The sequence below is a fragment of the Hakea prostrata genome, chromosome 9 (assembly GCF_041222555.1).
Source record: "Hakea prostrata isolate BN-2017 chromosome 9, UWA_Hpros_2, whole genome shotgun sequence".
NCBI lineage: Eukaryota > Viridiplantae > Streptophyta > Magnoliopsida > Proteales > Proteaceae > Hakea > Hakea prostrata.
The window spans coordinates 50714528-50786616 of record NC_142608.1 but is presented as its reverse complement, the minus strand read 5'-3'; the positions used below and the strand labels follow the sequence as shown (position 1 = coordinate 50786616).

Below are 72089 nucleotides of genomic sequence, written 5' to 3'. Positions count from 1 at the left end.
CAGCAGCAACTTGAGACTCGGCTTGTGATTTCTCCTCTGGAAGTGCCGGCTCGTCAGCCAGGTATGCCTCATATTGAGGGTCAGCTGGAAAAGGATCATCTTCTTCCTGAGCCCAGTCAGGGAGATCCATACCAACTTTCCCGAAGACCTCTTTGTGGCACACCTCACGAAAAGGAGCAGTGTCGAAGGCAGGGATTGATTCGAGGATTCGCTCCCAAACGTCGTTTTGCCCCAAGCGATAAGCTTGAAGGTTGTAGATACCTAGCAGCTCGGAGAAAGGTACGCTGTTCAGGTATTTCCGAACACACTCCATTCGAAGCTCTGGCTTTATATGCTCGGGCTTGCTAGGGATCGCCAACTTCAGATGTTCTTTGAGCTCCCTACTTTTGAATTCAAGCCTGTCACCAAACAACGTGGCAGCTACTTTTTGCTTCCTGGCCTCGCGCTCGGCAGCAGCAGCACGAATCTTCGACGCTTCGAGGGCCTCCTTGAGGGAGATCACTTCTTCCTCATGCTTTTTCTGCAGCTCCACGGCAGCTGCAATCAGCTGGTCTATTTCAGAATTGGCTTTCTCCAAATTCTCTTCACAGGTTTGCAGCAAGGAGTTGGTGCGACCAACCCGGCTCAATGCTTCCATGTGTTGATAAAAGCTCAACACAGCATTCCTGGGAAGGCGGAAAATATCAGAAGAAGTCATAAGGAATTATGAAAAAATAACTAAGCAAGAAGACCGGTACCTTGTAGATTGACTAACAAGGGAGGTGTCATCCAGGGCTTCAAATTCCTGGCAATCAGAAGGAGCAAGACTGAGGGAGCTCCATTCTGCAGCTTTCTCGGGATCCCGAGTCACTCTGTCGGTCAGCTTCAGGGTCCACTGGGGGGTGAAGACCTCCTCAACATCCGTTGAAGCTTTGGATTTTTTATTGGAGGGAGCATCAATTGTGTCATGCCTCCTCTTGGTTCGGGCGGAGGAGGAGACATTAGACCTCTCCACCATCGGTTTCTTCCCTTTACCCGAAGCATCAGCCACGGGCCTGATATTCCTGATACCCCTATAAGAGGGGTCGGGAGAGGGAATAGAAGCCTCTTGATCTACGGTCAAGGCTCTGGGCGATCGTTGCTCGGCTGTCACAACGGCCCTAGCGGCCTTCACCCGCAGGCTTTCAGGGTTCATTCTTGGAGGCATTACAAAGAAGAAGGACAAGAGTCAGAATTAAAAACATATCACTTCAGTCAAATTAAAGGATGGTGGTTAGAAGCTCACAATGAGCCAAGCCCCAGTACTGAAGGATGGAGTTATACTCCACTTCAAGTCCATGTATCTCTTGATACCACGGAATGGATTTGATCTTCCTGATGGCCGCCTCGTCTTCTCTGGATAAGGGAAGGCCTCGGTTATTCTCGGAAGAAGAAGTACACCTCCTCCAGGTGGTTGGGAAGTTAAGATCTGATGGAGGCGCTCGACAGAAAAAGTATCGTTCGCGCCATCTTTTGTGGTTAGAAGGGCAAGTTCCTTTGACAAGGATGCTGCCCCTCCAATCAAGTTCAGCCTTATTGTGTTTGGACAGAAAAACCCATCCGGGAGGATGGGAGATAGAAAGAACATGAAAATGTACAAAGAGAGAAAGAGATGGCGTAATGCAAAGTTCAAAACACAAACCCAAGAAGCCGACGATAAGACGCCGCCATTGGGGAGGAGCATTCCGGGACAAATGTTCCAATGATTCAGAATCTGCGGAGAACAAAGGATTAAAAAAGGGAAAGCGAACCCCGCTTTCCGGTGCATCTATATACGAGAAAAAATTCACCCGAAAGGGATGAATCAACCCTCTCATCAGGGTGGGGAGCCCTAACCTGATATGAGGAAGGAAAATCAAAATCTTGGACAGCTGAAAGAAGGGTTTCCTCATCGTAAATGGAGGGAACAGAGCCAGGTCCACCATCGGACTCGGAAGTTTGAGGCTGCCTAGAAGACTCGACAATCTTGGAAGATCCAGACTCGAGAAGGACAGGAGAAGTTTCGGTTTTTCTTTCAAAACCTTTTTGAGAAACTTCAGCGAACTCGCGCCAGAGGACAATTAGGGTTTTGTTATCACTATCCGACTGTTCGGGAGCAGGAGAAGCAAAAGCCTCACTGCTATTACCAACACTGGGTACCAAAGAAGCCCTATCGTCCGCCATTACTTGTTTCAAGAACTACAAAAAGAAAAAGACCAAGAGAAACTTACCGATTCGGTGAGGCGGAAGCTTGAGAGCAGGAAGGCGCGAAACAGGACAACAAAGGTTCAAATTCCGCACGGAAGAATGAAACCTACGAAGACAACGAACCGCTTTTAAAACTCCCGCACGAGTGTTCGGGAATCTGAACGATCGAGATTGATTCAAAATCAGCGATCAAGATTGAAAGACGTTTTGAATGTTTGAACTCACGAATCCGAAATAGGCATTCGGAAACCATCGCTTGGATGACGTGAGCCACGACAGATCAACTGCAAGGAGATATGTGGCCTTACACTCACAACGCTCAAGGAAAAGTGACCACCGCATTAAATGTGATATGACATTTAATGAAGCACGCAGAGATTATCACCTGATGACGAACCCAGTTAAAAACCAAGCCCTCGGGATCGACCGAACGCTTGGTCTGGGGGGCTCGTGATATGGAGAGATTATGATCAGACCGGGTTCATACCTAGTCCGACCCTCGACCCCGGTCGAGATGGAGAGATCCGACTCGCTCCCGAGAGAACTGGATCCGGAAGATGGCTTGCTAAAGAAGAAAGCTTATTCGGCTGCAAGCGCGCCCTAATCCTACTTATGGATTAGGGTAATCACCCTAATAATGGCAGACTCGAATTGACGGCTGCGGATAATCATTATCGAAGGGATAATCATCACATAACCTAAAGGTTATCTCAGGAGTCCTCTACTAGTCCAAACTAGTAGAAGTCCATTGCTCAACGGATCTAACTGTTAAGATCCAACGACTACCCGAAGAAGGCTCAAGTGCATCCAACGAAGGAGATTCGAAGGTAAACTCTATATAAACCTCACTACCATACAAGGTGAGGGGATCAAAAAGAATACTATCTGAGACTCAGGTTCAGATACATACTGATAGACCTAAACTATCAGCGATCTGCTATCTAGATCACCTTTCCCAGTTCTTTATTCCTTAAGCTCTGCGCTTCTAGCAGAGCCGTTTGTGATTAAGTTCATCAACTGACTTAGCCTTCGGAGGTGGACTCCCGACCCCAGCGTTCGGGCCACATCTGACGCTTTCGTTTTGCAGGACATCACGAGGAGATCTAAGGGCTGAGCAGATTTTGGACGCATCACCTATGCTCATGATAGATTCGACCTAAAGGGGCACTACTGGGAACGGATTCAATCCTAAGTGTAGTGATGGTCTGGGGCGAAAGGAAATGTTTGATTCAACTGCACCCTAAAAAGTGTTTGTTGGCGCCAACTGTATGTGTTACAATAGTGAACATTTTAAAGACAAGAAGGTGATCTCTCAGAGGGATTGAGATACCTTAGTATGGTGAGTTTGAATAAACCTAGGACACTCTGGTAACTAATGCTTATTTGATTTGTTTCTTTGAGTGATGTGTCATTCTGGCCTTCTGGGAAGGTTTCTAGTTTGGGGCTCACGCGTGCAGGTATATCATCGGTCGCACAACCCCTTTTGCCAGTATGACTTGTGGATGTTAGTGTTTGAGACACAGGTGATCTATGTATCTGGGATACATAGCGAAGAGATCAATATATATGTATATCTGGGATATACATGTGTGTCTGGGACACAAGAGGTCTATATATCTGGGATACATAGCAGAGAGATTGAATGTGTATATCTGGGATATACATCTGTGTTTGGGACACACTGTGAAAGAGAGATTAACACTTGCCCTTGTGCAAGTGGGAGATGGTGGGATTTTATAATTACTAATTTAATTATATGCCCAAGGGCAATATTGGAAACTCATTATTAGGGCGGTTACAAAATATAGGGTTATATATTTTGGTAACCACTGCATAATTGAAATGTGATTGCATTACGTAAGTTTTCCAGAAACGGCGGCTCCCATCTCTCTCTCCCTCTCTCCTAGAAACGTAGGAAATAATTCCTTGCTTTAGATCACTCTTCCATTCTTTCCACATGGCATTTGGATTGTGGAACTAGTTCCCTTTCCTAGTGATTGTGGAATCACCCCGGTGGAGCTTTGGAGGAGGAACGAGGACGTGGATCCAATTTACTTCCACTACAGATACTCCATAATTTAGGAAAGCGAATCCAGGTAAGGATCTTTCCATCAATTAATCGAATTGAGATAAATGGAGTTGTTACCTACAGAAGCACAATCCTTTCTCTCCTTTCTGTTGCATTTCAAATGGAGTAAGGCGCTTGACCGGGAGGGATGGAGATGGAGTGGGTATCGTCATGGGCTTCACAATGGTGTTAGTAGTAAGGGAGGATGAGTTGATACAGGAATTGCACGAAATGACAATTTTTGCAGCTCATACAGCTTCCAAGCATTCGATCCATTCCGACGACACTTGCCATGGCGACTAGCTAGGACATTGGAACTTCAGTCGCAACTCAGCCTTTAAATCAGAAATGAAGCCGCTAATGGGAAATGCAGGAGATGCTCCGGGGACTCTGTTAGCTAGCTCCTCAAACTGCAATTGGTACTCCTCCATAGTGGATGTTTGTGATAGCTTGGCAATCTCTCCCTGTGGATCTTGAAATGGTAATGGTCCAAAGTGAGCAAGCAGAGACTTTGTGAATGCCACCCAGGTCATAGTAAGACTTCCCCTCTTCATTCCACAATACTAGTGTAGGGCCTTCCCATCCATATGGAATGAAGAAACTACTAATTTCAGATCATCCCTAGTAGAGCGAAACTCAAAGAAGCTTTTAGCCTTGTACAACCACCCATCTGGACCAGTACCATCAAATCATGGGAAGTCTAGCTTCAAAGTTTAAGCCTGAATGCTCCCAAACTTTAGGAAAGACACCAACTCTGGCAATAACAAGGGACTCTGTCAAGAAGAAGGCTCTACTAGAGGGTTCAGCCACAAGGGTTGTTCAATTCGATCATCCATCGTTGACAACTTCAACATGAGCTCGGTCACAGTTTCCTTTTGTTCCGCCGTTGCCAATTTTTGCTCTGAAAAGATATTGTGCAGGGAGTTGAGTTGATCCCCATGAGTAGCAGATATCGTCATGAGGTGTTTGATAGCCTTGTCCAACTATCGGCTCCTGAGTCCCTCTGCCATCCGGCAAGTCGGACCAATTTGTTATGACTTGCTTATAGAAATTAACAAAAGAGGGATTGAGAAGAAGACATAGACATTAGAGAGGCACCAAGGAGGAGATAGATAAAGAAACTTTTATATATGGCTTGCCTTCTTTAGGGTTTCCAACCTCTTTATATACAATGTTCATCCATATCGTTAGAGCTAGGGATTGATAATGATTGGTGACAATTGAAACAATCATTGACAAGAATTACAAAAAAAAAATACAACAGCAACAAAAATGAGACTAAATGAAAATGATGTATCTTAGTAGGCATATTCCTTCAAGTATTTGGGAACCTTCCCCGCCCTTTTTGATCTACATAGATTGGTGACTTGGTTGCCCATGTGTGGTCCAAGTCTCTCTTCCATGGCATTCTTCCCCTATTCAACCATAAACATATCAAACATTCTCTATTAAAAGTGCTCATAATCTATTATCTACTCTTCATGATCAATCGGTATAGTCTGGAGCTTCGTCCTCAAACATCCACTCCTGGGATCAAGTGCCAACTAGAGTTTGGAGATCTATTTGGGCTTTCAGGACTACACCTAAACTTCACCATTTTCTTTGGCATTCCCTTGCTTCAGCTCTAGAAACTAGAGATGCATTTGTGCACAAAAATATTCCAGTGAGTGATTGTTGTTTAAATTGTAGTGCATCTGAAACTCTGCACCGTATCATTCTTCACTATGACTTTTCCAGTTGTGTTTGGTTTGGTTTTGGAAAATCCCTAGGCAGTGCAAGTTATATGGCTTCTTCACTGGTAGAGTGATAGGTGGGGGTGGCCTCGACTACAACAACAAGGGAAACCAGTTCTTCGATCAATGATATTGCATGCTTCCTTCATTTTTTTGTTCCTATGGGTGGCGCAGAATCTTCTTGTGTTTGGTAAAAGAACATGGCATCCGATGGAGGTGATTGTAGCAGCACACAAAGCCTATCAAGAGTATTTGTAGAGTCTGTATCTTGGACAATCTATAGCTTTTTGTCCACGGGATGTTGCTTATGTTGAGGTATTCAAGTCATACTCAAATATGGTTTAGGTATTTGAGTTATACCCAACATATGTTCTAATATAGACCATCGGATTAGTTACAATCCAATGGTGTAGTGGGCCTTTCTAAGAGAGTCCAACTAACTATATAATCTAGTGTTGTTCTATAAATACTAGCTGGAAGCAATGATATGGGTATTCCAAACTAGATATTCATGGTGTAATGCTTTAAGCAACCTTATGCTAAAACCCTAAACCCTAACAATCTTAAAGTATTGCAAGTTTTCCTCAAGTTGATCAAACGAGAAGTAATCGACAAGTTCCTTTGTAAGTTACTACTAATCTTCAATTTTCCTTTTGGGTGATTTCCTTTTTTGGTGTAAACCAACCATAAGGTATGTTATTCATTCTCTCTTCTCTTTAATTAAAATAGCTATTATTTTTTCGAGTTTGAGGAATGACTTAATGGAAGAAATTGTAAAAGCATTATGCTTTTTCGTTGGTTTTATTAATTTGACAAAGCATTGTTTTTCTTTTTAAAATAAATAAAGGAAAATGAACGCTGACAATTTCAATTTTTCATGATTAGACGAAACGTTGTTTTTCATGATTTGATAGAATGAAGAAATAAATTTTGAAAAAGGTAATGCTGAAATTATCAGTTCTAACCTTTTATCTTTAAATTTAAATTTATAGTAAAAAAATTTAAAAAATTTAAAAAAAGAAGAAAGAAAGAAAGAAAGAAAGAAAGAGTGAAAAAGGTAATGCTGACAATGTGAGTTTTGCTTCACCTTTTATCTTAAAAAAAAAAGGTATTGTTGACGCAATTTAGTTTTGTTGTTTATCTTATTAATGTATTGTCATGATTACAAAATGAATTGTTTCTTTCTTGTGATTTTATATGATTAAGTAAAGTGAATGATTTTACTAATTATCATTTTGGCTCTACGGTAAAATGATTAAAGATTTACAATTTTGATAATTATTATGTTTGGTTTGTTTTGTCTAATCTATATTGCATGTGTGAGATTTTGAAAATAAGAAACAATGGTTTTATTGGTTACTTCATTAATTTCAATGAAAGAAAAGAAAATAGCAATTAGTAAAACTTGCTTAATTTGTTTGATAAAATATTGGATTAAATTATTATATGTATCTTCTTTGATTAGTTGTATTTATTATATCCAGTATTATAATGGATGCCATTCCAATTGCTATGGTCAAATAACAGACTTTTAATGGGTCTAAATTTTAATGCCTAGAAAAGAAAGACATAATTTGGATTAAAGTTTATGGATGTGTTTTATACGGTACAAACCTCTTTTGAAGATATTGTTGAGAATGTTGAAAAAATACAATGGACAAGAGATGATGATTTTCTAGGGATTACTTGTTGAATGTCCTATCAAATAGACTTGCAGAAACCTATAGCAAATATAAAAGTGCTAAGGAAATATGGGACAACCTGGATGCTCAATATAGGAGGAAGAATTGTCCAAAACTCATCTAGTGGACAAATTCAAGAATTTCAATTTGTTTAAATTAGAGAAATACTCCCTCAAGGTACAAATCTAGAAAACCTAAGATCCAAACTAGTCATAGAAAAAATACATGTTTATGATCAGTTTCTTGTTGGGGCAATAATTTATAAGTTATCATTGATCTGACACTCATTTAGGACTGAGATGTATTGGAAAAAGGTACAGGTGGGGTTGGATGATCTCAAACGATTTATACAATTCGAATATGAGAATAGACTTAGGAATAACTTGGAGATGGTGAATAAACAAAAATCTGTTGGAAATATGGTCACCCATCCCAAACATAATTCTAAGAAAATCAAGCCACACAAAAGTGAACCCATTAAGTTGGAGGCCAAAAGGACTATCTTAAAGAAAGAAAAAAAAAGAAAGGGCAAGTGCCACAATTATGGGAAATGGGGACATTTTGCAGTTGATTGTAGACTATCAAAAAAGAATAATTGACACACTAAAAAGAAAGAAGGCAATATGATGATTGATAACACTAAGCCTAGACACTTTGTAGCCATGGTGGGTGCAGAGGAGGTCCAAACCAGTACTTCTTCAAATTGGTGGTTGGACTCAAAAGTTACATGTCATGTTTGCCACAACAAAGAACTTGTTGACTAACAACATTAAGGTTTCAAAGATTGTAACAATTGCAAATAGAGCATCAACCTTGATAACCCAAAGAGAGGAACTGCAAATGTGATTTTATCTTTAGGTAAAATTCTAATTTTAAAAGATGTTAAAGTAATTTCTAATTTATAAAAGAATTTAATTTCACTTAGCCTTTTATGCAATGTTGGCATATGTATTTCCTTTCATAGTGGTAGTGTGACTCTATCTATTAACTCTAACTACTTTGTTTTTGCTTATCTAATTTATGGTCTGTATAAACTAAGTTTAGGAAATGAGACAATAAACCATACTAGTTCAAACTTAATTGATCCTAGAACATTGCATTGTAAATTGGGACATGTGAACTATAGGAAGATGGTCCAATTTCCAAAACTCATAACATACCATTAGATACATCTAATGGTTTTAATTGATGTGAAGTGTGTATCCAAATGAAAATTACTAGAAAACATTTTCATCAGATTTCTAAAAGCACAAAACTTTTAGAATTAATAAATTTTGATCTTTGTGATTTTAAGAATTTCACAACTTGAGGAGGACGGAAGTATTTAGTTACATTTATAGATGATTTTTCTAGATATTTTCATATTTACCTATTAAAATCAAAAGATGAAGCATTTGAAAATTTCAAAATCTTTAAGAGTAGAGTTGAAAATCAGTTAAATTTAAAAATTAAACGACTTAGAAGTGATAGAGGAATGAAGTAAATATTCTTTGACAAAGTTCAAAACATTATGTGCCTCTAAGGGTTATAATTTTTTAAACTATTGCACCTTACTCACCCCAATCAAATGGCATAGTTGAATGCAAGAACATGACATTAATAGAGATATTAAACTCCATGTAGTTGACTGTAGGCATGCCTTCCTGTTATTGGGGAGAAACCACATTAATTGCGAATCACATACTAAATAGGTTACCACACTCAAAATTGATTGAAACTCCATATGAATTGTGGCATAAACATCCTTGTAGGATTGACCTCCTAAAGACCTGGGGCTGTTTTGCTTATGTAAGAATACAAAACCCTAGAAGACCTAAGGTGGGACCTAGAACCAACATTTGTGTATATCTAGGATGTGTAGAAGATAATGTTGTAGACCGGTTCTTGGAATTATCAACTAATGTAGTGATAGAATCTAGGGATATTGTGTTCTTTGAATATAAGTTTCTTCGAGATCAAGGCATGACTTTACCCGGTCCAACAGAAATGGTTATAGAATTGATTATGAAATCTGAACCAATTGCTTCTAACACTCATCCCAATATGAGTTTTGAATAAGAACCTAGGTACACTTCTAAAAGAGATAGAGTACCCAAAGATTTTTGTGAGGACTAACCTACCATTTAGATAATGATCTATCTACCTATAAGAAAGCGATGAGATATAGAGACTCTTTGTTATGGACATAGGCAACTGATGATGAAATACACTCTTTACTACAAAATAACACATAGACTTTAGTTGATTTACCTAAAGGTGCTAAGTGTGTGGGTTGCTAATGGGTCCTGAAGAGGAAACTAAATCTGGATGGATCTGTAGCTTGGTATAAAGCATTTTTAGTAGCTAAGGGCTATAGTCAAGTTAGTGGAGTGGATTATTTTGATATCTACTCATCGGTCTATCATCTAACCATGATTAAAATTCTTCTTACGTTGGCATCTATTGAACATTATGTAGTGCATCAAATGAATGTAAAAACAACCTTTCTTAATGGAGATCTAACTAAAAAAAATCTACATGGACCAATCTGAAGCTATGTCATTAAAGGTTTCGAACATAAAGTTTGTAAATTAAACAAACCTTTGTATAGTCTTAAACAAACACCTAAATTATAACATAAAATTTTTGACAAAACAGTAAAGAGCTTTGGGTTTCAAATGAGTAACTCTGATAAATGCCTTTACTATAAGTTTGGGTTGAATAAGATCACAATTATTTATTTATATATGTAACAACATACTGATTCTTGGTTCTAATCATTCTGTAGTGAGTGACATCAAAGAAACCTTAGCTAAAGAATTTAACATGATGGATCTTGGTGTTGTAGACACAATTCTTGGCATGAAAGTAAATTTTCTAGGCAAATAATTACCCTTAGCCAATCTAGTTATATTGAAAAACTACTTTCTAGATGGGGATACAGTGGATGCAAACCGATAGAGACACCATATGATTATAACAAAAAGCTTGTACCAAATGAGGGTAAAGCTGTGAATCAATCATAATATTTTAAATTGATTGGTAGTCTATGTGTACAATGAGTTGCACTAGGCCAGACATAGCCTATATAGTAGGCTAAGTCGTTTCACTTGTAATCCTAGTAAAGAGCACTAATGTGAAACCCAACCCTATCCTAACCTTGACCCGACCCGGATCTTTTGATGTTTGTAGGTCCGAAGACCCGAAGTGGTGGAAGAAGAGACTTGTGGGCCCTCGTAGTTGAAGATTTGGTGTATGACTCAGAGCCTATGGATATTGACAGTGATGCCCCTTACTTGGATACACTATCGTTAGTGTTTAGTGAGAAACTACACCTATAAGAGGGGAAGCCTAGTTGAAGTACTTGATGCACTCCCGATCTTGTTACGAAGGTATTTCTCTAATCTAGACTCGTTGATTGACTTGTAGGAGAAAACCCAACTCAATTTGGATCAGTTTGGCCTTCCATTTCCCTATTTGAAGTTGTTGTCATGGCTTGGTCAACTCGGCCAGTCGACCAGCAGATTATTAAATACAAAAATCACAAATTTCTTGATTATTTTAAGCCTACTTATTGGGACCTTATGAATAGAACCCTATACTAATCATTGGGACTCCAGAGAACGAGGAGTGAGCTTCCCTAGGCCATTTCTTGATGTTGGTGAAGATTCTTGATCTCAATCTTTGCATCTCACCTCCATTGCTCCCTCAAGGTATGATTTCTCTCTCGCATCCTCTATCCTACTCATTCCTCTACTCTTTCTTGCTATTGAGACCATGACTAAAGTGTTGCAACCTTGCAAACACTTGGTCATGTGTTTCCCCTTTCATCTCCATTAGTGTCTTTCCATTCTTGCTATGTTATGCTTCCATTTCAATCACTAGCATTGCATTTCTATGATTCTTTTCATTTCAACTTGTCTTATTGGTCTAAACTGATGTGTAGATGTATGCTAGGTCTGATTTAGTATTGGTTTATAATTCTAATCTAGTTCTTATCACTTCCTTAGCTAATTCCCCATCATTCCTTGCCATTGCAACAATTTCCAATTCAATTCTTGATGTTTAGCATATAGAGCATAGGGTTTCAATTTGGGTATTCCTAATTGGACCATTAGATCATGTTAATACTTGTTGTATAGTGTCCTTATACTGTTACAATCATTCCCTCCAAGTTTCGGATCGATCCGAGCCCCGGAAGATCGGTTTCGGACCAAAATCACTATGTTGTCCGTTACTATTCATCTTGGTCAACTCCTTGGTCGACTGAGTCAGTCAACCAGCCAGTCGACCAGCTAACAACAATAACTCTGTCTTTGCTCGATTTGCTCCGTTTGATCTCCGATTCGATTATTTCCTTCTCTAATGTTGCACATATGTTGTCTAGGGTACAAGCACTGAGTTGGGGGACTATTCTAGTGACACTTGGTATAATTTCCGATTTGATTAAGGTAAGGACGGTTATGGTCATAATTACATGAATTATGTGAATCTCGCCGCTATGTTTGAAATGTGGTAGATTTACTTTTCCTAGTAATATGTTAGACATTATATGACTGCTGTATACCTTTCATAACAATAGTACCATGCGATATATCATTTTGAGTTACCATGCTTACTTATTTTGATAATGACATATGTGATCAATCATGTTACATTGTATCTCTTTTTATATGATGAAATGTCAATCATGTATGATGTGATGGAATTGAGCATGTGATTGCTTAAGTATGATCTAGGATTGAGGAATGTCCTTCCGACATTTATGTCCTTGGACATCGGAGGGAATAGTATGGGATGTTCTCCGAAGGTGCCCATCGACACTTTCCCGAATTATTGGATGACATACATAGGACTTGTCTAGATGTATGGCTAGGATGTCCTTGTCGTATCAGACCCGAATTGTAAGGGTATTGAGACCGAACGACCCGTGGTAGTAGTGTGGTTTGATGGCGCTCAAGACCGGTAACCAACCCATGAGAGGACATAAATCATACTACGGATACCTGAAAGGGGCCATTTATTGGTAGGGTTGCAAATAGCTAGACTTGGGCTCACGGGCGCTCAAGACCGGTAACCAACCCATGAGAGGACGTGAGATCTTCCCGCTTCCTATTTGTGGATGACAAATAGGGTTGATGAGTCCATAGTCCGGGACTATGCTGACTCTAATATGAAGGATACCGGAAAGGATCGACGGGGATGAGGAATGGATGTATATGGATCTGACATGATATGACTGAGTAGATGACTTGCATTGGGCTAGGCTTTACTGTGACATGCGCCAATACTTAGACCAAATGGTGATGTGAGAGAGCGGTGACTTAAACCCTAGCCATGGATTTGTCCCGAGGGATGCAGGACCCAATTCCCCAACTTGAGTGATTGAGACCTACTCAAAGAAGTATGGTGCTATGACTTAAAGCATGTCTACCATAGAGACTAGCATATGTAGAGTTAGAATCATATTTGCATCATCTGTCTCATATCATTTTGCATCATGTTACGTTTTGTATCATATGACTTGTGTATTATGGAATAAATGGCTTGTTGAGTTCTTTTGAACTCATTCTTTTTTGTGCAATTGTTTTGTTAGACTATATCTACAGGTTTTGAAGAGACTGATGGCACGTCCTACAAAGCGCCCTATGATGAGCCATACTACCCTCAAGGTAGTAGCTACTATGAAGATCACGGTGAGGGTACCGAAGAGGATCGTGCTTCGTACTAGGATTAGTCCGGTACTGGTGTGGGAGCGGCCGTGCTGGGTTTCTTATATTTAAGTTTATGAGGATGTATTGTATAAGACCGAGGAAACCTTAGCCTAGGTTTTATGTTGTTATTCTGGAACTTGGATTTGTAATTTAACTTTCATGGATATACTCTTTAAATTTAGACTTGTAACCTTAACTTGAATGATCTACTTTCCACTGCCATTGAAGGAGTAACTTTCCGCCCACTCTCTCTCCTTTTGGATTATATATATTTTGATATCATTTTATTCCACACTCTGATTATTTGTTTATCTTATCCATGATTCTTTTATTATATGCTTTTACCTTGATTATTATTGTTAATGATTGTGTTATTGCATATGTGGGAGGCATGGTTGCTCGATACTTGATCCTTGGGGTTGTGGGTCACATACCCGGGTATGCCCGATGGGGTACCGGTTGGGTGGATGTGACAACTAAGCTGTCCTAAAAAGGCTAATGAAATACCTTAAGGGTACGACAAACTTTACCCTTTGCTATACTGGATATCCTCCAATTTTGGTAGAATATTCTAATGCATCTTGGTGCTCAGATATAGGGAACAACAAATCCATTAGTGATTATATTTTTACACTAGGTGAAACAACTATTGTGTGGAAATCTAAGAGTCAAACTTGCATTGCTATGAGCTCTATGGAATCAAAATTATATGCTCTAGCCTCAGCAGGAGATGAGGCAGAGTGGATAAGAGACTTGATCCTGGATATTCTATTGGTTAACTTGAAAATAACCAATAATCAAGCAATGACAGTGATAGCTAATAATTCACTCTTTAATAGTAAGAAGAGACAAATTAGGCTAAGACAGACCATGCTAAATTATCTTATTGAACAAGGAGTAATCGCTTTGATTGATGTGAGAACAAAGGAGAACATGTCAGATACCCTTACAATGGAATTGAACAAAGATCAAACATTTAAAACTATGGGGGAGATGGGGTTAAAAACCATATAAGTAGGTCTTAATCCAACTCGATGTTATTTTTGAATTGTTCGAATTTCATCAAGCCATAGTTTACATTTATAACAATTTACATATTTTAGATAATTTGGTAGGAATGTGGGGTATAGAGGTGTGCAAAGTCATTCCACATTGATGATGTAGCAACCTTTGTATGAAGCTTGATTACCTTATTATTCCAAACAAAAAAATATGGAAATTGTTAATATGTTTCAATGATGTTATTGTTATCTTTATATCATTCTACACTTGATGATATATCTTCTGTGGAAAAGTGTATCATTTCAAATTTGATGATACAACCAATAACTGTGGTAGACATGATAATGACAACATTTCAAATGGAAACATAAAATGATTCTTTGTAAAATAAACCATTTAGATCTTGTTCGTGTAGAAACTTGATGAGAATACACCTGTTTTTCAGTCATTATGTGGATTGTACTAAGTTCTTTTGGTAGAACTAGATAGTTGTATGTATATTGACTAGATGATTTGATTCATGTTCTTATGAAATTCATTGATAATTTACAAGGAATGATGAAAATTGAGGAGATCATCTTAATCTGGAGCTCGATGAGGATGATTTACTTTATGAGTAAAATCGTTCAAGGCTACGAGGAACTATTAACTTTTCATACAAATTAAATAGTTTATGTAGAGCTTTTAATTTGTTTTTATTTTGTTTAGATTTATTATAAAACTCATGATTATGGTTTAAAATATTCATTTGAATTGAATTGGATATTATTCATTTTGAAAAGTTATGAATAATTATGTATTAAGTTTGAACATTACATTTTTAGGACTAATGCTGGAGCCATACGTAGAACATAGGAGGAGATTATTGAGGTATTCGAGTCATATTCAAATATGGTTTAGGTATTTGAGTTATACCTAACGTATGTTCTAATATAGGCCATTGGATTAGTTACGATCCAACGATATAATTGGCCTTTGTGGGAAAATCCAACTAACTATAGAACCTAGTGTTGTTCTATAAATACTAGCTGGAAGCAACAGTTTGAATATTCCAAACTAGATACTCATAGGTATAATACTTTAAGCAACCTTATGCTTAAACCCTAGACCCTAACAACTTCTTGGGTTGGATCATCACCAGCTGTGTAAAGTGCAACACAGATTTTGCTCCCAAGAAGATTCGGCTAATTCCGGTATTGGAATATATGCCAAGAACATCATGGTGCTGCCTTCTTTGCTCTTTCCAAGCCATGTGTCGAGAGCAATGTTTAACTAAGTGAGGCAAAACCATTGAGGAAAGGTATGCTGGAGCTGTGATTTTGGAGTCCAATAATCAGAATCTGCTATCCTATCTTCTTGGAAATGGAGGGGCCTTGACCGCCTTGTGCGGATGACTTTGGCGTTGCTTCCCCCCCTCACTTTGTATTGGGATCGCGACCTTCCTTCGGATCTTTTGGGGCTGCAGAGTCGATTCCAGTGTTTGTTTGTTTTCTTTTGTTGCAAGGGAATCCAATACTATTGCAGATTTCTCGGCTCAAAGGGCATTGTTGGTTTAAAGCCTCGACTTCTTGGGCTATTTTCTCTCCATGGTTGCTGGACTTGCTTCTTCTGCGCGATTGAGTTGTTTTGCTTGTTTTCTTCTAATATAATAAATTAAAAAGTTGACCTTCATCCAAGGCAATTTTAATAATGCCAAACCAAATAATCCCATTTACCAATCATGATGTATTTGTCTTTTCATGTAACCCATTCACAATTCTCACAGAAAAGGGGTCTGTAATTTTTGCCAATTATGTTGAGGTGTTTCTGAAATTTTCTCAATAAAATATCAAAGAAATGCAAGCTGGTGAAAATTATTAAAATGCCTCTCTTGGCAAAGATGTAAATATGCAAGAAATGAAATATCATAAGGGGAAAAAGGACACCATGTAATGTCATGGATCATTGAATAAATGCAGCAGCCAAATTACATTCTACCAGCAAATCTCTATCCATGAGTGCTAACCACAACAGAGATACTTCAAATCTACACCATAAATATATCTGCCATCTGTATTACACATGACCTTGCAAAGTAAGGATCACTTGCTGTAACTTCCATGGATTCAAGAACACCAGCAAATTCAGTTCACTGATGTAGTCTCCATGCTGATCTCTTCCTCTTCCTTTAAATGAGAACTTCCAGGAAACCCCTTAATTTCAAAATGGTATGTACAAGCACCTACACCTTCACTGCAGCACTGAGAGGACACAAGGATAGAATTGGTGAATACTAGGTAGAACAATAAACCCATCAAACTAAACAGAGTCTCTGCAAAGAGAATGCAACCTACATGCCCATCTACGGTGACAGCAGTTTTAAAACCATGAAGATATGCAATGGAAAACTATAAAAGAAAGGAAAATGAAGTGAACTTCTGTTGAAGACATACAAAAGCAAAACTTCTTAAAAGCATCATGTTGGTGAAGCTTAAACTATGTAACATGTCACCTCATTTAGCAGCAGATATCTTTCGTCCATGGTTTGGGATCACTCCATACGATACCCAATCACCATTAGTACTATAAGCTACACATTGTCCACATATCATATACCATGAACTATAAGGTATCAACGATACACTTTTACGCAACCATCAAATGGTTCAGCGTCATAAAATTGTGCCATAACAGGCTGGGGATAATTATCTAATCAACCAAAGCTAACCCAAGAGCATGATGATCACTGATCATGGAACTAGCTGATTTACCAGATGACACAAACAGAGACAGTTTTAAGCTTTTAGTGAGGAATGAAACCACAAGTCCTTTGGCCTCATTTGCTCCTGGATTGGACAGTTTGACTAAATCATGGTCCCCAGGACGAACTAAGCAAAAAAAAATAACAGAAACAGACAAAGTTCAATAGGATATAAAACCGCAATATCCATGTCATGGAATGCAGAGATGCACCAGGCCAAAACTGCTGGGTTAATGCCTTACTCCTTCAGATGGTAAAACAAGTAAACATTATAAATAATTCTTGTTCCACATCAGCAGCTCAAAGCTGCCCATGACTTGTCAGGCTTTTCTTCTTAAGCAGTTGTAAAAAGGACTAATTGGGTAACTTGATGGTCCAAGCATCTCAATTTGGACATACAACATAAATAAGGGGGTGCCATTTTTCGGCCTGGAGGGGTTGTCGTGTTTGAAACTTACAATCAAAGACATCCAATCAGTCACTGGCAAATTCGTCATAACTCAAGCCTTCCGATATGGTATCCAGTCTGTTATTATCTCCTGTTTGTCAAAATGCACGTATAAGATAACAGGAAGTCAATTTCACCGACTAATACAGATCATAGATCCTCACCTAGGCATTCACCCCTTGGAGATTCCAGGAAGTCTTCTGGATTTGTTACGAGGAATGGTGACCTTGAGTAACTTTCCAAGATATCTTCAGAAATGGGAAGGAATGATTAGTATTCATGCTCAAAAACAACTGAAAACCAGAAGAGACAGAGAGAGACTTACCAGAGCTTTGATTGAAGTCAGCTGTCAAATCCGAAAGACTGAAATTTCGAGGGATCTGTCCTAAAAATCCAAATGCAGAGGTTTCAGCATCCACAGGATCATTTAGCTGTTGGGAGTTTGAATCTACACCATTTAGCAATGCAACAGGTGAATTGACAATTGTTGGATGCATATCCAAGCCATTGTGATTGGAACCAACAGTAAAATTGGAACTGTTTGAATAGCCAGCTTCTTGTTTTATCACCACACTGTTGACTCTTTGCACCATTCCCATCTGTGAGTTCTGAGTTGACAGAGTGTTAGATGAAACATCTGTCCTCTGGGTTTGGGCAGATGCATCACTAGCAGTTTGCATGGTGTGGCACACTAAAGGCCCATTATTTATGATGGTGCTAGATGTGTTGGAACTGATTGGGTAGTGCATGTTCTCCATTCTTGAAGGAGGTATTGTGCGATCAGATATATAGCAGGCAGGAGTCTGTGTTACTGCAATATAAGTCAATACTATCAGCTTAATCAGCTTGAAGGGAGTAAAAATTGCAAAAACGCTACAAAAATATGATGAAAGTTCAACTTTATTGAATGCAGAAAACCTGAAGTTGGAATTGCAAGTAACAATTACACAAACTAATTTTTATGTTCTGTAACTGTCCTCCAAATACTAACATAACATCACCGTTAGCATGGAAAAGCTGTTAGGATGTAAAGTGATGAGAAAGCAAATTTTGTCTGTAAGTAGTGCATACATGATGTAGAACCAGGACAGATTGGAACCAATCAAGGAATGAAACAGCTAGGGCGAATTCAAACCAGCATTGAAGGCAAGTTCAGACCAGCCAGCTGGTCAAAATAGAAGGTACCCTTGCTCTACAATTTTGACCAGTCAACCTGGACCGCCACAATAGGACAAAACATGGAGAAGGGAAGCCAAAACACTGTTCATGTTACTGTTTGACATGAAAGTGTCACAGCACATTATTTGGCATATTAGGAATGTTTTGTAAAGGATTTGTGGGGCCCAAGATGGAATTACATGAAGATTTTATACTTGGGGGATTTAGAATCTTGGTTTAGTTTCTATACTAATTGTTTATGCATGACTGAATCATAAAGCCTAGTAGTTTCTAATTTTAATTAGATTCAATTTTCATAGGATTCTATTCAGTCTACTAAGTTATTAATTTCTACTTCAGTCCACTAAGTTTGTATTTCTTGTAAAGCTTTAGACAAGCTATAAATAGGCCCCTTACATTGAAATAGAAGATCAGATTGTTAGGGCCCTGGGATGACGTTATTTGGAAGAAAGAGAGTGGTTGGGGGGGAGTTTGTCATGACTAATAAATGGTGGGTAATAAATAGAGGGGGATGAGGAGTGGATATCAATTGTTATGTGAGTGATTTTGGGCAGCCTTTGGCTGAGCAGCAGCATATGCTTTGGGGTGACTGGCACCTGTGTGACCAGATTATTGTTGTCACAGTTCTTGTTTACCATTCTAGTAATCAAACCTCATTAGTTTCGCTATTGGATTCGCAGGGTTCCTAACAAATTGGTATCCGAAGCATAATTGTGTAAAGGGAAGGGTCAAGCAAAGCTTGCAGGTGAGGGTATGGCCCTCGGTTGGGGCAAGTAGAATAGGATTTGCTGGATTTCTTTGGGGGGGGGGGGGGGGGACATTGTATGGCATTTTGGCCTTAACTGAGAGTTCATAGAAGTATTTCGCATGTTCAGATCCCTGTTCTTCCCATTTATTTGCCTTTCTACCCATTTATTTGCAGTTGTGTGAGTTGTATGTGGATTGTGAGGTAATTTGCATGTTTATCTCACCAAGAGAGGAGCTCAGCTGCAGGGTTCGATTGAGGGAGTAGCTGGGTTCTTGTCACAGACTTTTGGAGAAATTGATTTGTGGCATTGTAGCCTCCATAGAGTAAAATCCATGCTCAACAGCTGAGATAACTGTGGGTGAGAGACCAGCGCTGAGGTAGCCCATCCCTTACCAATTTTCTTCTATCCTTTCTATATCCCCTTCTTTTTATCTTTTTCATTTTTTTTTCTTATGTGAAAAAAAAAAAAAAAGAAAGTTCTAATTAGTAACCTTTGTCTTCACTATTGTATTGATCCTGGTTGCAATCGATCTCCTGCCGGTTTCACTGGTTTAAGGTCGACTTTTTGCATTAGTATGCAAGCACTCTCCATTGTCCAACTCTCTCCTCTTGCAGTGATGAAAGTTTTGGGAGAAGAGAGACTCAGGTAGCATTAATGTATGCTACACTCCCCAATAGAGGACTACTTCTCTACTTCCATAGAAAGATAGATGGCTGAAATTTAATTTAGCCAGAAAAAAGGGGACTCAGGCAAGAAAATATTATTAATATTTGTGACCTTTTGAAGCATCAGAAATATGAATATTCAGTATTATCAATACATCAACTGAATTGCCTCCCCTTTATGTTTAACTATTCCAACTTCCAACAGACAATATGAAGACCTCCAAGTGAAGCCAGGTCAAAATAGAAGAAGATGGCCAACTTGGAAGAGGATACTCTTCCTTGTGAAGGCTGGTTTATATAGTAGTCAAATGAGTTTTGACTTTTGAGTGAACAGTTGGCCTTCCGCTTTGCTCAGTAAGTCCCTTGGCTTGGAGAGGAGTTCTCTCGCTATTCCTAAGGCTGGGTTTGTTTGCTGGAGTAAAGATGGGGTGGGAAAATTCTTGAAAAAGTGTAGATTCCTTACTTTTCCCTTAAATCCCAAAATGGTAGATTGTTTGGTTGCTATGGGGTGGGAAAGTGAGAGACAAGTTTCCTTGAATCAAGGAAACTTGTCTGGTAATGTGGCAGCCCAACTTTCCCACCCCAAATCATTTTAAAACCCCACATATTTGGTGGGACTTTGTGGGAAAGTTGGGAAAAGTAAAAAGTGGGACCCACCACTATCACTTTTCCACAAAACCCTTTCATTTCCTTTCCTTTCCTTCTCCCTCACCCCACTACACATGAGACCCACATTTTTTTTTTCCACCCCACCTTTGCAAACAAACGCAGCCTAAATGAGAAAGGGTTTGCCCACCTCCTAACAGGCCCCAATGCCAACTAGTGCTATAGTCATTCAAATCCCTAATAATGGGCAACCTCAAATGAGTACATTTAAAGACAATCTCTAAATTTACTCTTAACATGACACCCTTAGCAAGTTCTCAGAAACCAAATGAGCGAGAGGAACAAGAAAAATGACAAAACCCACTGGTTTGACTCAGTAACTCATGGAAAGATCACTCTGACCAAAACTGATTCTAGTCTTTCTTTAAACCTAGCAAGTCTCATGACACTTGACCAGGCTTTATAATATTTAGACTAGATTTAGGTCACTTAACCTAGTCAAAACCTGGTTTTCTAACGTTGATTTATGGTACAAAATGTTTAAAATACTCATTTTACATGTGTCATAAGCATATCAGTGATGTCAAAGTGCATACTAAATTGTCTCTACTATTCATATAGGAAGAAAAATATTGTCTCTAGTGTCTTCAATATAATCTCAGAGATACCGGTTAAACCCAGATTTACAATAAGCTGCCTAACACCAGCTTCATACCCCACCCCAACCGGGGGGGAAAAAAAAAAGAAGGAAGAAAGAAAGAAAGAAGAAGAAGAAGAAAAAGAAAAAAAAAAAAAACCAACATGGTTTGCATCAAAGAGGAGGACTCTGCAAGTCTAAAATAAATGTGATTATCATGGGCATACGCAAATAACTCCCCCGAAGTAAATTCTAATGAATTACGAATTAAAGGGTTTAATGCTGCGAATAACAGTAAAATCAATGCAGGCAACTTTCATCAAGAGTCAGAATCATAAAAATGGAGATGAAGTAATCGGCTTCCATCCAAAACAAACCCATCACCCCAATGTTGATGTAGATAAATTGTTTCCTTTTATAAACTACCAGCACAAAATCCAAAAGGACCAACTGCATGGAAAATTAAAATGCTTCATACGCATCTGTAGTGATGGAAGAAAAACTCCTTTACCAGATCAACAACAACCAGTGAGAGCTGCGCATCGTGATCTTTTAACCATCTTCAAGAACATTTAACAAAAATTCCACATAATAAAATAAAGGGAATCATAAGGAAATACAGGATAAGGACTTTGTACCCAAACAAAGATATTCTAGGTTACTGATCAATAACAGTAAAAAGATTCAGTAGTTACATGTACGAAGTGTGGCATTAGATCCATTAGAGTTAGGCATTGGACCAACTCCAGCTGGGCATATCTTATGCATGAGTTCAGCCTGCTTCTCAAGCAACTCATTGAAAGCAGTTATCTGCTGCTTCACCAGCAACCTAACATGGTAGGCTTTGAAAAATTCCTTGTTCTCTTCTTCAAGCTTTTGCCAAACTGAAACGAGCACAAAAAATGGTGAGAATAAATTAATAACAAAACATTCACTGGTACAAGAAACTTTCTTTCCTCAAACCACACTGGAATCAAGTCATCTCTTTGCAGAAGAAATAGAGCCAAGAAGTTCAATATCTCCAAATAGAGGACCCAGAATGGACCCGAAACTCCACTTGCTAGGAAATACTAAAGCTTCATACCCCTCAAAATTTTAGTAGAGCTTGATATGATCTTCAGTGTTAAATCAGAATATAAACTGAAAATATAGAATAGTTACTAAGCCATAACTCTAGGATCTACATCTCAGGATGGCCCAACCAAGCACCCAATTCTTCCCCCCCCCCCCCCCCCAAAAAAAAAAATAGAAGAACAAAAGAAAAAAACGCACATCCTTTTGATTTACAGAACACTATGTCTAAATAATAAGTAAATACAAAATGAATCCATCAGTTAGATTCCACAGATCAAACTTCCATCAAACAGCATCAAAGAGGGTGTTGCAAGGGCAGATTTACATCCACGATCAGCCTGCATTTAGGTGCTGATATCTGCCTCTAAGATGGGAGATTATTCATCCCATAGTAGTGGATATTCTCCACCGAATGGTTTGTTACAGAGTAGCCATGAAGGCTTCAAACAGTCGTAAAACATTAAGCAACACTAAGGTGAAGTCCTGAAACTCACTCTATATTGAGAAAACATAATAAAAGAAGGCATTAAGGACAAACAATGATATGACTAAACCCTTGCACCCCTGAGCAGAAGACTCCCACCGGATGACCAAGCATCTCAATACTAACTTGGGATTTCTCCATCTCATAGAGTTTGTGCTACTCAAAAAAGTAACAGCATAATAGAATCTCTCGTCAACAGTGTGGGCTGCTACAGCTCCCTCATTTTTTATCCAATAGTACAAAATAAGATGCTTCTAGAGACTCCATAATGGGGGTAACAGAAGAGAGAAGAAGAAAATAAGAAAGAAACCTGAGAAGGCTCAGAGCTGTTTGGGGGGAGGAAGAGGGAGAAGAACACTCATAAAAAGAGAAGAGGAGCTGCAAACGTACAAAGTTTAAGCTTTAATGCACCTTTTCTATTCCTATTCAAACCTCAGTAAGCTGATTACAAGTGTTTAAATAATAAAAAAAACATACTTCAACTTAAAACTAACTAAAACTGATTCTACTAGGATTCTTAGCAATTTAAAACTAACTAAACCTGATCCCCAAACCCAATCTAAGAATCTGACAACATAAATATACAATGAAAAATAATAAAATCATACATAAAAAAAACTCCCACATGAACGGCATCTCCTATTTTATCTCCTTATGAGCTGGACTTGGGGCCCACCAAATAGGAAGAATAATCTCTAAGGGTACTGTTCACGTTACTGTAGTTAACAGTAAGTGGTTGTGCTGCATTAATTTTCCCCTCTCTTAAGAAAAAACTCATCCTCAAGGTTTCATACATGAAAATATATTTTATATGCCTCACTCAATCTGCACCACAAGAACAGGATTTGATGGGTTGCCACAACATTATGCAGTCAAAATCACTGAGAAAAGAAATTAGGGGAAATAAACAAGAAGGAAGTATGGATATAACAGATAGAAAAATTTTGACAAGAAGAAAAGCAGGGAGGAGACAAAAGAAGGTTGACGAGTCTGGATGAGAGGGGGGAAAATTAACCCAGGGTCGGGCTTTGATACTAATTAATTGTTCTTTTTTTTTTTTTTTTTTTTTTTTTTTTTTTGGGGGGGGGGGCCGGGGGAGAACAGAAAAGAAGAAAATAAGAAAGAAACCTGAGAAGGCTCAAAGTTGTAGCTAGGGAAGAGAGAGAAGAGTACCCATAAGAAAAAGAGAAGAGGAGAGAGAGAAGGGGCCTGCAAATGTACAAAGCTCAAGCTTTAATTCATCTTTTCTATTCCATCCTTCTTTCTGGTAGCATTCATCTTTTCTATAAGATCCTCAATAAGTTGATCACAAGTTTTTAGATAATAAAATAAAAATACATGAATAAGAAATAAGGAAACGACTATAGGACTCTTGGCAATTTAAAACTAACTAAAACTGATCCTAAAATATCCTACCCAAATTAAAAATCTGATTCCATAATGTTAGAAAACAAGCTTTAAATAATCAAAATAACAACTAAACTTGAACAGAGGCAAGATAGAAGACGAATAAGAGAGATGAAGAACCAACAAAAAGGGCCTGCAATTCTAACTAAAGAGTCTAGAATCGCAGAGCCCTTTTATTTATAGCTTCTAATGAATCTAATACAACTTGAGAGACAAGTAACTGTCCTCTAGAAAGAAAGAAAAAAAGAAACAAAAAATTACAGCTTTAATAACTTTCTAACTCCTAAAATAGAATATTCTGAAAATAGATACTACCACCAAAATAGACACTCTGCTTTCTAAAAACTCCCAAAACTTATTTAGCAAGACTCCTACATTAGAAGAAAGTATAGTAGCATCACTAGCATCATATTGTTCACATGAACAGTAAAACAGCCCAAAGTTGCGTATACTTCAACACTCCCCCTCAAGCTGGAGCATACAAATCTCCCATGCCCAACTTGCAACAAATAGACTGAAAACTTGGTTTGAATAGAGCTCTGGTAAATAAATCAGCTAGCTGGTTAGTAGAGCTCACAAAAGGAGTCGCTATAAGCTTCTTCTTGACTGCATCATGCACTAAGTGACAGTCTACCTCTATATGCTTCGTCCTCTCATAGAACACTAAATTACTAGCAATGTAAGTGGCTATCTGATTATCAAAAACATTTTCATAGGGGCAAAAACTAGAAATCCCATTTCCTCTAACAACGAACGAAGCCACATCAATTCAACAGCAGCATGGGCCATAGTCGTATACTCAGCTTCAGCACTAGGTCGAGCAATGGTGGATTGTTTCTTACTCTTCCAAGTCACAAGATTTCCACCAAGAAAAGTACAATTACCTGTAGTTGATTGGCGATCAACGACAGATCCAACTCGATATGCATCAGAAAAGGCAACCTAGTCCATACTCTGGTTAGGACGATAGATGAGCCCTTTTCCGAGCGCACTCTTAAGGTACCAAAGTACTCTCATCGCTGCGTCCCAATGGGCCTTCCTAGGAGACTGCATAAACTAACTCAACAAACCAACAGAATAACAAATACCAAGATGAATAACAGTAAAATAAATAAGTTTCCCAATAAGATTCCCGTAACGATGGACATCATCTAACAAGTCACCATCATCACGTCTAGGGGTGTCAATTTTCAACCCAAACCGTTAAAACCGGACCGAACCGGCCCGAACCAATCCTTAATGGGCCGTAATTGGGCTGAGGGTCCTCAACCCGAACGGTTTCGGGCTGGCCCGGCCCAGCCCGTGTGCAGCCCGTCAGCCCATTAGTTTTTTACATAAATAAAATTAAAATATTAAATGTAATTTTATTTTTTTTGTATTGTTTAAATGTAATTAATGATCCATGAATTTCGGTGTTTGAGACGTTGAGACTCGAGTTTGAGTAGTTGAGTGTTAACACATTTAACGATTTAAGTTTTAAGTTTTAACTATTTAATTTTCAAATTTCATTTAGTTTTATTACTTTAAGATTTAAAAGTCTTAATTGATAACTCTTAAGTCTTAATCTTAATCTTAATCTTAATCGTTAACTTTTTAATTTTCAAATTTTATTTAGTTTTATTATTTTAAAATTTAAAAGTCTTAATTGATAACTCTTAACTCTTAAGTCTTAATATTAATTGTTAACTTTTTAATTTTCAAATTTCATTTAGTTTTATTATTTTAAAATTTGAAAGTCTTAATTGATAACTATTAAGTCTTAATCTTAATCGTTAATGCGCTGTTTCAGTTTCAGACTTTCAGTCTTTCACATTTTCACTTTTGTGAAATCAGGCATCAGGGTTTCTAATGCCATCACTTATCGTTGGATCTACTTGGATTCTTCATCTTCTATCTTTTGTAGTTTTGTGGGTGAGAAACTAGGATTTGAAGTTGAGGAAAAAATAAAAATAAATTTCAATATTGATTTTTAATTTAGTTCAAATCATTAGCCAAATCGAATCCAAATCATTAGGCCAAACCGTTAGTCAACCCGAACCCAAACCGCACCAAACCGAAACCGCACCGAAACCGTTATCTTTTAAATGGGCTGGTTTGGGCTGGGGGTTTTTCAGCCCGAAACCTCTCCAAACCGTACCGTTGACACCCCTAATCACGTCCTAACTTCAACTGAAGATCCATGGGAATGTCGCTAGGTTTAGAAGCAAGCATGCTAGTCTCAGTCAAAGCATCTAACACATACTTCCTTTATGACAAATTTACTTCATGTTTCCTGCGGATCACTTCAATCCCCAAGAAATACTGTAGATCACCTAAGTCTTTGGTTTGGAAAGATTTTTGAAAATGTGTCTTAACTGTATGAATTGCATCAACATCACTACCTAAAAGAACAATATCATCAACATAATCGCCATAATGACAACATAATCACCCTGCCATCAAACAAAAATAAAGTGGTCAAAATAACACTGTACAAATCCAAAAGACTCCAGAGTCTTGCTAAATTTCTCAAACCAAGCCCGTGGAGACTGTTTGAGTCCATAAATCACTTTATAAAGCCTACAAACACAAACATTATCCTAGAGGTTGCTCCATGTAAACTTCTTTATGAAGATCACCATATAAAAAAGCATTTTTTTATGCCAAGCTGAAAAAGAGGCCAATCATAATTCATAGCTAAAGAGATCAAAACACAGACAGAATTAAGTCTAGCCACAGGAGAAAAAGTTTCAAAATAATCCACACCATATGTTTGTGTATAGCCCTTAGCCACCAAGCGGGCATTGAGCTTTTCAACCGTACCATCAGAATAGTACTTAACAGTATACACCCACCGACAGCAAACCACATCTTTCCCAAGAGATAAGTCTACTAAAGACCATGTATGATGAGATTGTAAAGCATCCATTTCCATGTCCATGGCAGCTTTCCAGCCAAGAATTTTAAAAGCCTCAGTATGATGGGTTCGAATATAAATGGCAAACATAAACATAGCAAGGCAATGAAAGCTAGGAGGGAGAAGAGAGACACAGACAAAATTGGAAACGAGATAAACAATATTAGAGCGTAAAGTACAAGTACGAGTACCTTTCCTCAAAGCAATTGGTAAGTCATTTGAAGGCGGAATGGGATCTCCACTAGAAGAATCCGTCGGTGGAGAGGATGAAGAAGGAACATCCGTAGGGCCAACTTCTGGCTCCACTAAAGGAGAGATGCTAGTATTGTCAGGAGGAACTGTACTATCCACAGTATGTTCTGCCAACTTATGTCTCCGCTGATAAACCTATGGAGGAACACTGCTAGTGGAAGGAACTAAAGGGGGGATAGGAGTATCATCCAAAACACAGTTTTCAAAAGACAGATTGACTAGGATAATAAGGAGTGTCTTCAAAAAAGGTCACATCCGCACTTATAAATTGTTTGCGAAGAACTAGATCATAACAAAAACCTTTTTGAATACGTGAATACCCAAAAAAAAATACATTTAACAGAACGGGGGGAAAGTTTATCCAAAGGATGTGATATATGAACAAAACACACAACCAAAAATTTTGGGTAGAACTAAAAATGGTTCTCTATTAGGAAAAACAACTGAAAAAGGAGATTTTTTAGAAAACAAAGTCATAGACATTCGGTTAATTAAATGACCAGCAATCAAAACCGCATCATACCAAAAACTCTTGGGAACATTCATCTGAATCAACATTGCTTGTGCAACCTCCAAGAGGTGATGATTTTTGCGTTCAGCCACTCCATTTTGTTGGGGAGTGAATGAACAACTGATTTGATGAATCATTCCAAGATAATCACAAAGGTTAGATATTTCATGTTGCACATATTCTAAAGCACTATCAGATCGAAAATTTTTAATAGGAAAAGAAAATTGAGTCCGAATTTCATAAACCAAACTTTTTAAAGTAGTTAAGAACTATGTTCGATCCTTTAAAAGATACAACCAAGTAAGACAGGAGAAATCGTCCACAAAAGTGACAAAATATCGAAACCATGCCTATTACTAATTCTGCAAGGACCCCAAATATCGGAATGAACAAGAGAAAACAAGGACTCACTACGAGGGATAGAGTGTGGAGGATAGGTGGCACAATGATGCTTACCTAACTCACATGCACAATTTAATTTGGACATTGACTTAAAAGAAGGAAATAAAATTTTTAATCTAGGTAAAGACAAATGGCCTAAATGACAGTGCCACTAGAGAGAATCTACACAATTATTAAAGAGAGCTGCAATAAGGGCAGCATAGTCCAGATAGTAGAGTTCGTTCCTTTCACACCCTCCACCAATCGTCTTTCTTGTGTGAAGGTCCTGGAGAACACAAGAAGTGGGAGTAAAAGTCATAGAGCAGTTTAGTATTTTAGTTAACTAACTAACAGATAATAAGTTAAAAGGAAAGTTAGCAACATGAAGTACGGATGACAAAGTAAGAAAAGGTGTAGGAGAAACACTTTAAGAGCTTAGAATAGGTGTGGAAGTCCCATTAGCTATGACAACAGAATTTTAATGGTAGATTTAAAAAAAGAGTTGAAAAGCGATGACTTACTAGTCATGTGGGAAGAGGCCCTTGAATTGATGATCCAAGGCGTGGGAGTAGAAGTGAGAAGTGTTGTGTTATCTGCATGAGAAAGTGTGGCAGCAAAAGTACTAGTGGATGTGGAAGTGTCGGTCTCAATATTTTGCAATTGATGAAGGATATGGCTTACATAATCTCTTAGAGTCTTAAATAAGTCCCTTGAAGAAGATCCAGAACCACTATCGTTGTTTGCTACACTATCAGTACCATCATCAGGAACGACATGAGTGGCAAGTCGCTTGGCCCACTCTGGCTTTCCATGTTTGGTCCAACAAGCTTCTACTAAGTGCCCTATTTTACCACAATGAGTACAAAGTCGAGATGTCTTATTAGATAGCTGCGACCTACGGAAGATCTGCTAACTCCCCTAAACCACAACCACGTCCCCTTCCATGAGAGGTAATGAAGGCTGAATTTTCTCCTTTAGAACTTTTCCTGGAAAACTCCCTTCAAGCAACGCAATACGTTGAAGTCTAGAATATGCTTCACTAATGTTGGGGACATGCTCACCAGCAAAAAGATGTCCTTTAACAGATTTCAGCTCAAGGTTCAATCCTGCAAAAAACTTGGATACAAAAAATTCATTCCATTGGGCCTTAAGCTTCTCTATATTTATGGTGAGAGGTTGAAAGACATTCAACTCCTCCATCATGCCTTTAAAGGAGTTGTAATAATCTTGCAGAGACTTGTCAGCTTGCTGAAATTGAAAAAGCTTTTCATAAATACTAAAAATCCAAGTCATATTTTTAGCTTGGGAATAGGTCTCTTGCAAGTCATCCCATATTCCCTTTGCAGTCTTATGGAACATAACATTCACTACAATATCCAATTCCACACTATCCCACATCCAAATTTTAATGATTGTATCATCTTAGATCCAACTAAAATAGGATTTGTAAGTCTCAACAGGAGGTTCATCCTCAATGAACTTAAGCTTACATTTTGCAAGTATGTACACCTGAATCGCTAGTGACCACAACAAGTAATTAGAACTACCTTTAAGCTTGATTGATGTAATTTGAACGTTTAAATGATCTCTTTGAGATCCTTTAGATTTAGTCGTATTCATGGTTGAGCCACTTGTAAGTGAAGACATTAAATTGAGGTAGATATCACTCAAATCAATTTTCCAAAACTTGAAGTAGAATGTGCACAAAAAAAAAAATCTACAACCTTAGGACCAAATAGGAGGGAGAAAAAAAAAGAGGTTTGCAAAGTGCAGCAAAAAGAGGTAATGAAGGTAGGTAGAAAACAATATTTAATCCAAGTTCTAGAACTTGTAAGAGTATGGTAATAGGTAGAGAATATCACTTCACATGAATATTTGATCTAACAGTCCATAATATACAGCATTAGGTGGTTGCACACCAAGGAAAACAAAAAAACAAAAGAGAACTTCATAAGAAAATATTGAGAACAACACTGTTTTGATTCAAAAAAGCTCTGATGCCATGTTAAAAAACAAGCTTTAAATAATTAAAACAGCAGCTGAACTTGAATAGAGGAAAAAGAGAAGAAGAAGAAGAGAGATAAAGAACCAATAGAAAAGGCCTGCGATTCTAACTAAAGAGTCTAGAGTCATAGAGCCCTTTTATTTATAGCTTCTAATGAATCTAATACAACTTGAGAGACAAGTAACAATCTTCTAAAGGAAAGAAGAAAAAAAACAAAAAATTATAGCTTTAGTAACTTTCTAGCTCCTAAAATAGAATGTTCTAAAAATAGAAACTACCACCAAAATAGAAACTACGCTTTCTAGAAACTCCCAAAACTTATTTAACAATAATCCTACAATAGAAATAGAAAATAGAGTAGCATCACTAGCATAATAATGTTCACGTGAACAGTAAAACAACCCAAGGTTGCGTATACTTCAACACATAATTATCCCAATAAGTAAATAATAAAATCCTACATTATCTTTAAAACTGCCATGCAAAACAGCTTTTCCTATTCTATCTCCTTGCAAGCTGAACTTGGGGCCCACCAAATAGGAAGAGTAATCTCCTAGGTTACATTCATGTTACTGTAGCATGAACAGTAATTGGTTGTGCTGCACCAGTGAATCTAATGAGCAACAACTGCTGGGAAACCCATCTACATAAGAAAAGGCTTAAGGAATCTCATCTTGCCAAGTCAAAAGCTTTGTAAATTTTAATCTTCACGAGGGTAGCAGCAGAGTAAAATTTCTCTCAGAGCCTCTTAATAATTTCATGGCAAAGTGAAATATTGTCAGGGAGTTAAATATAACATGAACCAATGCTGGTTCAACTTTGAGAAGACTGCATCCATAATTTGTGATGTATTCAAGCAGCTGCAATCTTTGTTTTCTTCCTCTTTAAAAGCTAAGATCTGCATTACATGGCCTAATCTGAAATGTCACAGATGTCCTTACCTTTGGGGTGGTATGTATACACATATTCAGAAGATCTCCCTCTGACAAAAAGACCAAACCAAGTGCACAAGTCTCCTACATTTAGGAGGGTCCATGGACAGTTAAACTTACACAGCCTTACCCCTGTTTCCTGAGGCTGATTCCAGGGCTTGAACCTGTGACCTGGCATTCATGAAGTGAACACTTGATCAATGTGTCAAGCACCAACTTCAAAAGATTTCCTCTAAGTCATTATTTGTTAGGTGACAAGAAGAAGAAATACGGCCTTATTACAACAAACACCAATGGAACTATAAGATTTCTCCAAAATGAGTATCGAATTGGAAGACTTCAACTCCAATGCAGTTGTATGATTAGATGGTAGAATTGGAAACCCCTTCCAACAAATATTATTTGGTTTCAACACCAACCTGAAACCCATGTTGCTTATAAGATTCTCATCATTTAATCCATACAATTTTCATGAGCCCACAGATGCCTTTTTTTTTTAGTTGACATCAAGATGACCTCAACCTTTTCTTATATTTAAATTGAAATCACAGCCATTCGTGCCAGTGCTAGTTCTAATACCATAGCCCTCACATTCAATATTTAAGACCACTTCCTATACTTAACTATAAATACAACTGTCACAGTAGGGATTTGAAGCTTCCAAAGTTTGAAAGAGCAAAACTGATGTTTTCAATCAAAGAGATTAACCAGTCCGACACACAATGATTTCATCTGAGACATAACTCTAGATTCAACACCATCACTGAGGTTTCCTACTAATTGTTTTTTTTAACAACTTGCCTCAATCACTATTCTTTGAATAATAGAGGCCCTCCTAGTCATCATAACTGGAGTGACAATTCAAATAAATAAAAAAACAATCACTTCAATGTGTAGTATTCTTCAAAGTGAATAAGTCCTCCATGACTTTGACAAACTCATTCATGCAAATGGTTCCAATAAATGAAGAAAGAAATGGAAACCAATAAGATTGAAAAGTCAAATCTGCATTGTTAAATATTTGAGCATATCTAAATGATAACAAATGGAAAAATGAAAATCACAACAATGATTACCAAGTTCAGTAAAATCAGGTTCTATTTTTGCCTGAACCAGAAGAGTATCCACAACCTCTTTTCGAGTCATGTATAACTGAAGACATCGCTCAATAAGATTTTGAACCTGGATAAGATAATTGAGAAAGATGTCAACAAGATACCATTTTACAGTGTTACAAACTGCACAATGATGTTCCTAATGGTGGCGGAGGGGGAAGGAAAAGGTATTACAGATGCAATTTGTCCCTAATGTTAGCATGTACACTACTAATGATCCATCAGCACTGTCAAAAATCACCCTATAAAATATGGCTTCAAGAACATTCAGAATATTAACTAAATGCGATGAAGAACAAAAGAAAACTGACTATTCTGTGTAAAATAAACATACAAAATAATATCTAATCATAGGAATCTCACGTCTGCTTTTGGTCTTCTACATGAGCTTGTAAGAGGCCACAGCCTTGTGTGCAAGTTTGACTAATGAGGTAGAGACACTTTAAATTGGCAAAACATGATGATGGAGGTTTACTTGGAATTGAATTGAATAGGAACACCTCCATGAGAGCTGGAATCCAAGTGTTAGAAAATGGATAAATCGATTCAAGAATGCATCATTGAAAGAGGTCAGAGATGTATATAGGATGAATGATGGAAGAGGAGTGCTAAGGTCCAGATATTGGGGAGAGGAATGCTGCTCAGAGTTGGCAGGCTTCTCCAGCAGTTGCTTTGGCAGGAGAAGGTGGTGATGAACAGGCTACTTAGGCACCAGTTAGCAAGATGACCTATGCAGGGGTTGTTGGGGGAGTATTGAATTTTTCAGCACACAGTCTTCCGAATCCAATTCAAGCAGGAAAATTTGGGCATAATGTCATCCCTCAGGCCTACAAGTAACAACGCAATCTTTACAAATTTTCATTAATTGATAGATCTGATTTTTGTTGCATGTCGATGGATGTGGTGCAAAAGGAAATTCATAATGTTCATACAGCACAGCCTTCATTGAAGTTAGTTTGGGCTCATTACCAGGTCTTCCAATGGAGTACTGGCATGAAGAAAAAAAAATCTATTATCAATTGCGAAGACAGTAGGTCATCTGGTTACTCTAGACATGAGAACTCGTGTGGAGGCATTAGGCAATTTTGCTCGTGTCTTGGTTGAAGTGGATTTGGATGCAGAGCGAGTAGAAGAGGTGCAGGTAGAAAGATGCCAGCCATGACCATCCATAGTGTTAGCTTTCTACAGGAGGTGGCATATGAGGATAGTCTATAGAAATGCTTCTACTGTAAACGAATTGAACACCATGCCAATCAATGCAACTCAAGGAAAACTTCAGCTCTGGCAGCAGCACAATCAGAATTGCAGAAAGTCTGAGTTTTATTGAAGTCTGTCAATTAGGTCTACTTCTAGTTGAAAGACAACAATAGAATTTAGTTCTGGAAAGAAGAACCAGCAACCCTTCTCCTAACCCTGACAGAAACCCTAAACCCAATCCTAGTTGACCTAGGACTCCAATTTTCGAATGTGAACTTCAAACATCAACTTGTTTCAGATCTGAAACTCAGTCAAAGCAAGTTTGAACAGCTTAAAAACACTTTAGAAACCCTCTTTCTATTGCTAAAACTCCTAAACAGCCACCTAATCTAGGGAACTTCATCAGAACCCTAACCCTAGATCATGGTTTACATCAGTGATCCATCAATGTACAAGCACATTTGCATGCATCTCAAAAACATTCTGCATGAAGTCATTTGTTTCAATGCTGCTGCATCCCTCCAATGGAAAGGGAACAAGGTCAATATGTCGAAGTACCAAAGTTGTCAAGTCAACAAGGCGAGGCCAGGTGATAGAGGGCAACAAGAACCAACGTGACACCAAGTTGCCTTGACCCAGAAAAGGGCCACTGTGCCTACGTGGGCAATGCCATACAACAGTTGTCTTAAGCACAGTACAGGTTGTTGTTTTATTTATGAACCATTATATGCAAATCAATGCTTCTTATGTCATAAGCACGAAAACGGTAACTACTTATCCAGCTCCAATTAAGCACCTCTGTTTGCCACCAGTCTGAGGATGAAAGGCAGTAAAAAAATGCAATTTGGTATTGGTCTTCATCTACATAATTTGCACTTGATGTCTCAATCGGAAATGATAGACTCTAGAAACCACGCAATCATATACTATTACATTTGAAGAAAAAATGGCAATGTGAAAATGCAATAAAAGTTCTTTGGCATGATATGAAGTGCTTCATCTTATAGAAGTGTTCAACCACCTAAAACATAGAATCACGCCTATCATGTAGTGGGTAATTCATGTACAAATCCATACAGATGTGCATCCAAGCTGTATGCGGAATTGGCAAAAGGGAGCATACACCCAGCATTTTGGTTAGTTTTGTTGACCAGCTGACATATACAACATCTGCAGATCATGGGGCCGACGTTTCCCGATATGTGTGATCAATAGTGATGACCTGTGACCCATATAAGGGTTTTATTCTAGTCAAAACGACCACCTAAACCTCTATCATGCAACTCCCAAATGAGATGGTGCATAGAAACAAGTCAGATATAATCAGGTTCTGAAGAATAGGTATCCACCATGAAAAGAATATTGAAGATGTCATCCTCTTTGATACAACTCCCAAAAAGTCTTCAAAAGGTACTTTTCCATGGAATTTACCTCTTGATTAGTGCTGACCCAGGGCTGAAAGGGTTGTAAGGGATAGGACCAAAAAAACAAAAGCCATCAGGTTTTCTACCAGCCTCGTCCTTCAGTGCAAAACTGAACTCCTATAAGTAAGCTACCCCTACCAGGTGTACTGGTTCCTTGTTTTCGAGGAGGATGAATTCCAAGCCAATGCAGTAATGTTAAAATATTGAGAAAAGACCATGTTACTTGGTCTATTTATGCCAATTTGAAATTCTAGGATACCTTACCTCTAAAGGCAAGTCCTAGCTACTTCATCAAATATTAAGAAAAGATGAGATATGAAAAATACTCATATGGCCAATCAGAATAGAGATGATTAGCAGATTTAAGTCAATGTTGCTTAATAGACAAAAATGTTAAGAACACATGTAAGAAACCCCTATCCAGTAGGCATAGAAAAGGAACTGGAACAACATATCATGTGCATAATTAGTAAATCTAAACATGATATCAGGAAAGAGAAAAAAAAATTAAGAAGTAGCTACAAGGCTCGATGAGATCCTTACCAGCTGTATATCTTCACGTGAAACCCTTCTGACCTCTCCACTAGACATTTTTCCTATTGCAGAACCAAATCTATGCTTGCATCTTTATACATGATCTAAGGGGATACAAATGGTGCCCTGCCTGTTAATAATACTCTCTGGTTTAAAAAAAATAAAAATAAAATAAAATAAAAAAAAAGAACAAGAACAAGAACAAGAGCAAGTAGAAAACACCATTGAGTCCTTTGCCTGGTCATATTGACAAAATCAGAACAATAAAGATTTTGATCCAATATAGGAACAAAGCAGGGAAAAAAAAGTTCAGCCTGAGTTCATCACAATGGTGGTTGGGTTTGAATTTGCCTACGACAAGGAAAAAAATTCGAGGGAAATTCAAGTTTCAACCAGATGAAGAATGGGAGACTTAGGTGGAAACCTAGGAAATTTCGTGGAAACTTAGTTTCGACAAGTTTTAGGGGGAGTTTTGGCATGGGACTCTGCATATAAGCCAATTAGAGTTTACATAACACATTGGCATTTCATTTTGCTAAAATGTCAATGTAGATATGTCAATCAAAGTACTTAACATCAATGTAGAGTTTTTTGACAAATACACTATAACTAAACTACTTAAGTACATAACATTCAATATATAACTTCTAAGTTCAAAACATCAAATACAAAGTAACTGACAATAAAAGGAAAGTACAACTTAATGCCAAGAGAAGTGCCTCAGTGGATCCATCCCGTGAGTTGAGTAGTACTGTACCTATAACATCCTCTCCTCCGACATGTTATGCCTATGGTTGTCGAGGTAATCGACAATTGTAACTCTATAAGTCTAGTCATCAACATGCCTAAGATAGCCAATCTAAGGGAATACACAATTTGGATAGGGAAGTCCTGATGGAAGGGTATTGGTGGTATTTGGGGAAACATGAAATAAAGAAAAATATTGAAAATTTGGGGAAACCACAAAACTTGTAGGAGAAAGTCACAAGTTTCCAAGAAACTTCTCAGGTTTCCAGGAAACTTCTCAAGTTTCCAAGAAATTTCCCATTTTCACAAAGTCGAAACTTGAGTTTCCCTCGAATTTTTTCTCATGAACCGGCTGGTCCAGCTGGGTCGAACCAAGTTTCAACCTAGTTGGGGGAAATTTCCCAGTTTCGCATACTTTCGTCGAAATTTCCTCAGCTTCGATCGAAACTTGGGAATTTTTTCGTTCCCTCATGGTTTCATTTCATGCTCCTAGATATGGGAAATTTCACTCGAAATTTCGAGGGTTTCAATCGAATTTTGTTCCATGGTCTACAATTATCCACCCAATCAATTATTGAATCTCTAAAAACATTAAAATGAAGGCAAAACATAACAAAATTCCCTTTCAAGAAATCATCAAAAGAGTGCCAACAGAGAAAAAGAACCAACATGCAACAACAAAAACAACGGAAAACCAACTGATTAACTTATCACGGTTAACACATATCCCACCTTCTCAACTCAACTCAGCCTTTTCCAAACTAAATGATTCATCACCATTTCTCTTCGGACTCATTCTATCTTAAGATTGAACTGGTTTTGCTGGTTTCAATCAGTGGTTCAATTTAAGATGTTTTACAATATTCTCTTTTTGGGTAGGGAAACGTCCTTTTTAAGTAGCTTAGTTAAAGAGTTTGGTGGGATTGTGACTGTTTGGAGTCTATTCCACTTTCCTAGTCAGTTTCAGTTACCTAACAGGACAAGATTGGGTAAGGCATTCTATTTTTAGAATAAGAAGTTAATTTCGAGTCTTTTATAGAAGGCTGTAATAGGGGAAGTAATGAACGCAAAATTTGACATTAATAAAAGCCCTACACTGCTAATAGCCTCTTCTCCAGTGAAGATCTTGTCTTGTATTTCACCAAGGCTGATGGGACTGGTGTTTGATCCAGTCAACACCTTGAGGTATAAAGCCCAGGTGGTTTGCTTTGGTGGGACTGGCACTAATTCAATCAACTCCTTGATGGTTTGAAGCCAACATGTTCAAAATTTGATGCCAAAAGGTTCACATTGGAGCTTTCTTTCAAGATCTTGAAGACCAAGATTCAATATATATTCAAGTTTCTTCATATAAATGAGGATTTCCTCTACTATAAGTTTATCACATCTCTAAATTATCTCAAACATCTCCTACATCATTCCCAAAATCTTAGAATGCGTATGGTTCCACAATTCCACAGAGTCAATGTTTGTGGAATTGTAGTTCTAGATTTTTAAAACTGTTTGGACATGAAAAAAAATACTGGAATTGACCTAATCCCATTGAGTCCATGGATTCTATGTTTTAGTACAAACCATTCATTGAGTAGAGACTATGTGGATAGGTGGTCTCAGGATGGAATCAACTAAATGGATCCATGGTATAAAAGGCATGAGTGAGCCTAGTTTTGGAGATTCTTGAGCAATCGACTCTGACCCACGAGGAGAAGCTTCAACCCAGCGACAATGAGATGAAAACCTGGATCTGCACCTTTGAAGACCCAAGGAGAAAATTCTACAATTGCTCCAAGCATCCTAAATTTTTAATATGGGTTGATCATCTTCACATGTGTGCATGTGGAAGAGGACAGTATAGAGTTCAAAGATATCAGGTCAATCCATGCAAAGGTCAATATTATTGGAGTTGCCCATAGACCATACAACTGCTAATTGTACTTTTATATTACTATTTGATGCAATAAATTATACCAACCCATCATATTATATCCATATTACCTAATTTCTTTACAACATTTGACACAGGGAACAAGCAAATGATGTGGAACTGAGCAGTTTATACATGACAACAAGAATTTTGATTCAAAAGAACATGTGGGTACAATGGAGTTCCACCCACCAGCACACAAGCAATTCATCCATCCACTATGTACAGGACTCATCAGGGATAATATTAATTGTTGAAAACCAAGGTTATTGGAGCATCAGAAAAGTACATTAGAGATCCTTGATGTAGTAAAATAAAAAAACTGACCTTGACAAATGAAGCAACAAAGACTGAATCAAGTTTTGTTTATGATTGGGATGATTTTATGTTAGGCTTCAACTATATGTGTGGGTTTTCTAATTCCCAACAAACCTATGCACAATTATCTTGCTTATTTGATACTTAACTAATTCATTTTTGTGTTTCTTTTCTTCTTTGGTCGTAAAATTGATACCCAATGGTAACTACCTTACTTACACCTTCAAATGTTCATATAACGCGTGGGACCTGTCACAGAGTCAAGAAAATGACCAATTTCATAACAAGCGTGACCCATTACTACGGATGTGGGCCCCACAAGGAATGTGAACCATTCATTTATGGTAGGTAGCAACCTACAGAATTGTTCATTTACCATTAATGCCTAAATAAGTCTAAGTCACCTATATGGCAATTTAATCAGTTATTCACATAAACTGGACTTTACAGAATCAGGGCAACCGGACAGTTATTATAGTGATTCAGGATGAAACAATATAAAGAATCAGCATAACCAAACAATTTTTCGGGAGTAATCCACTCACAGAGTCAAGGCAACCAATCAGTTTTGTTAGACATATACAGTTGTCAGAATCATGATAAGCAAATTCTGTTATTACTCATATGATCCCACTGAACCTGATTTAATAGTTTTATGATTACCCAAATACATGACTCAGAACCTAATTCTATAGAATAGTGAACCAAATGTGTCTTTACAAATCCTTCCAACATTCCCAACTTCTCAACTGAATTTCCCCTACCATATCTACGAAACATCCCATCTCCGAAGATTAAGAACAAGTCACTCAATAGCAATGCCCCACCCATCTTTGATCAAGAGAACCCCAAACCAAGAAGTGGGTCATATACACCCCAAAACAAAACAATCATCTCCCAAACCTCAAAAACGCCCAACCCAAGTTCCTAACTCATTCCAAACATCTCTTGGCATTATTCTCTGATTCTTCAGAGACTAATCCAACCATCTCAAGCCGAATTTTACAATTATTCTAAGGCTTTCCAATACCCAAATCTCCCATAGCGTCCACCAATCATCCAAAATTCAAGAAACCTTCTCTAATAGACTTCGTTAAACTGCCTAGCATAACTAACACATCAAACTGTAAGTATAATTTTGACCCATTAGGACTGCTTGTTCATAGTCAATCCTCATTTACTAGCTCATAGTTGTTCTCCTATCAACCTAGGACAACATTACAGATCCATACATCATTGGTGGTCATATAATTGTCTAATAAAGTGCTCTATCGAGTTTTATAGGAATATGTTGATCAGACAACACTCTAAACACATCTCTCTGCTTCATACCCATACTCCAATTATTTGTGCAACTTATCATCACTTCTCCTTGTTTTATTATTGACTAAACCTAAATGCCTAAAAGTACCTCCGTTTTGACAGCTTCCCATCATCAAAACTTCCATTAACGCATTTTGATTCCTCTTCTTATTTAATGTATCATTGTACAGTGTTTGTATTCTAGTATTCTTAAAATGTTCGTATTTTAAGGTAAATTCCAATAAATTCAAATTGGTAATTATCCATGTTCTCATTTCATCGACCAACTATACCATCAACCAAAGCATATACCAGGGGACCTGATCTTGAATGTCTCTAGTTAGCTCCTTTATGATTTAGTGTGGATAAATCAGGATTGGGATTTGATCCTTGGTATAATAATAGAGTTGGGGAATTCACTAGTCTAGCCCATTGCATGAAGTTCCAGCTACTGCAGGATTTTGGAAGGGAAAAATACAGAGAGCCCTTACATCTGCTTCGCAGGATAGGCTGCTTCCAAGTTTTGAACCCGCAAGTAACAGGTCGCAACAGCAGATAAGCTTTCTCTAAGTCAATTATATCATTTAGAGATCTGATCTCCCCAACATAAACCAATTGGTTGTCCAAAAATATTAATTTCTTGTATTGGACATGTTTCAATCACTCTCTCACATAGTTCCGTACATATATCTCATAAGTTTATTCTTTAGTTATTATATCACAAATCTGAATATCAATCCAGGAAAGATGTTTCCCCTCCATTCATATGACATTTTTTTGGGTGCTTACAGTCTTATTAACAATTTCTCAATCCAAACCGTTCCAGCAAACCCACCTTCATAATACAAAAAGTAAAAAAAAAAAAAAAATTGATAACAGAGAAAACCTTTAGCAATTCTGCTTGAGAAAGAAACAAGGAACACATGAAATGATACCAAATCCAGAAACCCATCAAACAAGATGTATTATTTAAAATAACACAAAGCCCATATCTAACTCATGACAAAGTGAATCCCAGCAGTCAGGAACTCTAGACATTACCTTTTTTTTCCCGCCTCTTGACGTTTAAGAAGTAACTCTTTCTTCAATCCTGAACAGGACGGTATCTTTAATGGAGTGATCCAAGTTTTCTCAGCTGAAAGACCCAAGAAGGTAACGAACGAATGAGCAAGACGATCAAGGAAAGAAGACAGAGAAACGGGAAGAGGAGACAGGACCACTATCTATTAAAATATTTCGGTTCTAAACTTCGAATTGAAAGTTGAAACTTGGGAATTGACGGGTGAATGGTGGTTTTGGGAGTCCATAAATGATCATGGATAGATGGGTCCCACATAGATATTCGTACTCCCGTATGTCCTTACTTTTGTAATTCCTGCTTATAGCTCATCTCCACCGTTAAAATATAATACACTTGTTTTTTTTGGGGATTGTTATTTTTTTTTGGCGATTGTTAGTTACTTAGTTTTGTTACTTTTGTATATGTTGAGGTTTCGTTGGCCGAGGCCCGAGGGAGGAGGGGAATACATCTACACTTTCCTCAAATTGACGCATTAATGGTTGGAACAAAAAAAAATAAAAAGAGCATAATTTCCATCTGGCACTTGAGGTTTGGTGTAAGACAATTTTAATCTTTAAAAAAAAAAATTCATTTGCATTTGATTCTCCTATGAATCCAAAAATGATAATAAGAAAATTCAGTTAGTTGGTTAATAGAAACCATTAATTTAAGGGCATGTTTGATTATATGAGTTCGGAGATTTTAAATCTATAGAGTTATAATTCATAAAATTAATTGTTTAGTTACCTTGAATTTGTAGAAATCTTATTATGAATAACTATTGACTAAACATTATTTTTTTGAATGTGTAAATATTTAGTACTTTTATCGTAGGGGTGAAATCTCTTATTTGTATTTTTATAATAATCGTGAAGGGCCTTTTCCATTTGAAGAGCTAGTATCCGTCCAGCGCACAGGAAAGAAGAAAAGAACCAATGATCCCCGCCTCGTTTTAGTGCCTAAGCTTTACCTTTCTTTGTTTGATTGAAGTCTTAGGAGTTCAATCCGGCAATTCCCTTTTCTTCATCATCGTTTGCCTATTAGGAAAATAGTTACAATCGCTAAATGATGGTGTGCAATATCGGTCAACCATAGACCCCTGTTACTGGATCTTAGTTTTACCCTTCTTAGAATTTTAACCTAATTTAAAAACTTAATTAATAGTAACTTTTTTAAAGGGAAAAAAAATTCATCTACCGAATGGCCTGAACGAAGAGGATGAGGATGTTTGCCTTCCCTTCAAGATGGAATCTATTATAGTGAAGGGGTGAAAATGGTGGTTAAACTGGGGGCATCTCAGGGTAGTCAAAGAAGATCTGACTTGAGAGAGAGTCTAAGGGCCTGTTTGATTAATGAGTTTGGAGATTTCAAATATCTAGAGATTTCAAATCTATGGAGTTATAATTTATAAAATTAGATGTTTGGTTGTGGAATGAAATCAGTGGATTCATCCTAAAAAACTATTTGATCGACGTGATTTTTGTGAATGTGCAAATGTATATAACTTTTTTGAAATCTTTGGATTTCACCCATTACCCATAAATCTACATATTCACATTTTTAGTGTAAAAAGATGAACCTCTAGATTTCATGAATCTAGAGATTTTTACAATCAAACGGGTATAATTCTCAGATTCATGAATCCATTAAATCTCTGGATTCATGTAACCAAATAGGTCCTAAAACTCTAGAAACAATATTGACTTGAGGTATGGTGAGCGATAGAGAGAGAATGGTGGGTATCCAGGCGTATGTAGTTCAATCTATTTTTCTTCATTTTCTGGGCAGGAAATCAAATCTTTTCTGTAAATAGTGAAAATCCATCTAGGCTGCTCTTTTTCTTTTCGGTTGTAAAAAAGATGACTTAGTTCCACAACAGTAGACGAAACACCAAAGTCAACATTTGCAAAGCCATTATTGAGGAAAATCAATATCTTTCCTCAACAAACAAGAAAAAGAAATAAGCATTGAAACCGGAAGGAGAAAAGAGGAAGGTCAATCAAATATATATATATTTTTTTCTAAGGAATTTATGAAAGATTAATAGATTTGTTTTTGATAATAAAGAAAAAGCAGATTTTAATGGGAGATTAAAATGATTAAAGTGTTGTGTTCATAAACTAATAATGGGTCATTTAATGCAATATATTACGTGTGGGTTTTAACCTGACTAACATATTAGCTGATGTTAGGTATACCTAAATTTCAAATGTGGAGGGACTAAAATGTCCCTCAACTATTTATATACATATATATCATATATATATATATATATATATAATTATATGATTAATAAATATATATATATATATAATATATAAATATATATCTTAAATAGTAAATTACTATATGATGGCCTCTGCCTCTTTGAAATAAGAACAAATAATAAATATATGAATAAATGAGAATGACATCCTTTAAAATAGTAAAATCTCCAAATAATTACACCAAAAAAAGAAAAACCCTCAAATAATGACATCATATATCCCCAGAATAATTGCAAAAAAATCCGGTACCCATAATACAAGAAAAATTCCCAATTAATTACACAAAAAAAACCTTCAAATAATACAACATATTTAAAGCCCCTGAATTATAATCCATAATCCAAAACCTCAAATAACACAATATCAAAGCCCCAATTAATTAAAACCATTTATTTAGCAATAAATAAATATACATACTAAAAAAATCCTCAAAATAATACATCATATATCCCCAATTAATTACAAAAAAAATAACCCTCAAATAATACAACATATATCCCCAATTAATTACAAAGAAAACCCCAATAATACAACATATTTAAAGCACCTAAATTATAATCCATAATCCAAAATTTCAATCACCTGAAATCAAAGCAATAATTAAAACCATTTATTTAGCAATAACAAATTACATACTCAGAGGTATTGAAAATTATAATCCATAACTCCAATTAATTAAAAAAAAAAAACCCTCAAATAATACATCATATATCCCCAATTAATTACAAAGAAACCCCAATAATATAACATATTTAAAGCATCTGAATTATAATTCATAATCCAAAATTTCAATCACCTGAAATCAAAGCAATAATTAAACCCATTTATTTAGCAATAACAAATTACATACTCAGAGGTATTGAAAATTATAATCCATAACTCCAATTAATTACAACAACAAAAAAAAAAAAAAAAAAAACCCTCAAATAATACATCTATATCCCCAATTAATTACAAAGGAAACCCCAATAATACAACATATTTAAAGCACTTGAATTATAATCCATAATCCAAAATTTCAATCACCTGAAATCAAAGCAATAATTAAACCCATTTATTTAGCAATAACAAATTTCAGAAGTATTGAAATTTATAATCCATAACTCCAATTAATTACAAAAAAAAAAAAACCTCAAATAATATATCATATATCCCCAATTAATTACAAAAAAACCCAATAATACAACATATTTAAAGCACATGAATTATAATCCATAATCCAAAATTTCAACCACCTGAAATCAAAGCATTAATTAAACCCATTTATTTAGCAATAACAAATTACATAATCAGAGGTATTTGATGCCATTTACCACCTAAGCAATGGAGTATCATATACAAAATAAGAACAAATAATAAATAAAGTCATTTAATTTATTGTAAAAAATCAACCCAGCTGAATACGAAAATCAATGAATACAAATGGATGAGCCCCAATAATACAATATATTTAAAGCAAATGAGTTACGAAAATCAGTAAATACAAAAATCTGAGAATACAAATGGGTGAGCCCCAATAATACAATATATTTAAATATTTAAAGCAAACAAATGACTCAATACAAATTAGACCATAAATCACTGAATCACTGAATACTGAATTCGAAGCAGTTAAATTCCAAAAGGTTTCATACTATAAATCCCAAAAATTGAAAATAAGAAAAGGCCATTGATGGCCTCTTCGATTTTAGTTGCTACATCCCAAAAATTGAAAATAAGAAGAGCCCATTGATGGCCTCTTCGTGTAAAGAAATTTTGCTTTGTTTTCAACTAAGGCATTAAATTCTGAATTAAGAGTGGTACGTTCCATTACATGGTGTGAGGTATTTTACCCATTTCTTCATCAAAATCACATTATAGAATCAGCACAAACCCATTTTTTCATCTGTTCAATGTTCAATTCTTCACTTGTTAAGTGAAACACCTTCATCTCACACCTATTTCACAAGCATTCTCAAAGGATCTTCACCCCCAAATCAAGTATAAGAGTTGTAAACGTAAGTTCAAATTACCTGTATAAACCATTTCTTCATCTGTTCAATGTTCAATTCTTCACCATTAACTGAAACACCTTCATCTCACAGCTGTTTGACGGGCATTCTTAGATGATCTTCACCCCCAAATCAAGTGTAAGAGTTATAAAGGTAAGTTCATTTATCTGATTAACTCCGAACTACAAATCTGATCAGCTGTAGCGTCCTAACAAATGTTCAAACAAAAATGCTAGAAACATGGAGAAAAACAATTCACATTGATGCGTCCAAAATCTGCTCAGCCCTTAGATCTCCTCGTGATGACCTTGCAAAACGAAAGCGTCAGACGTGGCCCGACCGCGGGGGTCGGGAGTCCACCTCCGAAGGCTAAGTCAGTTGATGAACTTAATCACAAACGGCTCTGCTAGAAGCACAGAGCTAAGGAATGAAGAACTGGGAAAGGTGATCTAGATCGTAAGCCCCTGATAGTTTACGTCTACCAGCATGTATATGAGTCTGCCTCCCTCACCTCGTATGGCAGTGAGGTTTATATAGAGTGTACCTTCGAATCTCCTTCATTGGATGCACTTGAGCCTTCTTTGGGTAGTCGTTGGATCTTAACAGTTAGATCCGTTGAGCGATAGACTTCTACTAGTTTGGACTAGTTGAGGACTCCTAAGATAACCTATAGGTTATGCGATGATTATCCCTTCGATAATGATAAGCAGCAACCGTCAATTTGAGTCTACCATCATTAGGGTAATTAACCTAATCCAAAAGTTGGATTAGGGCGTGCTTGTAGCTGAATAAGTTTTCTTCCTCAGCAGGCCATTTTACGGATCCGGTTCGCTCGGGAGCGAGTTGATTCCTTCTGTCTAGACCGGGGTCGAGGATCAAACCAAGTATGAACCTGGTTCGATCATATTTCTCCATATCACGAGCCCCCCAGACCAAGCGTTCGGTCGATCCCGAGGGCTTGGTTTTTAACTGGGTTCTTCGTCAGGCAATAGTCTATGCGTGTTCCATTAAATGTCATATCACATTTAATGTGGTGCTCGCTTTTCCTCGAGAGTTGTGAGGGCAATGCCACATGTCTCCTTGCAGTCAATCTATCGTGGCTCACGTAACCCAAGTGACGGTTTCCGAACGCCTGTTTTGGATTCGTGAGTTCAAACTTTCAAAACGTCTTCTAATCTCTATCGTCGATGTTGAATCAATCTCGATCGTTCAGATTCCCGAACACTCGTGTGGGTGCTTTAAAAGCGGTTCGTTGTCTGGAATTTGAACCTCCGTCGTCTGCTTCGCGCCTTCCTACTCTCGAGCTTTTGCCTCACTGAATCAGTAAGTTTTCTGGTCTTTTTCTTTTTGTACCTTACTAAAACAAGTAATGGCGGATAATAAGGTTTTTCTGGTACCTAGTGCCAGTAATAGTAGTGGTAATGAAGCTTTTGCTTCCCCTCCTTCCGAACAGTCGGATAGTGATAATAAAACCCTAACTGTCCTCTAGCGCGAATTTGCTGAAGTTTCTCAAAAAAGTTTGGAGAGAAAAACCAAAACTCCTTCTATCCCTCCTAAGTCTGGATCTTCTAAGACTCCTAGGGTAACTGCCGAGTCTTCTAGGCAGCCTCAAACTTCCAGGTCTGATGGCGGACCTGGCTCTGTCCCCTCCGTTTTCAAGGAGGAAACCTTCCTTTCAGCAATCCAAGATTTTGATTTTCCTTCCTCTTATCAGGTTAGGGCTCCCCATCTTGATGAGAGGGTTGATTCAACCCTTTCGGGTGAGTTTTCCTGTACATAGATGCACTGGAAAGCGGGGTTCGCTTTCCCTTTTTTAATCCTTTGTTCTCAGCCGTTCTGAATCACTGGGACATTTGCCCTGAAATGCTCCTTCCCAATAGCTGGCGTCTCATTGTCGGCTTCTTGGGTTTGTGTTTTGAACTTGGCATTACGCCATCTCTTTCTCTCTTTGTACACTTTCATATTCTTTCTATCTCCCATCCTCCCAGCTGGGTTTTTTTGTCCAAACGCAATAAGGCTGAACTTGATTGGAGGGGCAGCATCCTTGTCAAAGGAACTAAGGATCTGACGAAACTTCATCTCTTCTTCTTCTTCTTCTCTTCAACAAACTTCCAATCCGGTGAAGACGACAATTCCTTCTTCCCAGTCAATAACCCCTTCAACCACCTGGCCGCTTTCCCCATTTCTCAAAACTTGAAAATCACTAGCAAACCTTTATAGAATTACAACAAACCTGCAAAACGAGCTGTGGGAGTGATAGAAGTGAAGAGTGAATGGAAATGCCTAGAAATTTCTAAAAATAAAGTTGCAGCAAAATATTTGCTTAAAAAAATAGTAAATGCGAAGAGATGACGGAGATTTAGAGAAGTTTGATAGAATAGAGTAGAAGAAGAAAAATTGGGTGGGGAAGTCATAATCAAATTAAAGAAAAGACAAAAACACGTGTGAGGAAGTGATGAGTAGACACACCATCTCAATGACTGAATTTGATTTAAAGTCACTGTGTATGGACCCACTCATAAATCTAAGGAAGAACGATGCCATATCTCGCAGATATATATTCTACTAAAAAAATACATATATGATCTTATTATCTTCTAAATTTTTATATAAATTTTAGGGCTCTACGAGTTGTCCTAATGCTAATATCCAAAAAATTTTGCTGATTTTATCTTACTTAGATTCACAATCCTTCCTTTTGCATGTGTTGGATATGTTCACACTTTTTTACTACATAAGTATCAGTAAACAACAAAAGAATTAAAAGTTCTAAGAAATTTCAACGGTGTAGCCAAAATGACGGGAAAAAATTCTATCAACGAGATAGCACCTTATGAAGAAGATGTAGAAGTACAACTTCTGCTACAACAAAAAGAGATCAAAGCATACCAAAACAACAGAGGATCAGGAAGAATACTCAAACTGGTATTCATGGATTCAAAGGTCAGTAAAAACAACAAATTTAAAAAATATATATAAAAAAAAAATTCAACCCACATAGTTTAATAAAAATAAACCCTATAAAAATATTTACAATCTTACAACTTATTGGTCACATAGGACAACAATACAAGGCATAATGTTCAATGAAACAATAGACAAATTCTGAGATATGCTAAAAGAGAAAAAGACATACATCGTCAAAAACCCATTGATCAAGAAAGTTAACACCAACTTCAACAACATTCATAAAGAGCTGGAATTGGCATTCAATAGAGACTCAAAAATAGAAGAATCCATGGAGCAACTCAAGCGTAATATATTCCAGCACAATTTCACAGCACTTGATTCAATAGAAATTGAGTATGAGAAGCGAACTTGGTAAGCAAGTCATAAGAATATACCCTAAATTAATTTATACTATTACTTAAATATTATTCTACTAATTAACATTGTATCAAATTCATACAGATGTGATTGGAATCATTAAAAAAAAAAGGCAGAGGATAATCCAGTTGGATGAACGGAAATTAAAAAGAGACATCCACATATGCAACAAAGAGTAAGTTTACAACATTATAAATTTAGTTTTATAAAACTATAAACAAATACTATTAAAATGATTATTTCCTATAATTGTTAATAGGTTGAACGACATGACAGTAACATTGTGGGGGAACCACACAACACTGGAGGGAGAAAAACAACATCAAACAATGTCTCACAAAACAATTATAACATAGGATAATTACTATTGGCCCCCTGTACTTTGATTTTTTTACTACTGTATCCCCTGCACTTTTCAAAATTATTAATCAACCTTTAACTTTGTCTACAATTACTATTGCCCCTACCATTTAGTTCCGTTAGTTTACTGATGATGTGGCACCTTTATATTTTCTCAAAAACGCCAAAATACCCTTATACTTATCTCTTTACTTATTTACCCTTTTGTCAAGTTACAGTAGTACCCTTAATTAACTATGGAGAAAAAAATAACTATAATCCATTTTATTCTAAGAAAAAAACACCAAATAAAGAAAGAATGATTGAATAAAACTCAAATAGAAACCGAAGAGGAAGGAAAATCGAATTCAACTCAAATTGGAAACTGAATATCACCTAAGATATTTTCAAAATAGATGAAGTTTAGTGAAGGTGGGAAACCAAATCGGATTTGGATTTTGCCCATTTCTTTAATTCAAAATAAATGAAGTTTAATGAAGGTGGGGAAGCCAAATTGGATTTGGATTTTGTCCATTTCATTAATTCAAAATAATTGAAGTTTAGGTTAAAATTGACATTTAATCTTGTTTTTATAAATGGGTAGCATCGTCTTTTGATTCTTAATTTTAATGAAGGGCAAATTAGACATTACATATTCAAACTTAACGAGATTAGTAATAAAATCAAACTACGGGGGGCAACAAGGAATTATACCTTATAGCATTAATGTCAGTGAGAATATCATCATATCAAAGTAATAACATTACTTTTCAATATAGTAAACAAATCAAGTAGTATGTTTACATTTAGTAACAAAATACAATTCAACTACAGGAAAACTATCACTGTCAACAACGGGAGCAACAACAATTGAGATCAACCCAGAAATACCGGAGACCGAAGAATTAGTGCACTAGTAATGATACTAAGTCAAATTATTATCACAAAATTACATATTCTTGCAAAATATATTGAACTAAATTTGTTTTTCTATTATGATAGATCTACAGCTGAAGATGGAATGGATAAAACCGACCCATTAACTTCATTGTACTTTAAGTACAAAGATGCTGAATGAATAACTTTCAAAGAATTGGTGGAAAATGAGCAACATTCATTCTAGGTATATGAACTACAACTTTGCAGTTTTATACTGTAATGAAATTATAAAAAAATGATCATCGCATAAGATTATTCATAATTTCTTATTTTTTCAGAAAAAACACTTCATCCATGGAATAGTGTTGGGAGTTGACATAGATGAACCATGGTACAATGCAAAAAGTGCAACAAAAGATCCAACTTGAAAAAGAAAAAGGGACATGTCCTAAATGTGGAGACAACATAACGTACTACAAGAGGTAATAATATTATCAATTTCATAAATATATATATGCATACCTAACATAATTGTTTTTTCTACAACCAAATACATACTAAAGTTCAAAGTGTCAAATGGAAATGAAAAATTCAACATCATCATTTTCAACGAGGCAGAAATGCTATTGAAATTTGCTGCACCTAATTACAGTGATAAATTAATAGAGGTGAAAAACCATAAAAACTTTTAATAATTATTTCTTTATTCTATTCAATTATTCCAAAAAACTCACATAATAATAATAATCTGTTGCAGAACCAACAATTCCTACTTAAATGTATCTCAAAGATTTGCAACTTCTATTTCAAAATAGATAACTCAAATGAACAAAACAGATCAAGAAAAAGTATTGTTGCAGAAATACTCAAAGAAGTAAACCGCGTTGACAATGAATCGATAATAGATGTAACGGACGAGAGCCAAAGGGGGAAGATGATTAAAATTGAAGATTCATAAACAAATTATTCACTTCTCCAAACTACTATTTACATTTTGTAATTCTGAATTGTATCTTTACATAACTTGAAATTTGTTTTATTAATACTTAATTAATATCACAATTGCAATTTTAAAGAGAATCCGTTACTTACGTACATCCACAATTACATACACAATTTTTCAACAAATAATTGTATATCATATTATTTTCCCACAGTAAACAACTATGTAACGAACAAATAAGCGTTCAAAACACCAAAGGAAAAAGTACAATGAATTTAGAAGGCTAAAAATGGCAAGAAGACAAGAAGTCTAGAAATCCAGAAATCAGGTAACCAGTTGCATATAGTAACACAATATGACAACAGTTCAAGCTCCTCAAATCAAATTCAGAATGACACAAAAATTATAGAAGGTAAGACATATCATGATCTTTTGTATCAAAAAAATCTCACAAATAAACTATATATCTATCATAGTTAACTAATGTACTATGTCAATACAACAGAATTGAAACTACAATGCTCCAATATACATATACTGCAACAAGTTCCACCATGCATACATTGTGGAACAAAGAAATTCTAATATGAAGCTCCTTCATTATGCTGCTCAAATGGAAATGTTGTACTAGCACCAACAATAATTCCAACTGACCTATATAAGCTTTTCACTACTCAAACAACACAGAGTCAAGATTTCAGAAGATATATAAGGGCATATAATAGTATCTTTTCATTTACTTCTTTTGGAGTACAAGTTGATAAAGAACTAGTGAATGCCAAAGGAGGAGTTTACACATTTAAAGCTCAAGGACAAATCTATCATGAACTATCTCCAATAATTCAAGAAAGACAAAGCCCCTGCTATTTGCAATTATATATCTTCGACACAGATAATGAGCTGGAAAACAGAATGAAGATACTTAAAGATATGAAATTGAAAGAGCCAATAGTGTTGAAAATAATGCAAATACTTTCAAATAATCCATATGCAAGATTCTTCAGAAGATTGAAAGATGCTGGTCCTCTAGAGTCTCGTGAAATACTAATTAAGAGTGACATCAATTTAGACAAAAGAGTCTATAACAAGCCTACAGCTGATTAAGTAACAGTCATATGGATTTAAGGAAATAATCCAAACATCAAAGAAAGATGTGACAAAGTTATCTAAGGAAATTCAGGAAAAAAAACATTTAGTGAAGCATTACTACGGATGCTATGATGCGTTGCAATATCCATTGTTATACTCAAATGGAGAAGTTGGCTGGCATTGAAACATTAAAAAAAAAGAGGAGGCCCCAACAACAATTCCAACTGGAATTACTTCAGAGGAAGATGCCCTTTTTCAAGCTAACGAACAACATGATGAAAGTAACATATTTTAAATAAAAAATACAACCAAAATATTTATATTCTATTGAAAAAAAATTCATCACTTTTTTTTTTTTTTATATCTGTAGGTTTTGATGAAAGGGAAAAAAAAATATCTCTTAGATCATATTATTGCTACAAATTACAAATCAAAGCTGATGATAATTCAATCATACTACACTCTAGAAGATTGCTACATCAACTCGTTGTGGACATGTACATCAACATTGAGGCAACAATATTGGATTTTTTTTGCTGCAGATAATCAAACATCCGAGCTGAATTGTACCAAGGAATTGTTGATAGTATATCAACAGGAGAAATAAGGGGAAATCATGTTGAAAAAAAAAATGGTCTACCTGCTTCATTTATTGGAGGACCAAGAGACATGCGTCAAAGATATATTGATGCATTAGCTTTAGTTCAAAAATATGGTAAACCAGATCTCTTCATCACTATGACCTGTAATCTCAAGTGTATTGAGATTCAAGAAAAATTACAAGAATGTCAACTTGCACAAGATAGGCCAGATCTTACTGCAAGGATTTTTAGAGGAAAGCTTCACGACCTTAAAGAGCAGCTGTTTAAGAAATCAATACTTGGCAAAGTTTGTGCACACGTACATGTGATTGAATTCTAGAAAAGGGGATTACCACATGCGCATGCACACATTTTAGTTATTTTTCAAAAAGAACAAAAAATCACAAATCCAGATACTTTTGACAAGTATGTTTCTGCTGAAATTCCAAATGAAGAAAAACAACAACAATTATATGAGAAGGTTGTGAAGCATATGATGCATGGACCTTACGGAGATCTGAATAGACATAATGCTTGCATGAGGAACGGAGTTTGTAAGAATCGTTACTCAAGATCTTACAATGAAAAAACAATGCAAGGACAAGATTCATACCCAATTTACAGAAGAAGAAATAATGGAAGAAAAGTCATGATAAGAAAACATCTATTGGATAATAGATGGGTTGTACCTTACAACCCATATCTCCTGACAAGGTATGATTGCCATATAAATGTAGAGATATGTTCTGGATTAAAAGCAGTAAAATATCTATATAAGTATGTATATAAGGGGAATGACCGGGTTACAATTTCCTTAGCATACAACACTGAAGATTATTTCATGGATGAAATAAAGCAATATAGGGATGCAAGGTGGGTATCAGCACAAAAAGTAATGTGGATAATCTTTGAATTAATACAATTTAAATGAGATGTTCCCTTATATGATAAACCTTCAATTGCATCTACCAAACAAACAACTTGTTTGGTACTGGAAGAATAGAGGTCTCATTAATGTGATTCAATCTGATAATACAACAAAAACAATGTTGACTGAATTCTTCCAAATGAACACAGTATGTGAAGATGCGAAGAATTATTTATACAAGGGATTCCCAGAGAATTTTGTGTGGAATAATCAAGCAAAGTGCTGGACAAGAAGAAAAATTAAGGAGGCAATTGGACGAATCAACTTGGCTAACCTAATTGAAGAAGAGCGATTCTATTTGAGAATACTATTGAATAACATCAGAGGAGCAACATCATTTGAAAATCTTATGTGTGTAAATGGAGAACAATGCAACACTTTCCAAGAAGCTGCATGAAGAATAGGACTACTGAAATGCGACAATGCAATTTCTGAGTGCTTAAGAAATTGAGCATTATTCAACATGCCAATAATGGTCCGAAAACTTTTTGCAACAATATTGGTTTATTATGAACCGGTAGATATTCGAAAACTATGGGAAGAACATTTTGAAACCTTATCTGAAGACTTCAATACACCAACTGCATGCATAAGAGATAAAACTAATGAAACTTTAAAAAATGTTCATCACTTCTTATAGTCAATGGGCCAAAGTATAGATCAATATGACCTCCCAAAGCTTCTTAATCTTTAGTTGGAATTCAGATTGCATATTCATCTTGAATTTCCTTAAAATGATTACCAACCAGAATGAATGGCGAACAAAAAAGGACATACAACATCATTTTAGAATCAGTTAAAACCAATATTGGTGGGACATTCTTTATTGATGGACCAAGTGTTGTATTATTTTTAATATAATAAAATAATAAAGGTTTCATTTAAAATTGGATTTATAAGTGCGGAAACTTTCCTTTGTTTATTTTAGGAAAGTGTGCTATATAGTCCCACATTGGAAACCGAGATGTCGAAATCCAAGTTAATTAATAGGTACTGCCTATTAACTTTGATTTAATATCAAAAGACATGCCAATGCGTGTGCAGTGTACGAGCGAGGACGGTGTACCATCCGAGCGCGCTCGCGCACGCGCGGCGTGGGCAGTGGGCTGTTTAGGCATTTTTGGCGCACGCACTTAGCACTTTGCACGCTTCGAGCGAGATCAGATCTGAACCGTCTATTTTGATCAACGGCAGATCTAGTGCGATGGAAGTAGGTCCATAAATGTCATCTTGATGGTTCAATCTGGACCGTTAGATCGTGCGGCCGAACGATCCAACGGCTCAGATCTGAACGTTGGCATTTGTATCCCTACAGGGAGGTGCACCCATACGAACAGAGTCATGAACTGTTCAGTAGAGGCACCTCAATGTCTATAAATCCTCTCTAGCTTCTCAACAGCAGTAGATAAGAAAATCCGAAGATTTCTCTGTTCTAAGTTTTGTCTGTGCTTTGCAAAACTCGGGAAACAACCTTGAGTTTGGGCTTCTTTGTATCCTGGGAGACAATTCGCTGGTACCTCATAGCACCTTCCGTGAGGGGCGAATTACGTCTTAAGGACAGCGACATAGTAACGTGCCTAGAAGCTTCAGCTGTCATATTGTTATCTCGTGCTCCTGATTACACCAGGTTTTATTTTTTCTAACATTCTTAAGACGTAATTTTACGAGATGGCACAGTCACTAAAGCAACTTGCAATGGACATCATCAAACTGGATCGTTTCGACGGAACTAATTTCAAGTGTTGGCAGAAGAAGATGCATTTTCTGTTAAGTCAACTAAGTGTGGTGTATGTACTGACGACACCCAAGCCAGAAGAGAAGGAGAACGAAACAGTTGCAGAGACACGAAACAGGCAGAAGTGGGAGACTGATGACTACTGCTGCAAAGGTCATATCTGCAATTCTTTGTCTGACACTTTGTTCGACATGCACCATGAGAAGCAGTCAGCGAAAGAAATATGGGATGCTTTGCAAAATACCTATCTAGTGGAAGATGCGACAAGCAAGAAGTTCCTTGCAAGTAAGTTTTTTCGATACACTATGGTAGATAATAGAAAAGTGATGGAACAGTTTTTTGAAATAAAACAAATCCTCAATCAATTTTCCCAACATGGTATGAAAATGGATGAAAGCATTGTGGTTTCAGCCATTTTAGACAAGTCGCTCCCTCCCCGGAAAGACTATAGGAAAAGTCTGAAGCACAAGAAGGAAGATGTCACTCTTGCAGAACTAGAGAGTGATATGCAGATTGAAGAAGAGGACAAAATCCGTGATGGAACTGATACCTCTAAAGTTCTTGTAGTGGAGGAAGGCAAAGACCCTAAAGAAAAGAAAGATTCTGACAAAGGTAAAATGAAGAGGAAGGGGAGCTCAAGTTCTAATTCCTATAAGAAGCAGAAGTTTGATCCGAAGAAAAAGGGTCCCTGTTATCACTGTGGCAAAATGGGTCATATCAAGAAGGAATGTCGGCTTCTGAAAAAGAAGTCAGATAAATTAGATGACAAGAACAATCATAAGGAGAACCTAGTGGCTATGATTTCTGAAGCTAATGTTCTTGGTGCTGACACTTCCTGGTGGGTTGACTCTGGTGCAACCAGACATGTCTGTAATGACAGAAGTTTATTTTCTGAGTATAAGTCAGAAGACGATGGGAGTATTCTCTATATGGGAAACGCCTCCACTGCTACAGTGAAAGGAAAAGGGAAAGTGCAACTTGAGTTCACTTCTGGAAAAATCCTTACTTTGACAGATGTTTACCATGTTCCAGAAGTTAGGAAGAACCTCGTTTCTGCGAGTCTGTTAAGTAAATTTGGTTTCAAACTTGTATTTGAGTCAGATAAATTTATTATGACCAAGGGAGGTTTCTTTGTGGGGAAAGGATATGTGTATGAGCGTATGTTTAAGTTAAACATTGTTCCTGTTTCAATGAATAAAGTTAATAATTCTGCTTACATGCTTGGTTCGTTTTCTTTATGGCATGGTCGTTTAGGACATGTGAATTTTCGTAAAATGAATGATATGGTTAAACTAGACTTAATTCCTAAAGTTAACCATGATGTAGATAATTGCAAAACATGCATGCTGACTAAGATAACTAGGAAGCCTTTTCCTAATGTGAATAGAGATTCTTATTTTGGTTTTGATACATAGTGATGTTTGTGATCTCCATAGTACCCCTACTCGAGGAGGAAAGAAATATTTTGTAACATTTATTGATGATTGTTCCAGATTCTGTTATGTATATCTCTTGAATTCTAAAGATGAAGTTTTGAAATATTTTAAAATTTTTAAAAGTGAGTCTGAGAATTTTTGTAAGACAACTATCAAATGTCTTAGGAGTGATCGGGGTGGGGAATACTATGATCCCGAATATTTTGAAACTGTGGGCATAGTACATGAGGTTACAACACCTTATTCTCCTCAGCAGAATGGCATGGCAGAAAGGAAAAATAGGACTTTAATGGAAATGGTGAATGCTATGATGTCATATTCTGGTTTAAGTAGAGGTTTTTGGGGGGGAAGCATTATTAACAGCCTGCCATATACTGAACAGAGTTCCTTTCAAGAAAAGCCCAAAGACCCCATATGAACTTTGGAAGAAACGAAAAACAAATTTGTCATACCTTAGGATTTGGGGATGTAGAGCTATTGTGAAAATTCCAGAACCAAAAAGGAAGAAGCTAGGTGAAAGAGGTGTTGAGTGCATTTTCTTAGGTTATGCTCTGCATAGCAAAGCATATAGGTTCATGGCTGTTGAACCTAATGACTCAATAAAGTTGAACACAATTATAGAGTCAAGAGATGCTATTTTTGATGAAACTAGATTCTCTTCCATTCTTAGGACTACAAGTTCTTTAACCATAAGAGAAATGAATGAAGAGTCTCAAACACTTAATGCTGAACTAAGGAGGAGCAAAAGGAAAAGGACTGAAAAGTCTTTTGGCCCATATTTCTTTATGTATCTAGTTGAAGGTACTAGAGAAATTCAAAGTAATCAAACCTTAGTAGTTTTAAATGTAGAGACATATCCTAAAACTTATGAGGAAGCTATGAAGTCTCAGAATGCTGCTTTTTGGAAAGAAGCCATAAATGATGAAATGGACTCCATCGTGGGAAATAATACTTGGAAATTAGTTAGTTTACCCCCTGGATCTAAAACAATAGGGTGTAAGTGGATTTTCAAAAGAAAATTAAAAGTTGATGGAACCATTGATAAATTTAAGGCAAGGTTAGTAGCGAAAGGTTTCACTCAAAAAGAAGGAATAGATTATTTTGATACTTATGCTCCAGTGGCTAGGATTGCTACTGTCCGAGTTTTAATTGCATTGGCATCTATATATAAATTTGTCATTCACCAAATGGATGTCAAGACAACATTTCTAAATGGTGAATTAGATGAAGAAATTTATATGCAACAACCTGAAGGATTTGTTGTGAAGGGACAGGAGTGCAAGGTCTGTAAGTTAGTAAAGTCACTATACGGACTCAAACAAGCACCAAAACAGTGGCATGAGAAGTTTGACAAAGTAATTTTGTCAAATGGGTTTAAAATACATGAGTCCGACAAATGTGTGTATAGCAAGTTTACTGGAGGAAAGGTGTGATAATCTGTTTGTATGTTGATGACATGCTTATATTTGGTACTGATTTAGAACAAGTAGAAATTACTAAGAAGTATTTGTCTTCTAGTTTCGATATGAAAGATATGGGTGAAGCTGATGTCATTTTGGGCATTAGAATAATCAAACATGATGATGGATTAATGTTGACACAGTCTCATTACATTGAAAAAGTGTTGAAGAAATTCAGCCATTTAGATAGTTCACCTGTTAGTACACCTTTTGACTCCAGTGTTAAATTAGTACCAAATGATGGAAGAGCTGTTTCACAAACTGACTATGCTAGTGCTATTGGTTGTCTAATGTATGCAATGACAGTACTAGACCAGACATAGCATATGCTGTAGGAAAACTTAGTAGGTACACTAGTAACCCTAGTAACCTACACTGAAAGTCAGTCTTTAGGATTTTTAAATACCTAAAAGGAACAACTAGCTATGGTTTAAGATACAGTGGGTACCCTACTGTTCTTGAAGGGTTCACAGATGCTAGTTGGATAACAGACAGCGAAGACCACTCATCCACAAGTGGTTGGATATTCACTCTTGGTGGGGGTGCAATATCTTGGGGTTCAAAGAAGCAAACCTGTATTGCTGATTCTACTATGGCAGCAGAGTTCGTGGCACTAGCTTCTGGTAGTAAAGAAGCAGAATGGCTTAGGAATTTGTTGATAGAAATTCCAATATGGCCAAAACCCATGCCACCAATTTTGCTTCATTGTGATAGTGAAGCAACCTTGGCTAGAGCATATAGCCAGATTTACAATGGAAAGTCAAGACATATTGGACTTAGACATAGTTTTGTGAGGCAGTTGATAGTTGATGGAGTAATTACCATCGATTTTGTAAGATCAAGTCAAAATTTGGCAGATCCATTGACAAAAGGTCTTACAAGGGACTTGGTCAAAAATACTGCAAAAGGGATGGGTCTTAAGCTCATTTCCTAAGGTCACCACCAGAGGAAACTCGTCTCAATACTTGAGATGTCAAATTTGAGTTCAATGAGTAAAGTACTTTGTATGGAGTGATCTGCAAGCACTAATTATTAACCATCCCAAAGAGGAGTGCTTGGTACCTGTAATGTAGTGGAGGATGAGCTGTATGCTCTTAATAGATCTATAACAGTTCTTGTTGGGGTGTTTATTACAGGACACCTTTGATAGATCTACCTAAGTGAGTGCATGAAGTGAGGCCGCTTCTTTGAGTTTGGGCTTAGATTCTAAGGCACTCATGATACCGGGATAGAGACACATGGCCTTATCAGTGTCCACTTATTGGAGAATATTCGGAGAAGAAATCAAGTGTGTGATATACGTCCAGCTTCTCATCATAGAATTATCAGTTCAAAGGCTTGACTACTGTATACTTCTGATTAGCTTTGATGGATTTCACTAAGTGGAGGTTCAAGTCTAAGTACACCTACCATTTAAGCATTTGGTTCCTAGTTGATGTTGTGTATTTACTTTCATTATATTGAAAATAGTGGACCAAGTGTTGTATTATTTTTAATATAATAAAATAATAAAGGTTTCATTTAAAATTGGATTTATAAGTGCGGAAACTTTCCTTTGTTTATTTTAGGAAAGTGTGTTATATAGTCCCACATTGGAAACCGAGATGTCGGAATCCAAGTTAATTAACAGGTACTGCCTATTAACTTTGATTTAATATCAAAAGACATGCCAATGCGTGTGCAGTGTACGAGCGAGGACGGTGTACCATCCGAGCGCGCACGCGCGGCGTGGGCAGTGGGCTGTTTAGGCGTTTTTGGCGCACGCACTTAGCACTTTGCACGCTTCGAGCGAGATCAGATCTGAACCGTCTATTTTGATCAACGGCAGATCTAGTGCGATGGAAGTAGGTCCATAAATGTCATCTTGATGGTTCAATCTGGACCGTTAGATCGTGCGGCCGAACGATCCAACGGCTCAGATCTGAACGTTGGCATTTGTATCCCTACAGGGAGGTGCACCCATACGAACAGAGTCATGAACTATTCAGTAGAGGCACCTCAATGTTTATAAATCCTCTCTAGCTTCTCAACAGCAGTAGATAAGAAAATCCGAAGATTTCTCTGTTCTGAGTTTTGTCTGTGCTTTGCAAAACTCGGGAAACAACCTTGAGTTTGGGCTTCTTTGTATCCTGGGAGACGGTTCGCTGGTACCTCATAGCACCTTCCGTGAGGGGCGAATTACGTCTTAAGGACAGCGACATAGTAACGTGCCTAGAAGCTTCAGCTGTCATCACTGTTATCTCGTGCTCCTGATTACACTAGGTTTTATTTTTTCTAACACCAAGAGGAACTGAAAAATCATTTCTATACAAGGCAATACTAGCAAAAATAAGAGCAGATAATGGAATTGCTATTGCAATAGCAACATCTGAAGTTGCAGCTTCAATATTGCCAGGAGGAAGAACAACACATTCACTATTTAAAATTCCAATTAACATTGAAGATTCAAGTATCTGCAATTTCTCAAAGCAAAGTGTGGCAGCAGAATTGATTAAAAGAGCAAAGTTGATTATATGGGATGAAGCACCAATGGTCAAAAGACAAGCAATTGAGGCAGTTGACAAAACATTCCAAGATATAATAGGTAATACGTATTTGGAAGAAAAATTGTTGTCTTTGGGGGAGACTTCAAACAAGTATTACCTATTGTACCTCGTGGAACCAGAACACAAACAGTGGAATCTAGTGTGGTCAGATCATACTTATGGCCAACCATGCAAAAGTTATAGCTAACAACAAATATGAGGGCTATAAATGATTCTAGATTTAGTGAATACTTATTGAGGGTGGGAAATGGAGAAGAACCCACAAAAGAGGATGATATGATTAAAATACTACAGGAAATGTTGATCAAAATGGAAGATGATAAAGTAGGAAAAGAAGAATTAATAAAGGAAATATTCTTTGAACAGCAACAACAGCTCTATTCAGCAAAGGAGATCACAGAAAGAGCAATTTTAGCAACTAAAAATAAAATAGTTGACAATATAAATGAGATAATGATTGATAGATTCCTAGGTGAACGTCTGGCATACTATATCTATGATTCAGCAACAGATGATGCAGACACACAATACCTTGATGAATTCTTCAATTCATTGGCACCAAATGGATTGCCACCTCATCGTTAAATATTGAAAAAAATTGCCCTGTGATGCTCTTAAGAAACTTAAATCCTGCACAGGGAGAATACAATGGAACAAGATTGGTTTGTTGACAACTTCAAAAGAATGTCATCCTAGCTGAAATTGCAGTTTTTTTAGTTCCAGGAAAATTTGGTTCCAATTCCAAGAAGACCATTATGCCCAGCAGAAAATGAAGGATATCCCTTTTGTCTAAAAAGAGAGTAATTCCCAATTTGACTCAGCTTTGCAATAACGATTAACAAGTCACAAGGCCAAACAATTCCAAAGGTCGGTATCTATCTCCCTGAACCGGTATTCACACATGGACAACTATACGTTGCATTATCAAAAGGAATCTCGATGTCAACAACAAAAGTATGTATCAAAAGCAAAACAAAGCACCCAAATTAGAAGATTACACAAAGAATGTGGTCTACAAAGAAATTCTTATTGAAAGGTAATAAAAACACTACATTTTACATACATTACTATAAACATAACTACATATTACTCATCACATTCATCAAAAAATTGTTTACAGGATTACTGACCAATCAACATTGACTCAGTGAAAAGAAGCAACAAAATAGTCCACGAAGGTAAAAAAAAACTCTCAAGGAAATTTTGATCAAGTTACCTGAATGTTTTTATTGTTCTTGCATGGTTTTATAGTTTATTGATTCATCAATTTTTAGCTCTTTTGTTGCCATTGGTGTTTTACTAGGGAACAAGTCTTCCTTGCACTTTTATTTTCTTTGACACATCACAAAAACAGACTCCTAACATAAGTTTTTAAGCCATGGATATGTCAAACCTTCTTAAAACTCAACCACTAAAGATAGACAATAGTCGATGCCTTGATACTTGCAAAATCTTTCGGAGGCCCCGTTCTCGAACTAGTTTCCTTGGTTGGTCACAATAACTTTTGGAACTTCGTATCTATATACAATATTATGTGTGATGAAGCATTCCATCTGAGAAATATTTATTGATGCCAGAGGTTCTACTTCAACCCACTTTGTGAAATAATCTACGACGACCATCATGTATTCTCTTCCTCCTGAAGCTTTGGGTAACTTCCCTACCAAGTCTATCCTCCATCTTGCAAAAGGTATAGGAAATTGGAATGATGTCAATGCTATTGCTAGGCTATGAGGTACAGTGCATGAGCTTGGCACTTGTAACACTTTTGGACATAAGCCTTTGCATCTTCTTGCATGGTCAGCCAGAAGTAGCCTTGTCTCAATGCTTTATCTGCTAGTGCTCGAGCACCAATATGTGCTTTGCATACTCCTTCATGAATCTCCCTTAGGACCTTATTGGCTTCTAGAGAACCTAAACACCAAAGTAGTGGTCGGGTGGGAGACTTTTTATAGAGTAACCCCCTCTAACCATATATCAAGCAGCTTGTTGTTGAATAGTTCAGGCTTTTTGTCTCTCCTTCGGGACCTAATTATGCTTTAGAAAGTAAATGATCAGTTCCATTTACTCTTGTTCAACCAGTATCTACATATGATTGACCACATTTTTGCTCAAATTTTTTAATTCTTCAAGATAGACTACTAGTTTTGTAACGTCAAGTTTGCTTGGTCATTCTCTGCTCTAATCTCTGCTCTAGGTAATTGCCTAATTAGTAGATCTAAAAATTGGTGTCTGTGCTGGTTGACCAAGGTGAGATATGTGCCCATCCTTTTTTCTTTCGCCTCATATGCTCAATTTACTTGATTCATGATTAGCTGCAAATCGATTTTGATTTCTAGATTTTGGATTCCAAGTGTTGTAGCTAATTTGAAGTTGGCCAGTAGTGCTTCATATTCAGCTTCGTTATTAGAAGCTTAAAACTTGAAGTGAGAGCATACTTTATTATGAATCCTGCTGGACTCTGGAGAAGTAATCCTACTCCACTGCCTTGAGCATTGCTGGAACCATGTACATATAGGACCCATCTTCTTATTTGCTCGGGAACAATCTCCTCTTTTGGCTATTCTTCCTATGAATGTTGAGTTTAAACTACATAGTTCGAGGGCTTCACCTTTTATGGACAGCCGGGGCAGGAACTCAATTTGATGCTCAATAAAATCAATTGCCAAGGTAACTAGTCGACCAACCAGGTTTGGTCGGTGTAAGATTTTCTTCAGAGGAAAATTAGTTAGTACTATTATTGGTTGTAATTGAAAATATGGTATGTTTGTCCACCGCTAGATACCTGGTCTCAGCATCAATTAACACATGCCTTACATAATATATTGGATTTTAAACAGTACCTTCCTCTTGGACGAGCACTGTGAAATCCCTCACAACCCTAACTCGAAAATCTATGTTGTAGGTCAGAAAACTAGAAGTGAAGGTAGAAGACAGTTGTGGGCCATTTCATTTGAACCCATTGGGTCTGACCTAGAACCAATGGATGTTGATGATGAAGATCCCATTATGGAAACCTTGACTGACTTTGGAAGAAGTTGCAACTTGAATGATGATGGACTTGGAAGATGGACTATGAGTACAATGTTGACACAATTGGAAGGTCCTACAAAACAAGGTATGACTCTTTCATAAGTTGGAAAAGGACCCAAGAGGAGCTTGTGGCTTTTCGGGACCAAAAATCACTTTTTGACCAAAAGGTGCTTTTGGTTGATTGCCTTGGTCGCCCTAGCGACCAAACCTCCCTAAGACAGATTTGGTACTTTTTGGAAATTAGGTTTCCGAAGCTCTATATATTCAAACCTCGGTCTAATTTGTGTCAAATTGTCATTACACTTTTGGAGAACATGGGAAGAACCCTAGAGCACTCTCTCCAAGGCCAAGGAAGATCCCTATGCATCCATGAGAGTTTCCTTCGTTGAAACTTCTTCTTCAAGGTTAACAATTGTCACATCCCCCAGCCAATACCCTAATCGTGATACCCGGAGGTGTGATCCACAAGTCCCATGGTTAAGTCTAGGGAAACCATATAACCACATTACACAATAACACAATCACGAGCAAGGAATAATCAATATTTACCTTTATTAAGAAATCAATCAAAGAAACAATCTTGAAATATAATCAGAGTGCATAATTAAATGATACCAATCAAAAGATCAACTACAAAGTATAGCGGAAGTAACTTTATAAAATCAGAATGCAGAAGAGTAGATCAAAACTCTAAAGTAGATTTGAAGTTATTACATCTGGAATGAAAGTCTAGAACATAAGGAAAATTGTTCTATTCATACAACTCTTTCAACTCAAATAAAGTATGATCATATTCGTAGATTCTTGTAATAAAAACGGTCGCACTAGCTCCAAGATAGGACTAATCCTGGTACGTTTCATAATCACACAAGGAATCTTCACCGTTGTCTTCGTAACAGCTAACACCTTGCATAGAGTACCGGTCACTCGCCGTGGCTTTATGTCTTGGTTCTCAAAGTCATCGGTACCTGTAATAGAATATAAAAACATATCCCTTGAAGGGTGAGCTCAAAAGAACTCATCAAGTAGTTCAATCACAATAAACAACTACAAGCAGTTCAAAGAAAACATGATGCAATGATATGAGACAATGAATACAAATATGCTTCTAACTCTAAGTATGCTGGTCTCTATTAGCAGACACACATTAAGATCAAACACCATACTCCTTTGGTTAGGTCTCAAATCACTCTCCCTCACGGCCTTGATGCACGTCTTTTGGGTTTTTCGGTGGTAGTTGGGTCCTGCATCCTTCTCGGACATTCCATGGCTGGGGTTTAGGTCAACACTATCACTCACCACCATTGGTCTGAGTACTGGTATGTGTCAGGGTTAATACCTAGCCCAATGCAAGTAATCTATTGAGTCACATCTACTCGGAGTCGGATACCTCCCTTCCATGCACTAGACAGTCTGTTCTGGTATGTTAGCCTCCCTTCCATGCCTATGCAGTCTGTTTCAGTATCTCCCTCCCTAGAGTCACCGTATCCCTCTCAGATACGTAGATTCTCAACCCTATTGGTCATTCACATATAATAAACGAGAAGCTCTCATGTCCTCTCACTGGTTGGTTACTGGTCTTGAGCGCCCATGAGCCCAGGCTTATTATGTTGCAACCCTACCAATGAATGGCCCCCACAATATGATTTATGTCCTGTCACGGCTCTGATGCACGTATTTTGAGAAATCATATTGTTGCCACAGGTCACTTGATCTCAATTCCCTTTCCAATAGGGTCAGATATGATAGGGTTTTCCTAGCCAAACTCATCTAGACCAACCTTAGGGATGTCTACCAGTAATCAAGGAAAGTGACAAGGGGCATCATAGGAAAGCGTCCCATACCACCTCCATTGATGACCAAAGACAAAAATGCCAAAAGGGCATTCCTCATTCTGAATCACAACTTAGGCAATCACATCACATCATTCATATCCAATAACAATAGGTAAATCATATCATAAATAGCCTATTGTAATTACAGAAGTATGACAATATAGGAAAAGTATAACTACAGTAGCTAACACATGCATATAAGTCCTAACATATCAAAAGCATGTATTTGTGCATATTGTGAGTGAACGTACTCACTTTATATCCAACTTCGTAACCTTCAGATAAGAGATCAAAGAGCAAATCCAAAATCATTAAAATAATCCTAAACAAACATGTAGAGAGTATAAGGAACAAATTCTAATAATCAGAGACGAAATGGAGACAAAACAGGGCAAAGTTGTTGTCCTAGCACCCTTTGGTCGGTTGCCTTGGTCGACTGGGTCGACCAAAGGGATTGACCAAAGCTACTATGTATAGATAGTAACTTCCAACTTTGATAAAAAACTTTACGAATCACATCGGAACACTCATAGGAAAAATTCTAAAACAACATATAAAGACTATCTATGATGATCTAAACATCAAACAAGGCCATTGGAATAGAAATCCAATAAATCATCTAATAGGCTTGATCCGAAAATTCTCACAGAAAGACTAGAATGAATGGGGATTCATTCTAAGAATAAGAAAACAGTAGATCATGCATAAAAAACCACCTAAGAATAGATCTAACATAGATTATAATCAAATAATTATAGTAAGAGTAAATCATGGTCTCATGCTAGATCAAATCATTGAAAACACACCGTGTTGTCTACGGAAAGAATAGAGTGAATGAGAATTCACTCTAAGACTATGAGGATCAGAGACTAGGCAATTACAGTAATGTAAGACCTTCTTCAAAATCAAAACAAAAGTAGAAATATTAGAAAGAATATATATATCAATAAAGTATAGGATTGAATACTAACCTTTTAGAAGAAGAATCAATGGTGGAACTTCTCTTGGATGCTTGGAATCAACTTGGACTTGAAGAGGAGGCTCTAGGGTTCTTCTCACGTCTCCAAAAGTTAAGAGGGCAAAGTGGTGAGGTTTAATCCAAAGTTACATATAAATAGAACTTCAAAACCTTAAACTTCCAAAAATAAACAATTCTGTCCTGGGCTTGCTTAGGTCAGTTGCCTTGGTCAATTGGGTCGACCAAGGTAGGGCTTTAAGTCAAAATTGTTGAATTTGGTTTCCAAAAGCCAAATTCACCACTTGGGTCCTCAACCAACTTAAAGAAGGGACTTACCTGACTTCATAGGACCTTCCAAAGGTGTCAACACTGTACTCAAGGTCCATCTTCCAAGTCCATCATCATTTAGGCTACATCTTCTTCCAAAATCATACAAGGTTTCCAAAATAGGATCTTCACTATTAATCTCCATCGGTTCTAGGTCAGAGCCAATGGGTTCAACAGAGAGGGTCCATAGTTGTCTTCTACCTTGACTTCAGGTCTTCGGACCTACAACATAGATTTTCAGATTAGGGTAGGTGCAGGATTTCACAGCAATTGTTCTCATTCTCTCTAAATCTATTCTCTCTTTTGATTCTACCTATTATTGTGATTGTGAGAAAGGACTTATGCTACTGTAATGACCAATTCTTCTATCTTCATAGTCTTAGAGTGAATCCCCATTCATCCTATTCTTTCCGTGAATAACACGGTATGATTTCGGTAAAAGCCTAGTATAATCTTCTTGATCGTATTCTTGTTTGAGTTATGTGATTTCTAATCCATGCTAGCTCTATTCCTAGGTTAGTTTCTGACCATGATCTAATGTTCTCTTTTTCCTAGAGTGAATTCCCATTCACTCTAGTTTATCTGTGAAATCTGCAGACTGATTTCGAATTAAACCTATTATATTATTTGTAGGATTTCTATTCCGTTGACCATGTTTGATGCTTAGATCATGATAGATAGTCTCCTTATACTTTTTCAGAATTTTTCTATTAATTTCCGAGTGTTTTTTAACCCGAACGATGAATTGTCGCTCAAAATTAGGGTTTCTTGTCCGTATATAGAAGGCTTGGTCGATTAGCTTGGTCGCGCCAAGTGACCAAAGGGTACAGTGACGACAATTGTCCATATTTTGGTATTGTTTTATCTCAGATCCTTTAGGGTTTGTTCTTAATACTTAATCCTTGTATGATTTGGGTTTCTTTGGTAATTTTGGACCTACCCTTTGGTCAATTCTCTGGAGTTTTCAAATCAAGCTTAACGTGAGTACATTCATTCAAAATTAACATGATTACATTCTTCATTATGTTAGATCTTGTATGCATGATTTAACTACTGTCGTAGGACTATTTATCATTGTTATGTTTTTGTAATTTCAGAATGTGAAACTAATAAAGTAATGAAATACGATAAAAAAAATTATATAAAAAAAAAGGAATATCGTAAAATTTGATATTTTTTGAAAAGGCAATAAAAATTTAATTAAGATATCATCTCTGCTTTCGTTCCCTTTTACCCCCCAAAAAAAATCTCTTTCATCCCCTACCCATACACCATAGAGATGTAAGTTTCTCTAATGGATCGCTAGAGACGAGTGTCACAAGAGAAACAACTCTACCTAGAGCACGACATCAGCAAGGATGGGATTCTTGAAGATTTCACTACATAAGTTCATTTCTTCTCCTTCGGTATTCATTGATTCATTGTTTCTTATGTATTGTAGCATATACTTTACTTCACAACATGGAAATTTATCAGTGTGCATTGTTCATCATGTGCATTTTAGGAATAATGTTGAACTCTACGCACACAGCGAATGCAAAGATGAAGTATTGGCTATATTACCAAGAGGACAAAGAACAATGACTGGAAGAACTATAGTATCTATAGGACGGCAAGTAAATGAAACTGTTTCTTTCATCCAACAATTAAATTTGGGGTTTCTAGAGAACTTATTGGATGTATTAAACATTGGCTCAACAACCTATCAACGGGTAGTCACATTTTATTTTCATCGTTTCAAATCCCCATTGTTTTTTCACTAAAAGTAGTCGTATCGTCTTTGATTTATATAATGTTATAATTTTTAGCTTTGGATCAATGTTAGTAGAGGATAACGTTGTTAATGTCAAACGAGGAGAAAATGTTATCGTTTAGGGCTTTATTTGTTCATGTGATAATTAGTCGGATTTGCAGATGTTAGTCACACATTTTGATTGTAAAGGCGTTGTCGTACCCTTCTAAATCATTGGGAGTCGATCATCTCGTATTTTAGGACTTGCTTTCTTGAATTCTACTAATTTATTTATTTTGTCTGATTTGTCTGTGTAATTAGAATAGCTTTTTTACTATCAGTTTAGCATAATGTTTCATCCTCGCTTTATTTTCTGATAGGTTAACGTTTGGGTGGTTGTTTAAAAAGCTTATGACCATGGATTTACTCAAGTGGGTGCTCAGTAACACAAGCATCTCATCATATGAGAATGAAAGTAGCAACAATAATTGTTTTCTGATGTTCAAAACATAGGGGAGTCATATAATGATATACATGTCTTCTAAGTTCTAATGACAGACCTCGAGTTTCTTTGATCAGGGGAGTTGGCTCCCCATGGGGCAAGTTGTATCTCACACAAGAAGGTAAGTATCATTGCTCTCTTGCACCCTTTGCAATTTTGCTGCTATGAAGGATTATTACTTTATTTTAGTATACTAAGGGTCAGAAATGTTCTATGGCTGAAAATATCTCCCCCTCCACTGTTGCAATCAGAAACTAGATGAAAAGTGTCAAAACATTTTGAAGATCACAAAAACAATGAAGATGGTTGCAACTTCAAAGCTATGAGCAATTCAAACTCGAGCAGAAAATTCAAGTGACCTATGGCAGCCATTTACTGCAGTTCTTGGTGATTCACCTTCTACCCTTCCTCAATGTTTACACCCTGTATCTTTCATTCCTTATTCATACACCACCACGTGAGCCTCACTCTCATCTCCACCATGCTCTCATATTGGATGATAATGAGGTGAATCCTTCACCGTTGTTTGATGATGAGTGTTTCTCCAACATGTCAGTAGAGACGAAGTCGCTAGAGAAGTAGCTTTGCCTAGAGCACAACATTAGCAAGGAAGGAGATTCTTTAAGATTTCATTATACAGTTTCACTTCTTCTCTTTCAATCTTCAAGTTCATTGTTTCTTATGCATTGTCATCTTCTATATCTTAAACGCTTTTTAAAGTTTTCATTGCTTAGATCATTTTGCTTCAAGGGAATTGCTGTCAAGGCTCTGAATTTGGTATTATCCAAATTCAGAAGGACACATTTCAATTGAAGTTACTATTAGGAAAGTCTACTGAATAAGGTAAAAATGTGATTATCTATTGTATACTTTGCAAGCAAAATTGTTTCACTAATTTTCTTGAAAATTTTTAGGAATTTGAGTCCCAGGTGGTAACCTGCATGGACCTCTCCAATGGATATGGTAAAGCCTTGAGCCGCCATAGCAAGGTGAGTTGACCTAATCTTCTTTGTTGTATGTGAAGTTATAAGATTCTTGTGATCTGTTTATAGATTTTTCCCTGAACATATATAGATGTTTTACGTCCTTATGCAGCATAAATTAAGTGAAGAATGAATTTTGGGATATTTGGAAATTTAATTCATGGATTTAATGTGTTTGTAGCGGCCGAATCTGATATTCAGCTTATATTGACAACTCCAATGGGGAAGGGACTTTAAATAGAATCATGTGCAAGCCTAGGTGCCTATCTTTACTAAGTCTCAGCGAAGTTTCATAGACAAGAAAGAAAAACAATACGTAAGAAGGAAATAGATTTTGGGTTTTTGAAAAAAAAAATCCCCCATATCTTTCTTCATCTCTTTGACAATTTGTAATACCTTTCTCTTGGTTTCATGTCCCTTCTCATTTCTGTTTTCCCCCTCTTAAGGTGTCCCTACTTATTTAATGTCCTAAATGTGCATACATCAATTGAATAGTGAACCCTAATTATTTTGTACCAAAAAAAAAAAAAAAAGTGAACCCTAATTATTAAAGTGGTCTGTGTAAAATGCAAATTTATTTTCTAAAACCAGAACAAAATAACTCTAAAAAGCTCTCATTATATTTATTTTTGTAGAAATTGAAAATGAGATAAACATTAAAGAAGAAGACTAGATGGTCAATGGTTCAAGAGCATCATTTGAAATTTTTTCCATTAAGCATGGCAAGATTATAATACGGCAACACTGAATTATTTTAAAGGTTAAATCCACCATAATGGAGAGCCACACACCTAAAATAGAAAACTTTAACATACTCCATATTAGAATTGAGGACTGAATACCTTGAAACTCTTTTATTTTGTCTTTTTAAGACTCTGGTTTGATTAAATCATTGTCTAGATTGGATAAGATGGTAATTCTATAGTGTTGTTAATCTTGTTATTTAATCTGGTTTCGCTAGAATCATCGTACCTGTTGTATTATTTTTAATATAATAAAATAATAAACGTTTCATTTAAAATTGGATTTATAAGTGCGGAAACTTTCCTTTGTTTATTTTAGGAAAGTGTGTTATATAGTCCCATATTGGAAACCGAGATGTCGGAATCCAAGTTAATTAATAGGTACTGCCTATTAACTTTGATTTAATATCAAAAGACATGCCAATGCGTGTGCAGTGTACGAGCGAGGACGGTGTACCATCCGAGCGCGCACGCGTGGCGATGGGCTGTTTAGGCGTTTTTGGCGCACGCACTTAGCACACTTTGAGCGAGATCAGATCTGAACCGTCTATTTTGATCAACGGCAGATCTAGGGCGATGGAAGTAGATCCATAAATGTCATCTTGATGGTTCAATCTGGACCGTTAGATCGTGCGGCCGAACGATCCAACGGCTCAGATCTGAACGTTGGCATTTGTATCCCTACAGAGAGGTGCACCCATACGAACAGAGTCATGAACTGTTCAGTAGAGGCACCTCAATGCCTATAAATCCCCTCTAGTTTCTCAACAGCAGGAGAGAAGAAAATCCGAAGTTTTCTCTGGTTCGAGTTTTGTCTGTGCTTTGCAAAACTCGGGAAACAACCTTGAGTTTGGGCTTCTTTGTATCCTGGGAAACGGTTCGCTGGTACCTCATAGCACCTTCCGTGAGGGGCGAATTACGTCTTAAGGACAACGATATAGTAACGTGCCTAGAAGCTTCAGCTGTCATACTGTTATCTCGTGCTCCTGATTACACCAGGTTTTATTTTTCCAACAGTACCTTGCAAAAAAATAGAGTTCATGGAAACAACATGAAAGAACATACAAATGAATTCCTTATTATAAAGTGCTACTGCAATTGAAGTGAATGGGCACTAGGGAGTGCCAAGAGAGAACATATCTTTTGGAAATACAACCCTGCCTCCTTTGCTACTAGGGATGGTTGTTTGCATGGTATTTGTATATATATATATATATATATATATATATATATTCAGGTAATAGTAATTTAAAATTTTATCGCTCAAAATTTCACCTTTTTTTGGCTTGTTGTAAGGGTAGTTGTGTTCTATTAGTCAGTACTGTTGCATTTTTCTTAGGTTAGTCTTATTTCTTGAACATGAAACTGAGGAGGGTTATTTTTTCAGTGTGATTTATCCCATTTTCATGTGTTGTCTCCTTTATGTTTGGAAAGCAAAATCATCTACTTATGTTTCTATTAAGAAAGAATCCTTAACTCAATGGG

At 36.8% G+C, this 72089-nt stretch overlaps 1 protein-coding gene across 2 annotated transcripts; it reads right to left on the bottom strand.

Moving 5' to 3' along the window:
* Nucleotides 1–15835: 15835 nt before the first annotated feature.
* Nucleotides 15836–41172, bottom strand: LOC149005450 (uncharacterized). Of its 2 annotated transcripts, XM_089167801.1 has the most exons (9): nucleotides 40952–41172; nucleotides 35629–35765; nucleotides 32426–32531; nucleotides 31359–31520; nucleotides 22103–22291; nucleotides 17897–18382; nucleotides 17736–17819; nucleotides 17582–17662; nucleotides 15836–16623 (listed from the first exon to the last, which is right to left on the bottom strand). In XM_089167801.1, exons 2-8 carry the CDS (start codon nucleotides 35674–35676, stop codon nucleotides 17598–17600), a joined length of 1140 nt encoding a protein of 379 aa, XP_089023927.1. In that variant the 5' UTR covers nucleotides 35677–35765; nucleotides 40952–41172; the 3' UTR covers nucleotides 15836–16623; nucleotides 17582–17597. The 2 variants fall into 2 exon arrangements, with proteins under 2 accessions (XP_089023927.1, XP_089023928.1); XM_089167802.1 differs by lacking the exon at nucleotides 31359–31520 and having other exon boundaries at nucleotides 35629–35749.
* Between the last annotated feature and the right edge of the window lie 30917 nt (nucleotides 41173–72089).

Bases quoted from the DNA above. Each gene is read 5' to 3' on its own strand.
- LOC149005450 (XM_089167801.1), bottom strand. From the start codon at position 35,676: ATGTCTAGTGGAGAGGTCAGAAGGGTTTCACGTGAAGATATACAGCTG. The intron at 32,532-35,628 runs GTAAGGATCTCA...TATCTTATCCAG, and splicing joins CACGTGAAGATATACAGCTG to GTTCAAAATCTTATTGAGCG. The intron at 17,663-17,735 runs GTGAGGATCTAT...TTTGACAAACAG, and splicing joins TCCAAGGGGTGAATGCCTAG to GAGATAATAACAGACTGGAT.